Genomic DNA, 72089 nt, shown 5'->3' on the forward strand with positions numbered 1-72089 from the left:
CAATTATCAGAAAATGACACCAAAATGCACAAAAATTGTAAAAAAATAAAGGAAAATTATTTTGTTTGGGATTTTGGGAATAATCATATTTAGGGCAAAAATCACGTGCTCACAGCTGCCCCTCTTTGCTCGGAAACACGAAGGGTTTTCGGGCAAAGATAAGTGAACAAATACGAGCGATTTTTGCCCATTTGAAAATTTCGTGTGAAGCATTTTTGAAAAGTTTGACCGCATCCTACTTCGGAGGTTGCCTACATATCCTGGGCTAAACAGGAATCAGGTCAGTGTAGTTCGGGAATGTCTGGTAGCTGGGACTACCAGGAACTGTGATTGCACTACGCTTGCTGTTGTTACTGCTGCTGTTACTGCTTGCTGACCTCCCTTATTATACAATGTCAAAGATAAAAGAAGCTAAACTAACTATGCTCTATGATTTATAAAAATCCTATCTAAATTCTTCAAACTTGCTCTTGTACTTCCTTGTTGCCTAGTTGTCTTGTTCTTTCTCGATAAAATCCATGTTGCTATACCCTTAGGCGGACTCCCAACTTCTGAAACTTGAACTGTATGTATTCCTCTGTTATCCAGGTGGGCTCCTGACTTCACAACACAAACACAACAACGAAAACTTTCTGCCCCAGTTTGAAAACCGAGCACATGTTACTGGCCGAGATTTTAAAAACTAAAACTTGAATTATAATACCTCTATTCTCCAGGCGGATTCCTGACCTCCGAAACTTGAATTGCATGCCTCTATTCTTCAAGCGGGCTCCTTACTTCAAAATAGACAAAGAGATGGATTGAAAACTAAAATTGAATTATATCACCTCTATTCCCCAGGCGGGCTCCTGGTTTCGACTGCTTAAAATATTCAACACCTCCATTTTCTAGACGGGCTCCTGACTGTTGAACTTAGAATTGAAACTACTCCTGGTTCCGTGTCATTGTTACCACTATTATCACACAGTGTCATTGTTACCACTGTTTCAAGTATATCCCACAGTGTCATTGTTACCACTGTTTCAAGTATATCATACAGTGTCATTGTTACCACTGTTTCAAGTCACTTTATAATCAGTCCAGAAAATAATATAATAAGCCCCTTGGGCATTTACAAAACAGAAGTTTCCAGCCCGGAATACATTTAAAAATATCATTTAAGTTTTCAACACTTAGAATTATGGTTGAGTTTGCAAAACAGCATTTAAAACCTTGGACTGAAATTAAATGATATGCAAATCATGCTAAGCAGTAATATCAATCCTCGAAGGATTTTACAAATCGGCACAAGGCCCCAAACATGGCATCAAGCCCCGTAATATCAGTGAAGTATGTGTATCAATCACCAGTATAGTATAAACATCACACGGGATGGACCAAGTCACAATCCCCAATAGTATTTGACCCTGCACTCGCCATGGAATACGTGTCACGCCTCAATATAGCGTTACAGTGTGAAAGTCCGGGGTTTCAAACCCTCAGAACAACATTTACATCTATTACTCACCTCAAGACGGCCAAAAGTCTACTCCGCGATGCCCTTTTCTTTCGAATCGACCTCCTCGCGCGTCGAATCTTGCCAAAACCACAAGGAATATATTACAATAGGCTAAGGGAATATAACTCAATCGAAAAGACTCGAAAAATATCGAAAATCACGAAATTTGCAAAACCCGAGCCCCGGGCCCACTTCTCGAAAAATTACGAAAGTCACATCACCGGATTCCTCGTCTCGCCACGAGTCCGTACATATAAAATTTACCAAAATCGGAGTTCAAATGACCCCTCAAATCTTCATTTTAGAATTTCAATCTCAAGCCCTAATTTCTTATAATTTGGCTATGTTTTCATGGATTTCAAGGATGATTCTTCAATAAAATCATGTATTTAACTTATAAAACTTACCTCCAAACGATCTCAGTTGAAACTCCCTTCAATCCCCGTCCAAAAGCTCTCAAAATGACTGAAAATGGTGGAAATATTACCCAAAATCGGATATAAACTCACTGCCCAGATTTTTCGCAATTACTGTTCACCCGCGCGGTACTGTTCACGCGTGGGTTACTGTTCACTGCTGCTAAAAAATGCACCAGCAGCCAATTTAAATTGCAGCACAACCATTTTTAACTAAAATGGCTCTAACTCCATCATACTTACTCGGAATTAGACGATTCATATTCCTATGAGTCACAAATAATAATACGAACACAACCCTTCAATCAAAACTCAATTCGGAGCTCATTTACCCAGTGCGATATCCATTTCGCTCGTTAAACAATTACTCATGTTTCGCTCAAAAACTTAATCGCGACTTGATGAAATTAGACCAAAATTTCCAGATCAGTCCTATAATTCATTATCAAAATTCTGGAAGTCTCGGAATCAAATTTGGATCTCTAGAACTAAAAATGAACCTTTAGGTCATTACATTTATGCTCAAAACGGCAAAAATCTTCCAAAAACTCTTCCAAAATTTGTCCGAGCCTCATGGGATCCCAACAAAGTATACTAACAAGTCCCACAATATGACATAAACTTAGTTGTTCCTTCGAATCACCAAAAACAACGCAAAAATACTAAATTCACCACGGATTCAAGTCTATGAACTTTGAAACTTCAAATTTTCACATCCGATGTCGAAACACGTCAAAACTAGTCCGAATGATCTCAAATTTTGCAGACAAGTCCAAAATGACATAACGAAGCTACAGCAACTCTCGGAATTCCATTCCGAGTCTCGGATCAAAATCTTACCTATCAACCGGAATTCGCCAAAATACTAACTTTGCCGATTCAAGCTTAATTCTACACCGGTCATCACAAAAATATTCCGGACACACTCCTAAGTCCCAAATCACCTAACAAAGCTATCCGAACCATAAAATTCACATTTCGAGCGCTCTAACACATAAGTCAATATCCGGTTGACTTTTCCAACTTAAGCTTCCTTAAAAGAGACTAAGTGTCTCAAACCTTACCAAAATCATTCAGGAATGACTTCAAATTTTGCACACAAGTCACATTCGACATTACGGACTTGCCCCAACTTTCAAAATCGCATTCCGACACCGATATCAAAATTTTCACTTCCGGTCGAATTCTCTCAAAAACCTTCAAATTTCTATATTTAGCCAAACGGCTCCAAAATGAACTACGGACCTCCGAATTCACTTCCGATCGTGCTCCCAAATCCAGAATCACCATACGGAGCTACTCCCAGTCTCGGAATTCCAAACATACATCAATAACACTGAAATGCATTTTAAGCCAAACTGATGCAATTTCTTCTAAAATGCTATCTTCCACAATATGCGCCAAAACACTCCCGGGTTATCCAAAACCCGATCCGCGCATACGACCAAGTACGAAATCATTATACGAACCTGCTGGAACCTTCGGATCCCAATTCCGAGGTCTTTTACTCAAAATTCCAATCCTAGTTCATTTCTTCAATTTTAAGCTTTCAAAATGAGAATTTCCATTTAGATTTGACTCCAAACTTCCTGAATTTTAATTCTGACCATACACTCAAGTCAATATACCTGAGATGAAGCTGCTCATGGCCTCAAACTGCTGAATGACGCGCCGGAGCTCAAAACGACCGATCGGGTCGTTACAATCTCCCCCACTTAAACATACGTTCGTCCTCAAACATGCTGAGAACTACACTAAAGTAGTCTGAAATCACTTGTTTAACACCTCATGCACCTTCCCGTGCTACCACCACTCAGTTGAGCACATTAGCTCGACAACTCTGTAGGTATACTCCCTTATTCAAGCAAATAAGCCATTAGGTCCAATTCCAACATCCTAAATTTCCTGCCAAGCCTGTTTCCATCATACGACCACCATATCAATCTCCACACGCTGTACCCAACATGGCTGCATAACTTTGCTGAATTCACACTTTGCATCACTTTACTCATAGGACCACAATAACATTCTTTAAACATAATAGTCGAAATTCCACAAATCTGATGCTCTCATTGCATCTCATGACCTACATAGGTCTTGCTCTAGTTTTTACAACACCGATACGACTGAAGAGATGTGCCGAAATTCATAATCAACTGTTGAATCAACATTTCATTGGATCTATACTCCTGACAAGTTCCATTACCTTGTCTCAAACCAAAGAATGATCTTTGCTCTATAATATACTTTATATAATCAGTTTGCACTGACCCCAAATCTAGTAACCTCGTCTCACCCAGTACGAACTGCTCAGGCAATAAGTCACCTCGGACATAATCAAAAATCCCACAAAACGCCACAATGTGCCAGTAGGCTACCAATTCGAACGCGATACAAATGGAAGGCGAACTCTGGGAGGAACTACTCAACTTGCACACTAACATGGACTTCCTCAGAAAACAGGGAAACAGAACACATAAAAGCAAATATGGGCAATGAACTGAACATCACACTGTTGCGGCGCGCAACCCGATCCAAACAACATACCTATGGCGGCGTGCCACCCGATCCACATATAGGACTCACATAAAGAGATACATGTCGAGCTGAATAGCTCACCACATCTAAATACCGAATATCGGTCATAAACACACTAAGGTGCATAATACCATTCCCAAGGAAACATATAGCGTTATAGGCTACAACTCAAGCACAACTGAGGTGCGATACATGATATAAGTCTCAAGAGCCATCCTGCTCATATAACATCACCGCTGAGCGGAACCTCAACACATAAGGAATTTACCAAGCCATCTCACAACTCATACATCGCAATATATCTTTACATGAATTATCTGACCACGAAATAAGACCGCGACTATCCTTCCATACAGAGCGCATTGCTGAAATAAACACAACTGGCCTGACGTAAGGCTCACTTCCACATTTAAATCTATCCCCCGACCTCAAGTCGATCCTGATCGTGCCAAGCTAGGCCAATAATATTTCACCAGGTCTATAACCCAATAAGCAGAGTGCCCTCCAGGCATAAATTCTCAAATGGATGATATTACCAAAATCCTCATACTTGGTTTAAATTTCTAATTAATCAAGTGACTACATGTCACACTTATACAATCTTCCCGCGGGACAAGCTCCCACCATCTTCCGAAATAATTAACAGGCCTGCACATTCAAACCACCGGCTGCACTAACACTGAAAAGCGATCAGGAATCCCTAACCAGGATGCAAGGCCTTTCTCACAGAACACCGATCTCAGGTGATACTGACGCCAATACCCATCTTACTCAAAATACTGAAACTCCTTTCCTGCTCATCCGAGCTCTTGACATCACATTCATTGACCAAACTGCGACCTTGGTCCTTACTTCAAATTCCATACCACTCACTGCACCTCATGTGCCGATATACGATAGACACGATCTCCATCACAACTCTGGAACCGACGATAGGCTAATACTTCATCACATAAGACCTTCCATTTAACTCACTTCAGGAGAACTATAGCAACATACAGGCGAATTCTCATAACCGTCGAATATGACAATCTCTAAGTAGTGGTCCAAGCCGTCATAACCCTTTCCGAGATCCGCCTACTCATAACAGGCCCTAACAGAAGAATGATTCAGAATAACATCAATCACTACGGCCGACAAGCCTCACACGCACCGCCACAAATCACATGCATAACTCGATCACGCTGAACGAACCGATTACTGACACCAATATGCCAACTCAACTATGACTAATCAATCTACTTCCTTCCAGTTTATCCTTGATTGCCTTAGAAATAATAATATCTCCCTTCAACACCTAACTTATTCCAACCGCACTCACCCCGAGTGACCTTAAATCATGAGACCATGCTGTCTCAAAAACCATGACCATTTCATGTCTCTCAATGCTACACCGCAAGTCAAAACATCATAGAACATTCTGTGTCTTTCTTCATAAGCTGCTTCAAAAGCTTGACTCTTAACTGTACTTATAGACTCAGAATCATCAGGCACCACACTTTGCCTCTTGAATTCACTAGGACCGCTATTGAGAGCCACCCAGCTCTGACTTGGCCCCGAATGCAACCAACTCTACTGAATTTTATAACATATGAATACCATCTCGATAAAGCACCCAACGGAATCACTTCCCTCGAAGCCTGCACCTATACGAGGCATAAATCATGAATCTTCCCTCAAGTCTAAATATGAGCCAATAAGGCTAACCATAGCATGCATCCAACAATTCATTTACTCAAATTACCACTCATGGTCCTTTTCCGTAGCTGCAATAACCCACCAATACGCCAATAACCAGAATTCATGCAGGTAATAAACCGTGCAATCAGCTAATCAACAGCAAGCTCCCCAACTTGGCTCGAAGCCATAGATCACAACACATATACTCTATTGTTGTCGTAATATCATGGTGGGATTAAACTCACTCTATCATAAGCTCGTGGAAACACGAATCATCTGGAATTTTAACTCTTCTGCAATTGTGGCATTTACTCACACAACAGTTAAGCCCACTCTCTAGGCGACCAATTTTTTTTTTTACTAAGTCCTAAATATTTCAAAAATTTTGGCAGAGCCTCCTTTGTAATTGGTCCTATCCACCTGCCAGAGAATCACCAAAATCATCCTAACAACACATCCACAACTTGACAAAGCATCACAATGCATATCAATTACATAAATCTAAATTGATACATGGACATGCGTTGCACCTATTTGAATCATAACACATAGAAAATACCCTTCAACCCTCCATTATTGGGCTATTCAACCAAGTAGGAACATATTCTTTCTTTAATATTTTCGACCTTCAAGGTGGTCTCCTTGACTCAATGATTTCGTCATAATACATTTACGAAAGCGATCTCAGCTCCCAGACGTATCTAACTAGGAGACACGAAAAATATTCTTCACGCGCCCATAACTCGGGCTACTCAACAGATCACAATAAGAAACGAATCACTTAACAGTTCATCTACTATCCAGTAGGCTTCTTCGCCACTACCAAGTCATACAAATACACCTCGCAACACTAACATACTTGTCACACCTCCTTTTTTATACCTACACCCGCAAGGGCGTAACGGAGTTTTTCCAATTAAAGGACAATCGGAACGGGATTTAGTTATTAATATTCAGAGTCGCCACTTGAGAGATTAATAGTGTCCTAAGTCACCGATTGAATCCCGAACCGAGGAAAAATATGACTCTGTTAACAGTCCGCGAACCAGAAATCCGAGTAAGGAATTCTGTTAACCCGGGAGAAGGTGTTAGGCTTTCCCAGGTTCCGTGGTTCTAGCACGGTCGCTTAACTGTTGTATTTGATTTTATCTGATTTTAATACATGTTAACTTATGTGCTTTTTATTCATAAACCGCTTTTATTGTTATTTATTTTAGCAGAATTGCGACGTTGTGAAAATGCGTTTTGATCCACGTCATAATCAATGCGCCCGTGGTTGTCAACACGTTTTGACTTCGTCGAGATTTGGATTTGGGTCGCATCAATGTGCACCCGAGTTTTAAGAAGGTACTTTAATTAAAATCGCGCCTAAAGATTCTAACGTATTGTTATTTTGAGGAAGGTGGTAAAATTCACTAAACAACCTTTCCAAATCTAAACAGTGAGATAATTATGCTATTAAGTACTTAAGGATCGTAATTGATTAAGGCCAGTACTTTGTTGAATTTGAATTTGAACATCCAGGAAGAAATGCTGAGAAAAATGGGCTCTAAGCCCATAAAGTCCAAATCATGCCATTGCACATGCTGCAGGCGCAAACTCTTAGAGCTCTAAGCATCGGGCCTAAAGCAGGCCAAAATTTTAACTTATTGACAGGCATTCGTACAGCCCAGGGATCGAGCCCTTGGGCACCTTTTGATTTAACTAATTTCTTAAGCTTTAATGCACCTAGGCCCCAATTCAATTTATCACTTAACCCAAAAAAAAATCTGGGCTACCTATTAATATGCCAGGCCCAAAATCTGGCCCAGTACGAAGCTATTGAATGTACAATTCATATTAAACCAAAATTAAAAGCAGTCACGTGTATTGAACTCAAAATCAATTACAACTTTGCAAATTTAACTTCAGCAGACTGTGGAATTTAAGCAAAACTGAAAACTACAATTACATAAACATGAAATGCACAGTCTAAACAACCCACAGTTTTGACTACATACATGAATCTAAATACCCAAGTACCCACTTAATAATCAAAATGAACAAACTCATGCTTAACAGTTCATCAGTCCAATTTACACAATCCAGGATTAGTCTAGTACACAAATGACATGAAATATCGAGTAAGCTAACTGTTTTATACATTAAATCAAACAAAAACATGAGGAGTTCAAAGATCAACTTCAAACAACATATTTTCTTCATTTCCATAGACTTGAGAGCTACAGAACAAGTACCTGGAAATTGAAATGTAAATAGAAAAAAGGAAAGGAGTCAGCTACTTTGAACAGCAACAGCAGCAAACTCAGCAATATATATCACAGAACATGCCGGGAAATGCTTTGAAAACCAGAAATATAAGCAGACTCCACATATCAATTCAACACACACTTCAAATGCACTCCTAGCCCTCCCAGCTGAACCTAAACACCTCTGCAATGCTGCTAAACCCAAAACCCAACTGAAATCCAGAACTAATACTGAAACTGTAAGATTGTTTTTGATTTTCTCATTTTTGATGTTTGTATTTTTGAATACTGGAATGGAACTACTAACTGGATTTGAAAGCAGGGAGGAGAGCCCATTGTGGGGATTTTCGAGCTTAGAGCTGAAAGAAGAAAAAGAACCCACTTTTCCAAGGCATTTCATGCCCTTTTATAGGCAACCCCAAAGAGAATAGATCAGATTCTGATTTTCTAATTAGTCCCCTCCATATTTTCAGTTTAGTCCCCCTATTCTTGACTTGCTAAACACGTAAGCCCCCCTTTTGTGCTGAAATATGCACTAAAATCCCATTCTAGAAGGCCCTAGGGTATTCCTCTACCCATACAATACCTATACTGCCCTTCCATATACCTTGATATTACTATTCCTATCAGAATTACCCTTTTCCATACCCAGACTACCCCTGAAAGCTCCTCAAAGTTACTGAACCTACCCTCATCCTTAACAGCTATAACCAATACCCTAATCCAATCTAAAACTAACTGAAAATGATTAATTAGCACTCAGAAATCAATTAATCAAACTGACCAAACCCAATTGTTCAATTATATTAACTCAATCAAACTAAATGAAATCAAACTAAGCTTAAGCTAACATGAACAACATTAAATGAACTGAAACTAATTCTTAATCCATAAACTCATAATCATTCAAACAAATATCAACTCAAAACTGATCAACAATTGGCAGAATTATACTAATGCACAAAATAAATCGTAAATTTAACCGAACACTTAATGAAACCTAAACGGTAATTAAAACTTCAACCATGCGAGTAAAAAGAAACAGTAAAAACTCACAGAAGCACGAGGAACTCCGGCCAGTCAAAAACGTCTGAATCCTTTCAGATTTTTGACGCGTAACATTCCTAACCATGTGTTCTTACAAGAGAACACATGGTTAAGGATACTACGGTTCGAAATCACAAAGATTTGGTTTAGGGTTTTGGCCAGAAATTCTCAGATCTAAGATTCGAGCCGTTTCACAGTGATTTGAAGGAAAATAACCATGGATTGGTGTTGAGGGAGGGCCGGGGGTTGTGTGGTGTGATTTTGGGCTAATTTGGATGAACCTTCGATTTGACCGGAAACTTCAATCGAAGATTCGACGAGCTCCGGCCTTATTCGAAGGGAACCAGTGGGTGCCATGGAAAGAGGAGAGTGAGGAGGATTTGTGGTGTTAATCTGGGGGTGAACGGCGTAGGTTGCGTTCACCGCCGGCGAGGGATTTAGGGGCGGCGCGGATTAGGGTTTGAGAGAAGGGGTGGGGTGAGGAAGACGAGGGTCTGGGGTGGGCTTTCAAACCTTTTTAAATTAGGAACCTCGTTAGTTCCGGACCGTTGGATTGATGAGATCCAGCGGTCCTGATTCAGAGACCACGAAACGACCGTCGTTTCGATTAGAAGGGGGAACAGACCGGGTTGGGGACTTGGGCTGGGGCTGATTTGCAATGGTTTAAGGCGTTTGGGCCTGAAAAATTCTTTTGATTTGGCCCAAATTTGGGTCTTTTATTAAGACCCAATTTCTATTCTTATTTCCTTTTTGTTTTCTTTTCACACTTTTACAATTTTTATAATTTTTTCTAATTTTTATGGAAATGTAAAACTAACATGAAATCCTAGTTATTTCAAAACAAAGACTAATTAATTAATAAAATTGTTCAAAAGCTATTTCATGACAAATTCACAATAAAAATCATTAAAATGCAAAAGTGAACTAATTTTTGTGATTTTCATGTTTTGTTTTTAAAACAATTAACCATTAATTGATACTAAAACCTAAACGCAAAAATGCATATTTTTGTACTTTATAGAATTAACATGCGCAAATAGAATGCAACAATTATCAGAAAATGACACCAAAATGCACAAAAATTGTAAAAAAATAAAGGAAAATTATTTTGTTTGGGATTTTGGGAATAATCATATTTAGGGTAAAAATCACGTGCTCACAATACTCATCACGTGGATATCCAACCGCCATTCCGGCTAACAAGGACAATAATGAACATATGAGTTCAAAACACTTGCTCACAAAATCAGCACCTCGGTGCTCAAGCCATTGGCAAAGATTTGGCCTCAAGTCCTCCAGACTGGTCTAACTTCAAACTCATAGAGATTACACCTCGCCCCTCGATCGGGGAATCAAAGCCATCGAGACACATCTAATACTGAGCGCCCGTTGGTGCATACGATCACGCGGAAGGAATTTCAAAAGTTTCTTTTCAAGCTGAATCAATGACGGACGATAAGAATTCAAAAATGTGAAGTTTTCCTAAAGGTTCGGCAGCCTCTCGAGGATAAGTACAGACGTCTCCGTACCGATCCGCGAGACTCTACTAAACCGGCTCATGACTCACGAAACCAAGTAACCTAGGCTCTGATACGAACTTGTCATGACCCAAATCCCGGTCGTGATGGCGCCCAGCACACTACTAGGCAAGCCCGACCATTATTCAACACGTAACCCAATTTATCAAAAATAGCGGAAAGAAATATCAATTAAGCAAGATTAAAGTACTGAAGAATTTAACAAAATACACAATATAATCTCACTAGGACCCGGTGTCACGAATCTGAGCCTCTAGAATACAGAATATCATCCTAATACATGGTATATCCAAAGTCTGATAATGCGGAAATAAAGAGATAGGATAGGAGGGAGAAGATCAATGGCTGCGAACGCCGTGCAGCTACCTCGATACTCCCAGAAGCTGGATCTGCTGATCAACTGGATCTACTGAGCCTGAGACTGCCCTGGATCTGCACACAAGGTGCAGGGAGTAAAGTGAGTACTCCGACCCAGTGAGTAATAAAAGTAACTACAGTCCGAAGATAAGAAAATCCAGTAAATACACAAAGTAAGCTAAAATCCAAATATACAGCAACATATGGAACTGAGCAGCTAAACAACAGTATAAATAGAAATACATGAATGCAATGCAATGCATATGATGGTACATTCCAGTACCCACTGCGGCGTGCAGCCCGAGCCATCCATATTTATTTATCGTCGACGGCGCTCACTGGGGGTGTGTACAGACTCCGGAGGGGCTCCTACAGCCCAAGCGCAATATCTTGGTCAGTCATTGTTACCTGACCGGTCAGCCATTGTTACCTGACCAATTTATATCATACAGTGCCATTGTTACCACTGTTCAAGTATATCATCCAGTGTCATTGTTACCACTATTTCAAGTATATCACACAGTGTCATTGTTACCACTGTTTCAAGTATATCACACAGTGTCATTGTTACCACTGTTTCAAGTCACTTTATAATCAGTCCAGTGTTTCAAGTCACTTTATAATCAGTCCAGAAAATAATATAATAAGCCCCTTGGGCATTTACAAAACAGAAGTTTCCAGCCCGGAATACATTTAAAAATATCATTTAAGTTTTCAACACTTAGAATTATGGCTGAGTTTGCAAAACAGCATTTAAAACCTTGGACTGAAATTAAATGATATGCAAATCATGCTAAGCAATAATATCAATCCTCGAAGGATTTTACAAATCGGCACAAGGCCCCAAACATGGCATCAAGCCCCGTAATATCAATGAAGTATGTGTATCAATCACCAGTATAGTATAAACATCACACGGGATGGACCAAGTCACAATCCCCAATAGCATCCGACCCCACACTCGCCATGGAATACGTGTCACACCCCAATATAGCATTACGGTGTGAAAGTCCGGGGTTTCAAACCCTCAGAACAACATTTACATCTATTACTCACCTCAAGACGGCCAAAAGTCTACTCCGCGATGCCCTTTCCTTTCGAATCGACCTCCTCGCGCGTCGAATCTTGCCAAAACCACAAGGAATATATTACAATAGGCTAAGGGAATATAACTCAATCGAAAAGACTCGAAAAATATCGAAAATCACAAAATTTGCAAAACCCGAGCCCCGGGCCCACTTCTCAAAAAATTATGAAAGTCATATCACCGGATTCCTCGTCTCGCCACGAGTCCGTACATATAAAATTTACCAAAATCGTAGTTCAAATGACCCCTCAAATCTTCATTTTAGAATTTCAATCTCAAGCCCTAATTTCTTATAATTTGGCTATGTTTTCATGGATTTCAAGGATGATTCTTCAATAAAATCATGTATTTAACTCATAAAACTTACCTCCAATCGATCTCAGTTGAAACTCCCTTCAATCCCCGTCCAAAAGCTCTCAAAATGACTGAAAATGGTGGAAAAATTACCCAAAATCGGATATAAACTCACTGCCCAGATTTTTCGCAATTACTGTTCACCCGCGCGGTACTGTTCACGCGTGGGTTACTGTTCACTGCTGCTAAAAAATGCACTAGCAGCCAATTTAAATTGCAGCACAACCATTTTTAACTAAAATGGCTCTAACTCCATCATACGTACTCGGAATTAGACGATTCTTATTCCTATGAGTCACAAATAATAATACGAACACAACCCTTCAATCGAAACTCAATTCGCAGCTCATTTACCCAGTGCGATATTCATTTCGCTCGTTAAACAATTACTCATGTTTCGCGTCAAAAACCTAATTGCGACTTGATGAAATTAGACCAAAATTCCAGATCAGTCCTATAATTCATTATCAAAATTCTGGAAGTCTCGGAATCAAATTTGGATCTCTAGAACTAAAAATGAACCTTTAGATCATTACATTTATGCTCAAAACGGCAAAAATCTTCCAAAAACTCTTCCAAAATTTGTCCGAGCCTCATGGGATCCCAACAAAGTATACTAACAAGTCCCATAATATGACACAAACTTAGTTGTTCCTTCGAATCACCAAAAACAACGCAAAAATACTAAATTCACCACGGATTCAAGCCTATGAACTTTGAAACTTCAAATTTTCACATCCGATGTCGAAACACGTCAAAACTAGTCCGAATGATCTCAAATTTTGCAGACAAGTCCAAAATGACATAACGAAGCTACAGCAACTCTCGGAATTCCATTCCGAGTCTCGGATCAAAATCTTACCTATCAACCGGAATTCGCCAAAATACTAACTTTGCCGATTCAAGCTTAATTCTACACCGGTCATCACAAAAATATTCCGGACACACTTCTAAGTCCAAATCACCTAACAAAGCTATCCGAACCATAAAATTTTCATTTCGAGCGCTCTAACACATAAGTCAATATCTGGTTGACTTTTCCAACTTAAGCTTCCTTAAAAGAGACTAAGTGTCTCAAACCTTACCAAAATCATTCAGGAATGACTTCAAATTTTGCACACAAGTCACATTCGACATTACGGACTTGCCCCAACTTTCAGAATCGCATTCCGACCCCGATATCAAAATTTCCACTTCCGGTCGAATTCTCTCAAAAACCTTCAAATTTCTATATTTAGCCAAACGGCTCCAAAATGACCTACGGACCTCTGAATTCACTTCCGATCGCTCTCCCAAATCCAGAATCACCATACGGAGCTACTCCCAGTCTCAGAATTCCAAACGGACATCAATAACACTGAAATGTATTTTAAGCCAAACTGATGCAATTTCTTCTAAAATGCTATCTTCTACAATAGGCGCCAAAACGCTCCCGGGTTATCCAAAACCCGATCCGGGCATACGCCCAAGTACGAAATCATCATACGAACCTGCTAGAACCTTCAGATCCCAATTCCGAGGTCTTTTACTCAACATTCCAATCCTAGTTCATTTCTTCAATTTTAAGCTTTCAAAATGAGAATTTCCATTTAGATTTGACTCCAAACTTCCTGAATTTTAATTCTGACCATACACTCAAGTCAATATACCTGAGATGAAGCTGCTAATAGCCTCAAACTGCTGAATGACGCGCCGGAGCTCAAAACGACCGATCGGGTTGTTACAATCCACCTCTGTATATAGGATATTCCAAATTCAAAATCTGTGGCTAGAGATATCGATAAACTCAAAATAACATCATATTGAAATAAAATTTCACCGGCTAAAGAATTATTTAAATTGTTAGACAGACGACTAAAGTAAATTTTAAATTAAGGATAACATCTAACATCTTCACTTGCATCATTATAAAGATAATAATTATATATATGTAAAGTTTTAGAAATTGGAATGTCAAAATAGAAATATGTTTTGAAAGATAACAACATACCAAATAAGAGGTCAAGTCGTAGTAAAAGAGTCATGTCGTGACCAAAGAATCATTCATATTGTGCCAACACTTTGTGCTTTGACATAAATACAACTTATTATTTTATTTTTTTGGCTTTTTTTAGGTTCCAATGACACCAATGAGAATGTTAGGTGCAAAAATATGGCTATTTTTAGGTGCAAAAATAAAATTATCACTACGAGATTTGAGAAAATATTAGTTTTTTTTCATGTACTGTTTCGTAATTGATATCTAACGATTATCTAGAAAGTTTTAATTTTAAGGTTATTTACATATCATTCGAATAACTCCGATATTTAATATGATTAATGTCAAATATCAAAATGGAATTGTCATGACCCAATCCCCGAACCCGGTCGTGATGGCGCATCTCATGAAGACAAGGCCAGCCAGACCAAAATGGAACACTTCTTTAATATAGTTAATCATCATAAACAGTAATAACATATAATATAATACTCATAAATTGTAAAATTTAACGATAATAACCGCAAGAACCATCCCGACACAGCCCAAATCGGGGTGTCACAAGTCATGAGCTACTACAGAATCTGCTATAGGGCTACAAAGACGGAATCCGATACAACAGTCTGAAGAAAACATAAATGATAGAGGATAAGAGAGACAAGGGGCTGCGGGCATCAACAACTACCTCGTAACTCCAAATCACTGCCTAGCGTGGACGGAATCAGCGCTCAGGTGCGGACTCTGCTATACCTGAATCTGCACACACGGTGCAGGCAGTAATGTGAGTACTCCAACTCAGTGAGTAATAATTATAAATAATGGCTGAAAGTATGAAAACACGTAAAGGCACAAAGCAATTCCATATCAAGCAGTAAAAATCACTTAAAGTAGTAAATCAGTGAAGAAATCAAATGATATTCCTTTTAAAACAAGTAAAACCGGTAATTTAACAGGTAAATAACAAGTAGAAATCCGCCCCTCGGGCACAGTATCAATCGCTCAGCATAGTATCAACCCCTCGGGCTCACTCTCAATACAGTATCAGCCTCTCGGGCTCAGTATCAATCACTCAGAACAGTGTCAGCCCATCGGGCTCACTCTCATAATAGTATCAGCCCCTCGGGCTACCTCACAATCACTCATATCAGCCCCTCGGGCATAGCATCAATCACTCAGAAAAAATGGGTACCCGCGCTCACTGTGGGTGTACAGACTCCGGAGGGCCCCTTATGGCCCAAGCGCTATATCAAGCCACCTCGTGGCATCATCACTCGGCACTCTGCCTCACATCACTCAAGCTACCTCGTGGCATATAAAGTATCTCAGGCCCTCGGCCTCATATCACTCAACATATCCTCACATATGGCCCTCGGCCTCACTCAGTCCAAAAATCATCACAAGCCCCTTGGGCATTAGTAAAGCAGTAGTTCTCAGCCCAAAACATGATGTAGAAATATTATTTAAGTTTCAAATCTGAGTAAAAGTGGTTGAGTTTGTAAAACAGTAGATATCAACAGGACTGAGTTCAAATAATAAGTCAAGCAGTGAGGAAACAGTGATAAAAATCCTCGAAGGGTTCAAATAGTTGGCACGAAGCCCAAATATGGCAATTAGCCCAAATCATGATGATAACAAATGAATTTCAGTCAAATATTCGGTAAAATCATCAATCGGGATGGACCAAGTCACAATCCCTAGTAGTGAAAGACCCCACGCTCATCATCCAGCGCGTATCTTGCCTCAATATAGCACTACGATGTGCAAATCCGGGGTTTCAAACCCTCAGGACATCATTTACAACCATTACTCACCTCAAGCAAGCCGAAATCCTAGTTCTCTACTCCCTTGCCTCGCAAATCAACCTCCTCGAGCGTCGAATCTGATCAAAACCACAAGTAATACGTTACAATAGGCTAAGGTAATACAACCCAATCGAAAAGACTCGAAAAATATCGAAAATCACAAAGTTGGCAAAACCCGAGCCCCGGGCCCACTTCTCAAAAAATCAGAAAATTGACATTACCGGATTCCTTATCACGCCACGAGTCTATACATATCAAATTTACCGAAATTCGAGCTCAAATGCTCCCTCAAACCCCCAAATTTCTATTTCAAAAGTCAAGCCCTAATCATTCCCTTTTTAATCAAATTTCCATGAATTTAGATGTTGAATCTATAATTAAATGACGTTTCTAGGCCATAGGACTAACCTCCAATCGATTCCCAGTCAAAACCCTCTTTAATACTCGTCAAAAGCTCCCAAGGTTACTCAACAATGGAGGAAATGGGACTTGGTTCGCGAGTGAAATATTTATTAAAACACTTCTGTTAGCCCAGATTTTACTCTATGCGATCATATCCAATCCTCTGCGATCGCATAGCTCAACTTTCCCAGGCCTCCAAAATGTCCTATGCGAACGCGACCCCTTAACTGCGATCGCACTGCTTCACCAATCAAACCTACGCGATAGCATACACTACTCCGCGATCGCATTGAGCAAAGTACCCCTCAGAACCTCAGGTCCATTTAACGTTACGCGATCGCATTACTCCTCATGCGATCGCAATAAACAACCTCCTCAACCTATGCGATCGCATACCCTATTCCGCGATCGCATTGAGCAATCAGAACGGCCTTCCCCAAACCTTCTATGCGATCGCAATTGCATTCCTGCGACCGCAAAGAACAAAAATGTTCTGCAACACTCAGCTGAAATCTGCAACTTCAAAAACCAAGATTGGTCCGATTGACCATCCGAAATCACCCTGAGGCCCCCGGAACCTCAACCAAAAGTGTCAACCCATCCTAAAACATCATTCAAACTTGTTCCAATCATCAAAACACCACAAACAACACCAAAACCATCAAATTACATCAGATTCAAGCCTAAATTTCTTAAAAACTTCCGAAATACGCATTTGATCAAAAACCCGACCAAAACACCTCAAATGATCTGAAATTTTGCACACACATCCAAAATCACCTAACGAAGCTACTTCAACTCTCGGAATCCATTCCTACCCCCGTATCAAAATCTCACCTACCAACCGGAATTTGCCAAAATACTAACTTCGCCAATTCAAGCCTAATTCTTCTCTACAACTCCAAAACCCATTCTGATCGCACTCCTAAGTCACAAATCACCTCCCGAAGATAACCTAACCATCGGAACTCACTTCCGAGCCTTCTAACACATAAGTCAACACCGGTTGACTTTTCCAACTTAAGCCTTCTTAAAAGAGACTAAGTGTCTCATTTCTTACCAAATCCTCTCCGAACTCGAACTAATCAACTCGATCACATAAAATACGGATAACGAAGCGTAAAGAAGTTGAAATGGGGGAAACGGAGCGGTAACTCATGAGACGACTGGCCGGGTCGTCACAGGAATCATATTGGAAAAACATTTACTGGCTAAATAATTTTTAAAATTTTTAGATAGCCGACTAAAATGAGTTTTGAATTAAGGATAATATTTTCACTTACATTATTATAAAATAAATTATTATTTGAAAAAAATATTTTAGAAACTGAAATTTTAAAATAGAAATAATTTTTGAAAGATATCAACGCACAAAATAAGAGTTCAAGTAGTAGTAAAAGAGTCAAGTCGTATCCAAAAAGTCTTTCATAGTCTCAACCTTTGATTGTTTTGTCATAAATATGAATTATTACTTTGCTTCCCGACTACTTTTAGGATCCAATGACACCGCCGAGAATGGTATCAAAAAAGAAAAATAGAATTATATCTAGGAAATTTGAGAAATGGTTAATCTTTTTCATGTAGTGTTTCTTAATTAATACCCAATGATTATCTATATTTAATAGAGAAAGTTTAAGTTTTAAGATTATTTACATATAATTCAAATAACTCAAATATATTATATGATTGATGTCCGCGCATTCGCGCGGGTGATAATACTAGTAATAAAAAAAATCTTTACAATAATAAAAGGCAAAATGACTTCCTGGCCACTTAAATTTGTAATTTGTAGGGTTTTTGAAAGCCGATACATGAACTTTGTATTTTTCCATTTGAACACCTCTACTTGAGAAAATGTCTATTAATAAACACCTTTGATCGTTGACTATGCTTATACGGCAATATTATAGCTGATGTGGTCAATTGCGTGTTAATCATAGGTATTAAGCGCGCGAATATGATAAATAATTTTAAAAAATAAATAATTTAAAAAAAATAGAAAAAATCATCGGGTCAAATTTAGAGAAAAGCCATCCCTCCATTTATCTTCGCCCCACCCCCTCCATTTATCTTCTTCATTTCCCGTCTTTTATTTTTTATTCTTAATTAAAGCCATAATCAAAATTTTGATAAATCAAACTCAAAAGCTCCATATTCAACCCACATATCTGACTATTCTTTAATTTTAACCATCAATCACACTCAAAAACTCTATATTATAGAAAAGTCAACATCCATTATCATAAAATAAATTCATAGAATCAAGGAAGATGGAAGAGATCGGGACAAATTTTTGGAGTAAGAATGGGTAATAAGAAATTGAAAAGCAACAGTGTTCGTTGCTTTTCAACATCTTTTTGATTTGTTGAATTTTTTGCTGATTTGAAAAGCAACAGCATAATACATCTTTTTGATTTGTTGAAAAGTAACTGCAATATTTCACAAAGGCAAGTACATGTATAATGGTGGAAGCTCGGGAGGTGGTTTTATGGCTTTCGCTTGCGCGATGAGTTACACATACGTACTATCTCTTTAGAAGATCTGCAACAAGGAAGGAGGAAGCAGTTTTTGGGGTATAAGGGTTATATGGAGAAACAATTAATTTGACAAAAAAAATAAAAAAAAATAAAAAGAAGTGGGACCTTGAACATACAGGTGGCCACAAATGTGAATGAATGGAAGATGTGGCTATATAAAATATTAAATTAAATCCATGTCAGCAGCAATTGAACAACACACACCATGGCAAATGTTTATTAGTAGACATTTTCTCAAGTAGAAGTGTTCAAATGGAAAAATTCAAAGTTCATATATCGACTTTCAAAAGCCTTACAAATTTAAGTGGCCAGAAAGTCATTATGCCATAATAAAAGATAGTAACAAAGACGAGTCGGCTATTTAGGTGGCTAACTATTTTTCGGGGCTGCTTTGTCGAGTCTTTGGGCCGCTTGGTTTCGAAAGAAGGAAAGGGCCTTTTAGATGCAATTTTTCTTGGGATTTTTACCTATCTATACCATATATCAAACCTTATTACCTTCATTGTTTAAGGATTGTGTTAATTACATTTAAGCATACCAAATTACCTTTTATATACCATAATTCAAATTAAGGGTATAATTATTCCTTCATTTATTGTAGGCGTGATTTTAGGACCGTATTTTCACGTTATTTGGTTTACCCGCCTCTCTCTCCTCCCACCCCCCACCCCCACAACCCCCTACGATTTACCTTCAGTTAATTCCCCCCCACCCCCACGATTTACCTTCAGTTTTTCCTCCATTCTCGTACAATCTCTTCTCACCCACAATTACCATCACTTTCTTCTCCACTTAATTACCTTCAGTTGTATCCCCCACGATTTGAATTCACTTCCATCTTTGTCTTCAACTCCTAAATCATGAAAAAAACCAACACTCCCCAAAAAAATCATCAAAAGCTATATTAGCTGATATTCCAACCTTTGATTTGGGTGTTTTAACACCAAAATCACCACCCAAAAACCCACAATCGACGCGTGCAAGTGAACAAACTACTGGTATTTCATCTCCTAGAAAAATTCGTGCAGAAATGAGAAGCAAGCATTTGCACGATGTTGATGTTGGTGGAGTTTATAAACTAGTCGAGAATCAACTCAAACGCAAGGGGAAAGAGTTGAGTGTAGATGATGATTTTGTAGATGATTCCCCCAAAGTTCCATCTGTGAAAAAACACAAGGTCTCTCCTTCTTCATCAAAACCAAAAAAGAAGAAACCCTCAAAAAAAGTACCAAAATTGGTTAAGGAAAAAATTTCAATAAAGGTAAACACTATTTATGTTTCCTCACTGTTTTGTAGTTTGATTTTGGTTGTAAAAATCTGTTGTTCAAGTGTTAATTTAGTGTTCAAGTGTTTTTTGGCCAAATGTGGTATTGTCCTAATTTTGTAGATTATTTTTCGCAATTTTGTAGGTTTAATGGAACTGTGATTATTAGACAGTGTATAACTGTAGTTAGTTTGTAGTTGATTTGTAGTCTGATCGTTAAATTGTAGAGATGGTATTTTTCATTGCAACCTGTATTGCTGCTACATTTAACTTCATTCTAAATACAATTAATCTACATTTTGTGAGTTACTTGAAGTAACTGTTACATTCTGTAGATAATGTTTACACGTGCATTGTTCTTCTTTGATTGTTCAAGTGTATTTTGGTAAAATGTGGTGTTGTCCTAATTTTGTAGATTCTTTGTCTCAATTTTGTAGTTTAATTGGAACTGTGACTCTTAGACAGTGTATAAATGTAGTTAGTTTGTAGTTGATGTGTAGTCTGATGGTTAAATTGTAGATATGATATTTTTTATTGTAGCCTGTATAGCTCATATATTTAACTTCATTCTAACTACAGTTAATCTACATTTATGTGAGATACTTGAAGTAACTGTTTTGTAGATTCTTTGTCTCAATTTTGTAGTTTAATTGGAACTGTGACTCTTAGACAGTGTATAAATGTAGTTAGTTTGTAGTTGATGTGTAGTCTGATGGTTAAATTGTAGATATGATATTTTTTATTGTAGCCTGTATAGCTCATATATTTAACTTCATTCTAACTACAGTTAATCTACATTTATGTGAGATACTTGAAGTAACTGTTTTGTAGATTCTTTGTCTCAATTTTGTAGTTTAATTGGAACTGTGACTCTTAGACAGTGTATAAATGTAGTTAGTTTGTAGTTGATGTGTAGTCTGATGGTTAAATTGTAGATATGTTATTTTTTATTGTAGCCTGTATAGCTCATATATTTAACTTCATTCTAACTACAGTTAATCTACATTTATGTGAGATACTTGAAGTAACTGTTACATCTTGTAGATAATGTTTACACGTGCATTGTTCTTCTGATATTGTTTTGTAGTTATAGGTGTGGGTAGGCTATTCTTCTTCTAGTTATATTTTGTATTTGTCATGTAGTTATATGTAGATTACTGCTTCCTTTTTATGCAAACTACTAATGTTCATTAATTTTATATTTTCTACAGAATGGACCTTACTTTGCACAACAAAATGTTGATTATGGTGTGCTTAGATTCCACAGTTTGTGTGATCCTAGCATACCTAGCCAGATACAAGCTTTACTCTCTCCGAATGCTTTAAGGGTTTTCAGAAAAACTTGTTTTGGTTACTTATTAGGTCTCCCCACAATCTGTATGCAAAACCAATCACTTCATCTTCTGATGAAGTATGAATTGACAAAGTCTACTGACTCATATTTTTCAGTACTATTTAAGGGTGAAAAATTGAATTTTTCCTTGAGAGAATTTGGGTTGATAACTGGTCTTAATTGTGTGAATAAGTTTTCAGACTATGGTTACACTTCCACCTATGTTAGCCCTTTAATGAATACATATTTTCCGAACAAAGAAAGGGTTGAGAAATGGCATTTGAAAAATGTAGTGACTAATAAAGCATGGGCAAACGATGTGGATGCGGTGAAGTTGTGCATTCTTTATATGTTGGAATTTTTTGTTTGTCCTTCTGATAAAGACCATGTGACTTTCATAGACAAGTTTATGTTCTTTCTAATAGAGTCTGGTAATTTTGAGTCATACCCATGGGGTATCAAATCCTTCAAGCAGGTTATTGAATCTGTCCGACATCGTCTTAATCCCCATGTACATTCTTATCTGATACGGGGATGCTCATTAGCCTTGCAAGTGTGGCTATATGAGTGTTGCTCGTCCGTCAGCACCGAGCTTGCTACGAGATGTTCTGAATCTATACCTCGCATTTTAAGATGGTCAGCTACAAAGGGGCAGATTTGGTTAACTGCAATTGAAGAGAAGATGATCAAGCCTGAGTGGATCAAGGTATTTTTTTCCACTTTTGTATGATGCTACAATTACATTCATAATAACTACATTGAATCTACATTTTTTTTGTCACTTGAATTAACTGTTATTTTCATCATTCAGTTCACAAACATGATTGAATCTGGAGAAGAGCTTGGAGTGCTTAATCTGCCAGACAAGATTCAATATGAAGATGAACATGGTGCTCAACCATCACATGTTCCAACTGCTGCTTCTCCATCATTTGAACCCAAATATACAGATTGTCAAGAGGACATTGAATCTGTCAGTAGCAAGCTCATGAAGTTGGAAAAGGGGATTGTGCAGGTATTATGAATAACTACAATATATTGACATAATTTGCTACATTTTGACTTCATTACATAACAATTATAGTATGTTATACATTGTAGTTAATTTGTGGTATAAATCTATAACAATTATAGTTTGTTGAATTGTAGTGTAACTGTAGCAGTTAGAATAAGATTACCAACTAATTATATATTTAATTTTTAGGTTGATGGAAAGTTAGATGCCTATAGGAAGGCTGTTTTTGAGGAACTCTCAAGCCTTCGAGAGTTCATAGATCAATCTTTGAAGGGTGTTATGAATGTGATAAACAAGAGGTTTGATTTGGACGAGTCAAAGGTAAGAATTTACATATAATTTTGTACTAAGACTAATTAAGACATATGAATAAAGTAGTCTCAAATATTCCCCAAAATTGTAGTTTGCTGGTAGTTCAACAAAAAATAATTACCAACATCAAGGAGAGAACAACCAGCAATTCCAGTTCAATGCTGGTGATCAACTGCATGGAAGCACAAGCAATACAGGTATCTACAAAATTCCTACATACATATCTACAAATTTCAAGACAGCATTATTTAATTATACTAAACATTTTTTTACTATGTGTTGCAGCTACAATTTCTCCAGAACATTTTCAACCACATGTTGACTTATATCCTGACTTCCAAGAAGTAGCTGAGGCATATAAAGCAGGTACAGAACCATTCCTTCATTACAATAATATTTTTATGCAAAATTTTAATAATTTACACCTTAACTACATATTCCTACATATATCTACAATTCTCATTTCCAATTATTCATTCAAGCTGAAGTTTCAACAGAACATCTACAAGGAAATATTGAGGAAGAACCAGTAATTGATGAAGTAGCTGAGGCACAACAAGCAGGTAATATATTCTCTATATTCTCTATAACTCCATAATACTATTCATATCTACATAGATCTACACTTATCTACAGAAGGTGAAGTTCCACAGTCGCCAATTCACGGTGTGACTGTGACTGAAGTTGTTCCTGAAGGCATTGATAAAAAAGTTGTTCCTGAAGGCATTGAAAACAAAGGTTTGACATTGGATGACTTTGAGCTGCCAGAAAACTTATCACAGTTGGTCATGTATGGCGAGCCCATACCAGATGAATCAACCCCTGTTCATCCCGGTAGAACCAGGCAACCGGGAAAACATGCACGATCACCTTTCACATCTTTGTATAGTTCTGGAGGCAGCACATCTGTTGGACCTAAATTTTTTTACCTCAAGCACCCCTTCACAAGTGTCATAGGTGAAAATGTAGATCCTGAATTGACAGAAAGGTTCACCAACTGGTTATACATTCGTAGTGATAAAGTATCTAGGAGGTATGAATGCTTCATTTTACACTGTTTGTTCACCATTTTTATACTTTAAAATTGTAATTCATTTTGTCAATTTTTTGTATTTGATATTTTTTTGTTATTACAGGAGGAAATATTACTTTTCCAAGAAGGATAACCAAATCAAGCCTTGGTTGGATTTTGGTTGTGAAAAGATTGATAAGAAGGACTGGTTTTATGACCTTGCTCACCCCGGACAAGTCATCAATAACACAGTAAGTATAAAGAACATAATCATTCACAATATCTGTTTTGTCTTCAGCTGTGTAGTGTAATTGTAGTTTATTTTTCAGCTATGATGTGTAATTGTAGTAATATTGTAGACAACATATATATGTTACTATATTTATGTCTCAGCTGTGAAATTTTGCTTTTTATGGACCTTATGTATCATATGTGATGATGATTGTATGTACAAACTGGAATTTTGGTACTTTTGACTGACTTGGAATCTCTGTGTACCACAACTGTAGTTACCTTGTAGTAATATTGTAGAGCTTGTGATTGTGCCTATTAATATTAACTGTAGGTTGAACTTGCTGATTATTGGGACCTTAAGTTAGGTGGTATGTTTCATTTGTTCCTCTGTATAGTGAATAAATGTAGACAGTGCATAAATATAGTTAATGTGTAGTTGTTTTGTAGTCTGATGGGTCAATTGTACATATAGTACTTGTTCACTATGGTTCATACAAACTACAATTAAATTACATTTTGTGAGGTACTTGGACTAACTGTTATATTTCTGTAGTTATAGTGTAGCTAATTTGCAGCAATCTGTTAGAGTTTTTAATAAATTCAAATTGTAGTTAATCTGTAGCTGTCTTGTAGACAAGTGTGGTTACACCGTACCTTATTGTATATGTTTATTCTATTTTGGCAGCACATTGATGTTATTATGTATTATCTGCGAAAAAGAGGCAAATATGGCCCCAACAATAATACTAGGTTCACAACCACGGATTGCTTGTTCAAGACAAAGATTGAAAGAATCTATGACAAGTTCATAAGTTCTCCACCGGAACAAAGGTATTCGGTTGTTAAACCCGAGGATGATGTTGGAGAATATATTCTTGGGTACAGAATTCTTGCTAATGTTGCCTGGGATCTTGTTGACTATGTGCTCATACCTGTGAACCTTGTAGAGAACTTCCATTGGTTGTTGCTAGTTTTTGACATAAAGGACAGACAACTTTATGTTTATGATTCCATGGTGAGAGCAAACCGTCATAAAACAGTTGAGACATTGGTTGACAAGTTTTCAATCATTATCCCTCTGTATTTGTCATGCACTGGTTTCTATGGTAAACGTAAAGACATTAACTTCAAGAGCACAAAGGCATACATAAAAAAGCAAGAAAGAAGCAACACCGTAGACGCTATGGAGCTCTACTGTGGGACTATGCAACAAAGAAGCAAGAAGATGGGTCAATCAGTGAGAGTGAGGTTACTGGCAGGCTAGCAAGGAGGAAGGGTGCTCCGGCAAAAAACGAGAGGACTAGAGTGCAACGAAAGAAGAAATAGACTATTGTGTTCCTAGTTTGGTCTGTGAAATTTGGTAGTTGAATTGGAAAACAATGTAGGAAATATGTCGTTTTGGTTTTCTACAACACTTTTTGTTGATTACATTATACTCGAGTACTCTGATTACATTTTTACAGCAACAGCTTTGTCTTACAATTTGACTTTAATCTTCAAGTTATTTTTATAAATACCTTCAAGTGCCAAGTAATATCTGTATATAACTGTCATTTGTTACACAGCATAAAGATAAAATAAATACAGGAATCATATAAATAATTTAGCCATCTTTTATCAACAAGGTTTATCAAAAAAATTCAATTTATCTACATTTAAACTACGTCAAACTACATTTTAACTACAACTCCTCTACATATGAATAACAGGACTACAGTTCTAACACAGTTAAACTACATATTCACTACAATCTGGATACAATTTACGTTGAATGCATTCTTTATTAATATCAGTTTTTTTGTATACAGTAAATATTAAAGTTTAACTATTCTATAAAAAAAAGACAACTCAACTTTAGATGCTTGACAGAATACATAAAAACATAAATAGTGCAGATACACAAATTGATGTTTATACTTCTTATTCATCTTCAAAAACTTAAACAATTACACAAGAAAATCCGATAATTTGAGCTCACTAACATTTATTTTGAATAACTATTCTAACTACATGATATTCATTTCTTTTTCGGCGCATTCTTGCAAGTTCTTTTGTTATGCCCTTCACCTCCACAATTGCCACATGACACCTTGTATTTCTTTGACTTTATTTCATCAAATGTTTTATATCTTTCCTTGTGAGGTCTCCCTGGCTGCCTTTTATCTCCCGCCGGTGGCTTTACTACCTCATCCAAAATATGTTGTGGCACATCCCATTTGCCTTCATCAGGAAGAGGATTTACTGGCATTTCATAGGTAAGCAGAAGGCTCTTCCTTGTGTAATACGGAGAGCAATAGTTTTCGTATGTTTCATTCCTATGCCTTAATGCTGCCAAAGCATGCGCACATGGAAGTTCATCAAGTTGGAATTGTCCACAGCTACATTTCTTGTTTTCTAGACACACAATGTACCGCTTCACACCATCTAACACAGTATGTATATGATCTGTTGAAGCCCTCACCTACAATTGAAGACCAAACAGAAATAATAATACATCAATCATTAAAATGGATTATCAACAATTTACCTACAAATCAGCAACAAATATATTACAGCTCATCTACAAACTATTATTACCGACAATTTGACTACAGTTTAACTACAATCTGGAAACACTGCAGCTAGTACTTTTTTGATTCTACTGCATCAAAAAAAATATCTTACCCTTAGTTTCTGAGATAATGTACTGTTGTCTTCCAATTCTTTGTTGTATTTGTGACCAAGGTATGTGAAAGTACCCTTTGCCTTCGATAACTTTTCTTTTGTCCAACGTTCAAGAAGAGTCCTCATATACTCAAATAGATCAAATATTGGAAGCTCTCTTGCATCTTTTGTTACAGCATTCAACGACTCGGCAATGTTTGACGTCATAGTAAAAGTTCTATTCACCGTTGCATGTACTCTTGACCATCTATGATAGCCAATATCATATAGGTAAGACTTTACACGCAGGTCTACCTCTTCAATCTTCAACATCCTTTCATTAAATTCATCCAGAGTGTATGACCGTGCTGTAGCAAAGTACAATTCATGTAATTGTAGATGTCCCTTCTTGAATTTTGACCTTATATTTGTCCATATATGCCACATGCAAGAGTAGTGTGCCAATCCTGGATAGACAACTGATGTTGCCTTCAGTATACTCTCATGCCTATCTGAAACAACACACATTGAAGGTCTTTCACCATATGCCTCCTTGAATTGCTCAAAGAACCACTTCCAAGACGCGTCGTTTTCAGAATCAACCACAGCATATGCCAAGGGAAAAATAGTACCTACATTTTTAAGACATAAAATATGATTAAATAACAACTACAATATATATTGAGAAATATAGACATGTTAACTACATTCTTTTATATAACTACAAAATAACTACAACATAACTACAATTTAACTGCATTTTAAAGACTGTCTACAAAATAAGTACAAAATTATTCCATTATTTACCTGCTGCATCCATGGTGCTTGCTGTCAGCATAATCCCCATGTAGGCTGACTTTAAGAATGTCCCATCAACCACTACTACCGGCCTACAATGTTGCCAACCATTTATTGATGTACAAAGAGCAACAAATGCGTATAAGAAGCAATCATCTGCTGCCTTCTTCAATTTAACAACAGAACAAGGATAATTCTTCTCAAGAATATAAAAATATTTGGGTAATTTGTTGTAGGAGTCACACGGATTCCCTCTCAAAAACTGTAAAGCTTTTTCCTTTGCTCTCCATGCTTGCATGTAGCTTAGGTTCAGTCCATGTTCGGATAACATGTCAGTTTGTATGTCCTTTGGTGTGTAAACAGTCTTAGGATCACAATACTTTGGAACGACCATGCTACCAAGTACTGCTGCAGTACGTTTGCGCTGTATGAATGTTTCGTCCATTAGGCAGCATGTGTGTTGACGGCTGAAACTTCTTATCTTGAACATTGCCGAATCATTAATTGACGTTGCCTTGAAATGCCATTTACAGCTTTCAGCAACACATATAAGCCAGTAGCTACAAAAGAAATACAATATTTACACAAATTTATGAAAAAACTACAATTAACTACAAACTGACTACAATTTAACTACAATTTATAAAACCCACCTATCTTCAATCATACACTGATTTTGCTGATATATTATCCACAAATAACTACATACCTTCTATGACTAGATCTTTTTACTCTGAACTGGAACTTGTGCATCACTGAATAATTCTTCATTGCAGCAGCTACTGTTTGCTTGTCCTGATAAACTTGTCCTTCTTCAATATATGTTTGCGTAGATTCAGTTATTATTTCACTTTGATATTCCTCTATAGCTGGTGAGGATGGAAATTCAAGTAAGTTTAGGGATCCAGACGAACCTGCAAACAATAAATTCATAAATGTAGTTTCTATGTAGATAATTTTGAAAGCAACATTGCTTTATCCTTTTCAGTACTATGTGAGCTTTGTAGTTTAATTGTAGGTAATTGTAGTAATATTGTAGATAACATAGTAACACCATAACTCTCTGCAATGTCGAATCAAACATACCTGCACTGGTGCTTTCATTGTTGATTGCCAATTCCATATTGAAATCTCTTACGCTTATACATAAAGGATACGAACCTAAGTTTTTATTCTCCTTTTTGGTTTCCATGTACACACGAACCCCCATATCATTCCTAATCTCCATTGGAGGACAATTCTCGTTCACAATGTATTTGATTTCTATAATTTTATCCGATGTATCAATCGATAATTGTTCTGCAATTGTAGAACTGAGAATTCCGTAGCTTGCATTATCATCTACCACAATGGCATCAACTTCAAAATCTCTAAATCTGCCATAGTTATCCCAATTACCATTCGATTTTAGCATTATTGGGATTTTTGACATGATTTCGTATAGTTGATAGGAAAAAAGACGAAGAACAGATATAGTTTCTACAATTTGAGTACTGATATCGACGAAGAGCAATTTTGTACAATTTGAGACGAAGAACAGATATAGTCTCTCATCAGTAATTGTACAATTTGATTGCGTTTTTTGTTGTAGCTGATATCAACAGAGATCTCTTTCTGTTGAGGAAGGAGAGAATTACGCAACTGGCGCCTTCATCAGATCTGGTGCCTTCATCAGGAAGAGAGATCTCCTTCAGTTTCAAAATTCGAATAAAATCCTTGATAGAATCACATCAGATCTGGTGCCTTCATTTTAGGGCTTTTTTAATGGCAAAATCAACCTATTTTTGGATTGGTATATAATTTGTAGTAAAAGTGTGGACTACATGGGTAAATAACAAATTATGAACATTTTTGTTAATAAGGTTTGATATATGGTATAGATAGGTAAAAATCCCTTAAATAAAAGGTTTCAGGGATCCGGTCAGTTCTTTTCGCGGGTTTTATGGCTTTTGTGGGCTGTTTTTTGGGCTATTGGGCTGCTTGGTTTTGAAAGAAAAAAAAAGGCCCTTCAGATGCAAGTGGCATATAGCCTAAGCCCAGCAACAACAATAACCCAGTAAAATTCCACTAGTGGGATCGGGGGAGGGTAATGTGTACGCAGACCTTACCCCTATCCCGAAAGAGTAGAAAGGCTGTTTCCGGAAGACCCTCGGCTCAAGAAGACAAAAAGACAAAAGGAGACAATATTAGTATCACCACAGATATAGCCTAAGCCCATTAACGTAAATAGCCGGGAGAAATTTGGAAAAAGCTTGATTTGCAATTGCTAACTGAAAGTTAGCTACAGTTTCACAATTAATCAAAATTTAGCTACTTTTTCATACGAAAATAAAATTTGAACCAATACCCTTCGTTACAAATCCTGGAAAATTCCGGCATAATATGATGGAATCCGAATTTTTACATATAAAATTCAAGCATAATGTATGAAATTCATAATGTGGTGGAATTCTAACATAATATGCTGAATTTGTATATGCATGAGTTCTAGAATCCAACATGTTATACTGATTTTTTTCCATATTTCAGTTAAGAGTATTTTTGTCTAGATTTTATCTCCGCATTAAATAGTGGTTGTTTTTCAATACCAATGTAAAAAACGGTCAGCCCATGCTATTTTGACTGAATAACCGCCACCAAACCACTTAAGCTAAAATAGTCGAATGATGTACAATAATGTATAATGTGTGTATAACCGTGTATAATTTATGTATAACGTAGGAAATATAGACAGTGAATTTAACCGGCTATTTATGTATATATTCCTATTTATTTCCCTTTTTTCTCTTTCCCTTTTATTATGTATTTTGGAATATTTTTCACAAACCTCTATGAGATTTCGATTGGTAACATATACCTCTATTGTGGCTCCAAATATTACAAAAATTTACTTCGATCATATTTAGCATAATAAACTAGCTGGAAAATGGGCAAATTTGACCCTTTTGTTTTTCTCTTCTACTTAGTGTAAGAAAACTAACTAATTTTACTTTAAGATTTTTTAATCTTGAATTTTATCCTTCTATGTAACTTAACTACTTTATATTATAGTCAAACATAAATAAAGATGACGAAAACAAATTTAAAAAAAATGAATTATAGAAAAGCATATCTCTACTCTTTCTTAAGCTTGTTTTTCTTTTCTAGTTTACAATCTTTTTGTTGTTATTTGTACTTTTTATTTTGTCTATCCTTTTTAGACCAATTCTATTTGAAGAATTAACCCAAATAGTTGGTCACCCAACTATTAAAACTAAAAATAGCCGGTGGAGATATAATATATGCATAATTTATGTATTATATGTGTATAATTGTGTATAATCAATGTATAATTTATGTATATGGCTAAAAAAAAAAAGAATATAAATGGCTATTTGTGTAAAAATCCCATTCTATTTGAAGAGACTGAATGAAGGATGATAGGGTTAGATGCGTATAGTCTTTAACAACTCCAAAGACCTGTGGCAGAACATTGCAAAATCAAATATTTTGTGCCTTGGATTATCATATTTAAATGTATTTATTGTAAGATATCTGGAACTGAATCTTTTTGTATTTGCTGTCATCATAGAAAAATTTTTGGTACTATATGTACAATACTTTGGCTAATCCAAATTTCTTTTTCCACAGCATATTAGCATGAGCATGGCAGATACTTTGGTCACATATCTGATATCTGGCGCGTGAACAACACCTCCCTCTAAAATTTGTTCTATATTTGTATAAACGCAAAAAATTATAGATCATGAGACCAATAGAAAACCCCACATAGTATATTGCAAACTTAGCCGATTTTATGAGGATTTTTATGTATCAAGTGTTGACCAATCTGTATGAACACATCCAATAATTGTTTGCTAAGTTATATGAATGCAGTTTGGTGCAGTCACTGACTGCGAGTAAATATTTTTCATAGCAAAACATGGCGTCAGCAGAACTTTAGAGGAGATGAATAGTTCCACTCATCAAAGTCATGAGATGACTTTTACACAGTTAATATTTACTATGTTTTAAATTTCATGTCAAAGAGTGTTATTAATTTTGCTATAGTAGTAGAATGATCATTTTCAGTACGAATAGGCCTAAGCAATTACAGTTAATTGGATCATAATTGGAAAAAGAAAAGAAAATATGAAGGAAGAAATATCATGCATTGGGTTGAGTTAATAAGTTGTCAAATATAGTTATTTTGTATTATCTGTCAACATAGAAAACAAATTCATATACAATACATTGGTTGATCAAAATTTCTTTTTCCAGAACATATTGACATGAACATGGCAAATACAGGAGTGTATATTCTTTTCTTACAGGGGCTCTATTTCTTCTTTGAAGCTGCTTTCCTTTTGCCGGTTCTCTTCTTTGTTGACTTTTTAAACCCAGCTCCAGTCTCCTGCGAAAGGAGAAAATACAGGATATGATTTCATCAGATGATTGTGTATATAGGATCCACAAAATGTTGACCATAACTATCTATTTTCAACTAATATCAAGTCTAAATCATTGGGTAGGCAAGTCAATCCCCAGAAAGAGTACTTCGTGTGATTAAAGATGACCAGGCTAATTTGGTTTCAGGTAATCACATGATAAGCACACACAGAAATACAGAAAGATATTCAAACTATCAAACTTTATCAATCACAACATATCAAGCCAAAAAGACGTTGACATAAAAAGAGAACAAAGATTTCAGTGTTCACATCCATTACTAACTATAGCAATGAAGAAAATAGAGAAACATTTACCTTTCTGTAACATCTATATGCACTTTGACCAGAAAACTCCTGCCCATTTTTGGCGACATAAACCTGATAAAGAGCAGTAGATCAACTCTTTGCTTAATGTACAGAAGATAGAATGTCATGAATCAACTCTAAAATAACACCAAAAAGATTTCATGAATGTCATGAATCAATCCTAAAAGAACAAGGAGATTCCATGAAACTACACAAACACACAAATGTCTAACAAGTATTCCAAGTTGCAGGAGAATGAGATAAAATTTAGTGATTTACCCACTGACATCCATATCCCAACCATGGCTAGACATCAAGCATACTAATCTAGTACAAACTCTACCCAAATTTCAGCAGCAACCAACATCTACAGTACATCTTCTTGAATTTGTTAAGATCGTCAATGACTATTTAACCCAAAAAAATTTCAACAAGTGTATCTATGACCTGCTTTTAACAATTGAATCAAATATCAACTTACTTTCTTTCCATCTCCAGTTGTGTACCAATGACCCGCTGATTTGCCAACTGCCTGGACCCTTCTTCTGCCGGCATCTTTTGGAATCCCAGCAGAGCTTTTAGGGTTCACCCATCTCTCGGATCCTTGAGATTCCTCCACAGAATTTGGTTGCTTCACATTCTTTCTGCTCTTTCTAGAGTTTGTCGCAACAGCGCCATTCTTAGAAGTCGTTTTAGAGCCTCCTTCGTGACAAAATTGGCCCCTGAAGACAACATGCACAAAGATCTTTGGAATAAATCATATAATTCATGACAAAAAAACTAACACAGAAGCAAGAAGCAAATGTGTTACATGTAATCTATAACTGATGCATCATCTTGCTTTTGTCCAGGAATGTTCTCAGCACCCAAAGGAAAAAAGTTAGGCAAACGATTACGAACTAGCTTCTGGATTCTTGGATCTTTATGGAAAAAATAACAGTGAGCAGGGAGAAGGGGCCCCTGAGGTCGCACGCTACTTTCAGTTAAACCACTGTTAATAGTCTGCGTGTTTTTTCCATGTTTTACTGATTTGAAATATTCTTCACAAACCTCATCAAGAGCAGGTGTAGAAATATTAAAGGTCTTATCTGAACAGAAGTCTTCCCACAGATCTCTAGTCTTTAACTTTCCAGCAGAAAGTCCTGCATTTCTCTGGCAACTTGAATCTGCACCAGTATTGTGTGGATTACCGCTCAAAGGAGAATTTACATGTTCTGATTCTTTTTCCATGGCTTCACTTTTAGAAAGCTCATCAGAATCAGAGTCGATCAACTGGAACCTTCTCAGTGGACTAATAGTTAGCTCTGGGAAGACAAAATTGCTAGTGCTAGTTTCCATACTTGGGGAAATGGAAGAAACATTTGAAACCTCATTCTTCCTTCCTGTGCATCTGCTTGCAGATTGCGAGGATAATACCCTTCGCCCCTGTAACGGGATTTTGGAACTGCTACACATAGAACTGTACTGCTTTGGATGATCTGATGCGAACAATATTAAAAATGCATGAGGGTTATTAATAAATTTTCATACAGATTTATAACAAATTACAGAAACAACAGTTTTGTCAGACTAGACCTGGAGATCTTGCTACTACATAGTTTTACTGAAATACACAGAGTATTATCATAAACAACCAATACTCCTAGTAAGAAGATAACGAGGATGGCGCATCTTTCAGATTATATTATTTAAGATCATATGAACAGAATGTCCACCAATACACACAAATTTTTGATTCTAGTACATAGTAAGGCCAATGACCACACATTTTCCTTGTGCAAAAAACTCAACTGCAAACTAGTTAAGCTCAACTATATGAATCTTTGATATCCATTTCATTGTACTAGGACTGATTTCATTCCAATACTAAATAATTTGTCTTTTAAAACAAATTATAAGTTCTCCCTGCCCCCAAGGGAATGAAAACCATAGGACCAGAGTTTAAATCCCAACATAGACAAAAATAAATTAGGTAGACAATATAATAAGGTAGCTTTTCCATGTCTATATCATCCTTGTGGGATTAAGTATCCTATTCTCTCTATTGGTGTGAGGTTGCAAGTACTCTCACTGAATAGTTTAGATGCATAAAGTTGGCCCAAAAACCACCATAAAAGAACAAAAATTGCACACTTATCCATCCATGATATGCAGTCTCTAACTCACCAAAGAGACTCCTAACACCAAACGTATTATATATGTAACAAAAGTTACTTTTTTATAACAATGGTGTCTGGACCAGCATGCACACACCTCGACTAATTGCACCTGCTACCTTCCACCAATACAAGTACCAAGTAATTATGTCCACCAAGGCTTAAAGCCTTACACAACAATTAATACATAATCCCAACTAATTTGTTAGTATATAGGGTTACTTTCATTATGTATTGTTCTAATCCCGCATTTATTATGTTTGAAATAACTTCCATCCAAGTGATTTTGGTTTATCTCACTTTTTTTAGCACATTCAATTATAATAGTGTTGCACATACAGAACAATACATTTGGATTGTAAAAGGATCTTAATAAAACTTCTAGTGCAAGTTTTGATTTCTAAAGCAAGCTTAAACTCAGAATCTTGTTTTCACAATAGCATATTATTGAAATACAAGGGTCTTAGATTCATCCATTTCACTCAACTGCCCAATAAGAGCGAATCTAATGTAGAAGTTGGGGTTCTGACATAACCCAATAGCTTTGGCATAGATATTTCTTTTAGGAATCCACTAAATATGTATAAATAATCTATCCGGAACCTTAATTCAGAACTCTTAAACTTAAAATCTTGGATCCACCTTTGCCTCCTAAGCTACTTCATAACTTTTCAAGTACAAAATTAAGCATCATCGTTCAACTTTGTTCTGGTGATACAGAAACTAGAAATACGATATCCAAGCTCAACATATTTACAAGTCCCAGTTAATAAATGAAAAAAGAGCCTTTTCGCTACTAATAGACTACCCCAAAATCAACCTCTATATTTTGTGTAGCTCAAATTGACGGAGTTGTAACAGAAACACAAGTAAATTAAGGAAATAAAACACCAAAAGGTAAAAACCTAGCTAAAGACAAAACCCTAAAAAAGGTGGAGTCTTTTACCCTTGGGCTCATCATCCTGAGAAGAGAAATCTTCAATATCATCGTCCACACTACACCAAGCATCTCCTAGCTTTCTTTTTAGGGTCGCCGGTTCGGATTTGGAAATGAGCCCACGCCGAAGGCGTTTGAGAGATCTAGGTGGATCTGAATCTTCCGTGTCCTCAGCAATTGTGGGGGTTTCAATATCATCAGCTTCTTGGATTGTCGGTACAGTGGACTGGGGCTCTGAATCAATATCGAAATCAAGCCCTAGAGAGAAAGATGGAGGTTCGAAATCTGCCATTGAATGGTGAATTGGGAAAAAAATTTGGGGGGTTGTATATTTGAAATATGAACTGGAGGGATTTGCAAATGAAATTATAGTGAAATTTTGGGGGAATTTCTTTGATTTTTGCGCCAAATTTTGAGACCTGAACTATACTTTTCGCGCTTTTGGGCCTCGGGTTGCTGGAGGATTATGCCCACGGCCCACCTATGTTGTTTTCTCCAGTTTTATCATTGAGAATTTTTTATAAAGAACCATCTTTTAGGTCTAATTAGTCATTTATATATATCATTTGCTATATTACGTGTTATAGATATCTTTTATATTTTTATACAATATATTTCATGTATTTAAGATGTTGTATTCATTAATACAACAAAAAAATAGGCGTAAAAACGGGAATTCCAGCTAAGTCTGATATGTATTTAGCTGTATTTAAGCGGCATTAACGTGAAATACAGTAACGTATCTGCGCAAAATCTGGAAGGTTAAACTGGTTAAAAACGGAAGGAAATCAAATCACATGATATTCTCCTAAATTAACTCAACGAACTAAAACTAGTACACATTAATCTGTATTCTGCTCAAAGACGGCATCTCAGAAACGTGAATACAGCGAAAAAACAGAGCAACATCAGATCGAACTTCTTCCATTCTCTTCTCCTTTTTTTCGATTGATACAAATTATATACAAAATAAGGTATTCATCCTCTATACATATGCCAAGTTTAACAGTTTTGTTGCGTCATTCTGGCAAGTGGAACGATGACGGCAATTACATCGATTTTCAATTGAGGGAATACTGATAAAGGAGTATGCCTCCTTTAATGATCTGGTTGCTTCAATTTCTAATCAACTGGGTATAGATTTGAGCTCAAAGACCATTAAAATACAATACAAAGTAGAAGGAAATTGCAAACCAATGGAAATACACAATGATATGGGTTACAGAGTGTATGTAGAATTGAAAAAAGAGAACAGAGAATTTGGGATGTATCCTTTGTGCATAACAACTATCGAAAAAGATCTTATATCCGGAGGTAGTTTAAATCAAGGAGACATTGTGCAAATAGACGAAGGAGTTCAAAGGTACGATTCCGATACAGATGATACACTGCTCTAGATTTTGTCAATTCAGGAGAAGCGATTGGAGTGTTCGAACTCCACAAAGATTTGATAATTTCAAAAACTAATCAAAAAGGAGGTTATGGCTGGACAAGTTTATAAGGATAAGGCTATATTGAAAGAGGTGATGGAGAATTATGCTATAGCTCAAAGGTTTCAATTCCGGGTTGATAGGTCTAATGCTGTCAGGTTTGCATGTATTTAAAAAAAAATTCCGTTGTATTTTTTATTATTAGTTCTAGCTGTAAGTTTAACGTCGTTGTATTTATGCGTATTTGTGTATTTCCTCTAGATGATCACAGATGAAGTAAACATATGTTTGTTTAGGGCACTTAAATACATGTATTCATATGTATTTTACCGGTATAAATACACAACAGTGGCTCTAATTATTTTCTTATTATGTCTACTGTGGTATTAAGTGTATGCATATACAAACAAGTGTATTCAGTTGTATTCATTGTATTCAAACACATATAACTATAATGGAATTCAGTAGTATAAAAATTTATATATATAAATATCAGGATGTATCTATGTCAGATTGTATTTGTCTGTATATGAGCTGCATTTTTTGTAAACACTTATGCTAATCAAATGTAAAATAATTAATTCTTTGCATCTATGCATTATTTTGTATTTCAGAAGATTGTGAATGGAGGTTTAAGGCTTCAAGCATTAACAAATCAGAACTATTCAAAGTGAGAGAATTCAATGATAACCATACATGTCCGCTGAAGGACAAGGTGTATGAGCAGCGGCAGGCTAGTAGCAGCCTTATAGGTGGTATGATAAGGCCTAAGCTTACAAACCATAAGAGGAAATACACTCCAAGGGATATTATTGATGATGTGAAATCAGATTTAGGTGTAGATGTTAGCTACATGTTGGCGTGGAGGGCTAAAGAAAAGGCAATGAATTTTCTGAGAGGTGAACCGGCTGATTCATACAAAAAATTACCAGGATACTTATATACAATGGATATGACATATCCAGGTTCCTACATAAGAATAGTAAAATCGCCAAAAAATGAATTCATGTACGTGTATATATCCTTGTATGCCTTTATAAGAGGGTTTGATCATTGTAGACCCATTGTTGTTGTGGATGGAAGTTACCTAAAATCTTACTACATCGGGAAATTCGTTTCGGCAAGCACGTTGGATGGTGCAAGTGAGTATCTAAATTATAATACAATTTGTTAATATTTTTAAATATTGAAATACATGTTTTAAAAATAATTATATTCAATTGTATTTACAGGTCATATATTGCCACTAGCATATGTTATTATTGATTTAGAGAACGATGTTGTTTGGACGTGGTTCTTTGAGCAATTCAAGATAGCATACGGTGAAAGGGAAAACATGTGCATCGTTTCAGATAGAAATGAGAGTATCATTAAATCTTTATCAAGAGTGTGTCTAGATGTAACGCATTTTGCTTGTATATGGCATCTATGGAACAACGTATTTAAGAAATTCAAAAATAGCCATGCCAAGTTGAGCGAGATATACTTCTCGATGGCAAAAGCATACACACAAGCTAAATTTGACAGTCTGATGGAGAAGGTGGAGAAGGTAGATATTAGGGTGAAAGAATACTTAGAGTTAGCTGGTTACGAAAAGTGGACTAGGTTGTATGCACCTGTTAACAGGGGATGGACAATGACGTCAAATATTGCTGAGTCAATCAGTGCTGCACTAGTTTCAGCAAGGGAATTGCCAATATACGACTTCCTTGAAGAAGTTAGGAAGATGTTTGGACGTTGGAATTGTAGTAACCGCAAAGAAGCTACACATACATACACGAAGCTTGGAAAAAAATACCAGGAGATGCTGACTTTGAATGAGGCAATGTCTACACGCATGACTGTAAGTTATATGTTAATGTCATTGTTGTATATAGCTTAATTGTTACTGAATTAATGGCATGAATACAACTGAATACAATAATTTTTAAGTAGAACTACCATTAATACATATGAATACAACTATATTCAAACTCATAAAAGATATATTTTTTCGTAGAGCTGATATGAATACAACTGAATATAACTAAAAACATACTGCAAAAACTATTGAAATACATCAGAATATAACTAACAAAGATGTATTATATGTAATTTTAATATGTATTGTCAATACATACGATTCTAATGCTTTTGTTAGAATCCTGTTGCCTAAAGTACAGCAGAATTCTGATAAGTTCTGCACTAATTACAGTTGATATTCTGCTGGTCTAAATATTTGATGTATTCATCTATATGCAAAAATTTCAGTTGTATGTAACTTATTAATTCAACATTATACATTTGGTAATTCAGATATATGTGCTCAAAACTTATATTTTTATTTGTAAATGTAGGTGGTACCATCAACTAAATACTTACATACGGTTAACGATGGTGGGAGGAATTACACAGTCTGCCTGTTAGAGAGAAAATGTGTTTGTGGGAGGTTCCAAGTTGATGAATTGCCATGCCCACATGCTTGGGCTGTATTGAAGAGCAAGTTTCTAATGTCAGAAGAATATTGCTCTAACTATTACAAACCAAATACAATTGTAATGACATATGATTTGCCAGTGTACCCGCTACCAGACATAAATGACTGGAATATACCAGAACATGTTGCAGAGGAGGATGTACTACCACCCAAATGGAAAAGACCTCCTGGAAGGCCAAAGAAGAAGCGCGATAAAACTTTAAGTGAATTGCTGCAGCCGAAAAATTAACATTCATGTAGCATATGTGGGTAGGGAGGACATACAAGCGAACGTGTAGAAATGCTCCACGTAATAAATAGTTAACACTCTGACATGTATTGGTGCTATACTTATGATAACATTGTCAAGTAATAAATTCTCATTGTCAAGTAATATATTTTGAAATGACTTTCGTGAATAGTTTCTGAATACATATAGTTGAAGTATTTTTATATAGATAAATACATATGCACTACACAGTTGAGTATAACTGAGTATAGATGAATACTAAAAAATACAACTGGATACAGCTGAAGTATTTTTATGAATAATACAGTTGAGTAGCACTGAATGTAAATGAATACACCAAAATACAACTGAATACAGCTGAATAATACACTTAAATACAACTAACTACTGCTAAATAAAACAAGCTGAATACAACTGAGTACATCTGAATACAACTGATTACGTACAACCTGTTTAATACATCTGAAATTGTGTTCTTTAATATGTGTTATATGAACTTAAAAGATACATCTGAATGGATGCTGCTGAATACAACTGAATTTGACAGTTAAATACAACTGAATTCAAAAAAAATGCATCTGAATTCTTTTATATAACCTACCATCAGCATACATAAAGTTTCTGACTTTGACATTAACATGTTCATTAACTAAAATATGTTCAAGCAAAGTTGCTTGGTATTAACACATACTTGAATCCTGTAAGATAAATATGTATCCAAACTGAAGAATAAGTATGAATACTTATGAACAAACTAGTGAAACAGTGATTGAAAAGTTGCAATTGTTATACACGAACACTGTTAATAAAGTGATAAGTTTTTCAAACTAAATACCATCTACACCAAAAACTACTCAAAATAGTATTCATCTTGAAACTATACTCCAAAACTACAATAACTTAAAGCTACTCTAACACTATCTGCATCTTTGAATCTGACTCCGTGATTTGCCTAGCAATCTTTGAAGGTGCTTCATTCTCGCTTATGGCATCATCATTTATCTTTCACATAGCATAGTCCCAGAGGAGAGCACCGTATCTTTGACGGAGTAGAGTGGAATCAAATGTTATTTGTGGAATCTTTCCAAGAGTGCTCAGAAACTCTGCGTATGCTGCAACATGCACCCCACAATCCCTAAAAATAATTGATTGAAACAATTAAAAATAATTCATACAATTAGATTTGTATATAACATACAATAATGATGCTTGAATACTTACATGATACCAGCTTTCTGTTGAGGCAGATCTGAAATGAAAAAAAACTTCAAAGGGATCATTATGTGACTTGTTAGTGTATGTTGAGTAAGTAGACCAATCTATGCCTTGACTATCTCTATAAAAGCCACTGATTGATAGATACAGAGGTACACGCTTAGTTAGCTTATCAATCTCAGAAACTACATAAGCATCATGACCTGCAGATCTGTACGAGTCATACACTTTGATACATCTCTCCTTGAATGAGACAACAACCAATACCCAGTGTAGTTTGTCCTTCAAGTTGACTGGTATCATGACATTATCCACAATATGCCAAGGTACATTAGCATGCAATCTGTAGCCCCTTATGTACTCACATACCACATCCTCTTCTTTGGCTACATTAGCATTACTATCTGTATCAGCATACATGTCGAATATTTCAGCGATTCTTGTCTTGAATATACAATCAACAGTTGTATACTTGAAGTTGCTTGTTTGATTATACTTTCCCTTCTTTCTCAAATAGTGGAATATGACGTCAATATGCTATACATAAAGTTAAGTACATGATGTGAGTCCAATTAATCAAACTATTAAAGAATATAGCTGAATACAGAGAAATACATATGAAAAATACAGTTGAATACAACAGATTGTATGTGAATAAAATTGTTGACTACAACTGACTACAGCTTACTACATCTGATTAAAACAATTGAAAACAACTGAATATAGCTGAATAATATTGAATAATACAATTGACTACTTATAATTTAAAGACATGAATATGACTGTCTACAGTTGAATACAACTTAATACAAAGAAATGCAGTTGAATACAACTGACTACAGCTGATTAAAACATTTGAATTCAACTGAATATAGTTAAATACATCTGAATACAGGAGTTGAATAAAGCTGAATACAAATGCAGTTGAATACATCTGACTACAGCTGATTAAAACAGTTGAATTTAATTGAAATTAGCTGAATACAGTGTTGAATAAAGCTGAATATAACAATTGAATACAACTAACTATAGCTGATTAATACAGTTCAATTCAACTGACTATAACTGAATACATCTGAATACACCAAAATATAGTTGAATACAGCTGAATGCAGATGTTGAATAAAGCTGAATATAGCAATTGAATTCAGTTGACTATAGCTGATTAATACAATTCAATTCAACTGACTATAGCTTGAATACAGTTGAATACAGCTGAATGCAGATGAATAATACAACTGAATAAAACAACATGTTGTTATTCAAAGAAAATTAGTCAGTTAGGGGAAAAAACTTACGTTGTCATCCCATAGCTTCCCGTCAAACGATAGAAGGTAAAACCAATTTTTTGAATTAACTTGATCAACTCCAAAATCCAATGGTATATGAAGTGTTGACTTGTTCTTCTTGTAATGGTCTTCCAAATTACTTCTACAAGTATGGTATAAAAATATTATATACATTTTTAAAAATATAAAAACTTAATACACATACCGGGGGAAAACTCACCTCTGATCATGTCTAGCGAGAAGACCATCACGAATCCATTTGTTATATTCCTGAATGATTAACATAGGATACGACCGCGTTATTGAATCATCCTCAAAGGGGTGTCTTTTTTCAAAAATGGGGGTCAACTTTACTGAGGTACATGTTGTTCATTGAATTCGTGATTAGAGACTTTTAAATTTAAAAACCATGAGGAAAGCTGAATCTTTAGTCTATAAAAATACTAACCTGCAGAGTCAAAGTTAGACTCATAAGGCGAAGAGTACCATCTACTTAGTCGTTGATTCCTATGGGATGGTATTGGGGTTGATTCAGCTTTTTTTGCACTATTGTGAATCACAATTCTAGTTTCTGGAATTTGACTGGGAAGAAACTTGTCGTCCAGCTCAAATTGAGATACATAGAATTCTGTAGATACACCCTCTTGACCAGTAGATGGTATGTTGGACGACACCTCTGATGTAGTTTTCCCCTCTCCTCTTGACTCCAAACATTGATCATTAAGCACTTGTTTCTGTTAGTTGTATGTATCATTGTTAGTGTATTAACTTAATATTACAATATAGTTAAATACATATAAGTGTAGTAAGAAAATAGATTTTGGTAATGGAAATGGGAGTTTGAAATACATCAAAATACAGCTGAATATGTTTAAATACAGTAGTTAATTCCATTTACATATTAAGGTTAACACAGATATGAATACAGCTAAATACATGTGTTGGTCGATGCATTTATAGTCTAGTGAGGCAGTTAAATGCTAGTCGAATACATACAACTTTTATAATACAATTATTTAATTATAACAACAAGCAGGAGATATAAACAAATGCTCAATATGTTAAGAATGTTAAACCTCAACATTATCTCCGACATCTGTGTCAATGCCATCATCACGTATCCCTATGGGTTCCTTTATCTGGTGTAAACTTTCAGTTTGTTGATTTTGTTGAAGATGGTCAGAAAGCTTCTTGAAGTTATCATTGATCAATGTTCTTAGAGACTTGAACTCTCCCACAACCTTAACAATACAAAAATAATTAGAAGATTGCGCCAAAAATATATGAATGTTATTCATTAAACTGTAATATTTAATTTGTGATTAAATATGCACGTATTCTTTGAATGAATTTAGGTCTTTCCTCAAAAAAGATACTTCGTCATTTTGGGAATGGCAGTTGATTGTCATGTAAAACTTTATGTCCAAATTTGGATACACAAATAGGAGGAATCTTGGGTTGATATTCTGTTTCATTAGGATGCATTTCATGTTCCTTGCACTTTTTATGGGGCGGTGATAAAGATGGACCAACACCTGCAACATGTTTCTTCTTATATTGAAGCTCGGGTGTAGGAGAAAAGTCATCTGAATCCTCTCCCGATTTGTCTGAACGAGCAGGAAAAGGTCTCTTCTCAACATCGACACCTACATGAGGAATCTGAACAACGACAAGCTCTATATCGCTTGGACTGATGTCCTTGTAAACAATCTAAAAAATGAAATACAATCAAAGTTTTACTAGAAACATACAGATGTAGATCTGGAATACAAACTAAAATTTGAATTGAATATAAGGCAGCACTAATGAGTTGGAAATAATATGCAATTGTATGAAGAATTAATAATGAAGGCTACAACAGTTGTATATTACTGTATGAATATGAATGCATTTATATGCATTAGATGTATTCAAATGTATACAGTTTCTGTATGCATTTGTATACAAGTGTATGCAGCTGTTTATAAGTCCCTATGCATTTGTATACATGTATCTTGAATTTGTATGCAAGTATTTATATCTATAAGCATATGTATACAAATGTATATTGTTGTATGCATCCCCTGAAAATGTATGCAACTGATTATAGAAGTAGTATGCAGTTGTATTTTGTATCTGTATGCAGCTGATTATACAAATATTTTTATCTGTATGTATTTGTATACAAATGTATTATGTTGTATGCATCCCCTGAAAATGAATGCAGTCTCTTTTATGCAAATGTACGAGTAATCTGGATGCATTTGTATGCAATTGTATGCAACATATTTGTGAGAATATGACAGCTGAAACTACAGCAGGTATTACATCACCAAAAATGTATCTGAATGCAACTGCATACTTCTATATGCAAATGTATGTCTATTAATTATTAATAAAATGTAAACTAGCAATGATACAATTTGTATATTACCATATTTCCGGTGTCATTGAATATGCCGTTCATCAGATAAGCAAAGGTTGGATGATATCCGGTGGTTCTCCAATTGAGTATTCTGGGGACCACGTCATCAACTCGGAGTGCAATTTTAGAATCAACATCTGAACAACACTCATAAAACCACATTTGCATAGCCAGTAGCATCCCAACTATCTTGTAATACTTCTTCTTAGCATCCATCTGCATGCTAATCGATTTTGTCAGCATTTCAAATGCTTTTAAACCCCAATGATATTCAGTATAGCGCTCACTCTCTACCAAGTTAAAATGTAGCCTTGATATAGTTGTACTATTCTTCTCGGATGAAAAAATAAAGGTGTGTATGAAATACAACAAAGCATCACCATCATTGTCGGGACCCTAGTTCTTGTCAGCAAAGCATTTCAGCAATTGTTCCTTCTTGACAAGATTATCACCTCCAAAGTAAGTCTCAATAAGTCGGTTAGAAAACTTTTCACAAAACTCAAAATCTTCATCATTACCAACACATTTGAGGCCAGTCACAAGCGCAAACTCCCTTAATGTGAAATGTAATGAAGTACTATTGACTTGTACTGGAAATACATTGTTAGGAGTGCCTTCTAACTGGAGAGCCATGAAGCATCTGAAGAGTTGATGTTGAGCTTCACAGCGCTTCATTTGAAGAAATGAGCCAAAGCAAGTATTGCCAAGTTGTTGGTACTGATCAGGAGTAAGGTTCTCTTTTAGCTGGAAGACTATATCAGTGTTAGTATAAACACTGATATGGGATGCAAATTTTGGCTGGTGTTTCACAAAAAAATTAATTCCCTGCATTTAACAAGAATAAATACATGTAAATACAATTGAATACAATGCATATTTCATAGTAAATCTGACATGAATACATATGAATACAACTACAAACACTTAGAAGTATAGATATAACTGAATACACAGAATATATTACAGTACATCTGACATGAATACATACGAATACAACTAAATACATTGAAAAGGCTAAATACATATTAAAAAACTAGCTACAACATACATGACATAAAAAATAAGTAAGCTGAATACATATGAATACAATTAAAAACTTACTAGAAAATTGAGCAGTTGCAAACAAAAAATAACTAAGATGAATACATATGAATACAATTAAAAACATACTGGAAAATTGAACAGTTGCAAACTATCAAAATACATAAGAATACATATACATACTTATAAATACAATTGAATACAGTAATACCAAATAGTACAAAAATGTGAAATTGAATAAAACTAAATATATTTAAATACAACCAGATACATACGAATACAACATCGTACATGTAAAATAACTTGAATAATTATGAATACATATAAGTTTCTTTGAATGCATATTGATACAATAGCAATTACCTTTTCGTGTCGTGTATCTGATATTTTTTTTGCAGCGACTTCCTTTACATTGACACATGAAGAATCATTCATAGGTTTTTTCATCTTTGAAACAACTGGATTTTTGTTTCTTTTGAAGATTTCTCAACTTGGACTTCTTTCGACTTGTCATTGTGTAATTTAGTTCTTCTCTGTGAAACTGTAGTTGCTGACTTACCTGCAAAATCCGACTCCCCTTGAGCTATTTGCAACGAAAAAGAGGGCCCATCAAAATTGAGAATTTTGGTGGGTATACCCCTGGTTATCATCTTGTGTGGCGTTGAATCCGTCATTGAAGAGAAAAACCAAAGCTTCCTGGTGAGTAAACAATACCAATGGTTATTGTTTCAGAAATTTATGAAAAATCGGTATAAAAATTAGAGAACCAATATAATGATATCAAAGTTCGAAGAAGTAAACTTACCAGGAGAAAACAAATTGGCAATAAAACAGTGATTTAAGATATATTTTGAATGTGGGATTGATAATGGCGGAGAAATAGAGAATTTGTGTGGGAGAAGAGTTATGAAACGTGAGTTTGTGGGAGAAGAGAGTAAAGTGTATGCAAAAAGAGAGAGAGAACGTGTTTAGAGCAGATATACGGTGATTATATTAGAGAAAATACTAAAAAGGAGAGAAAAAAAATATTATTTAGCATATATGGTGCCTTAAATATAGGATGTAACTATAATTAGATATTTTGCTATAAAGGATAAAAGGTATTTAATGAGCAAGCATTTGCACTATTTTTTATTTTTAATAATTCTAATTTAAGAAAATACTATTTTAGAGTAAAGTTTTTACTATGTAAGTTTTATTTATTTTAAGAAGTTTGAGTGCAGGAGTGAAAATAAAAAATTAAATAATTTTTCATAAAGTTTAGATCGGGAATGAAATAAGTAAATATATTAGTAGTATACAACTCTCCTTATGCTACTCGATGCTAACTTTATATGGATGAGAAATGAGTTCATTATCTATCGTGCTTCTCCAAGTGGCGTTTGTTTCAGAAAAATTAAGAAGCATTATCTTGAAAAAAAAACTTGACCTGTTTCTCAACTAATTATTAAAAAATAAAAGTTTTATTTTTTATTTTTTAGTAATTAATTAATTAATTTTTCAGTTTATTTGTATAGTATGTAAGAAAATGCGGATTCTCTCTATATATATATGAACCACGAGAGCAACTATAAAAGAATTAAAATCTTAAAGATGATGTGCTCCAACAATATGTTCAATTGGTTAAAAATAATCTCAATCTTGATTTTTTTAATAGATAATGTGGATTATTACAAGATAAATCAGAGTGAATAGCTTACTTAACAACGTATTTTACTCTCCAATTTCAGTTTTTCTTTTTCCATTTTATATGTATGAGCTTTCAATTTCATTCTGTTCCAATCTAATTATGGACGTCTCATATTTGCAAGAATCGAACTATAGGTGTTAAACGGGCCGGGTTGACCCGGTTCCGGACCGGCTCAGATCGGTTAAACCCGAAACCGACCCGGTTAAAGGGGGCTGGGCTGGGTAGGAGGGGTAGAGGGGGTTGGTCCGTTTAGAATTTTAAAACGGGTAACCGGATAGGTTGAACCCAATCCAATGAACAGTTATCCTTACCGGGTTAACCGGCCCGGTACAACGACTAGATTTTTTTTTAAAATTTTCGAAATAGGTGGGCCCCACTGACCGTTGGCAACGGCCAGACCTTGAATTGGTCCGTTGGCCAATGGAAAAATTGCACAAATAGCCTTTTTTTTCTCTAATTTTTAACCCTTTTTCAATTTACAAAACTAACATTCTCTAAAACTATAAATACCTCCCCCCCCTCTTCTTCATTTCTTCACTCAATACTCATTTCTCAATCTCAATTTCTCTCATTCTCCAATTTGCAAGACTTCAAGTCTTCAATTCATCTTCTAATTTTATTTGGCTCTCTTTTCTTGAATTTAATTTATCGTGTTTTATCATTCGGATTTTGAAGTTTGAACAATTGAAGTTCAAAATTGAAATACTTGCTTGACATTTTTTCGTGGTAACATCGGAATTGCGTAATCAAGTGCTCAATTTATTGTCGAATTCAGTGCACTCCCTCCAACTCTATCTCTTATTTACTATTTTAATTGCATATTTAATTTTAGCTTATACTTTAATTTTTACAATATGTTTAATGCTGCTAAAAGAGCGTGTAAAAGAGTTACTGGTAGGAAAAATAAAAAAAGAGGTAGTCTTTCAGCATCTGGTAGTAATAGTAATAACCCATTATCATTTTCACATGTTTCCAAAACATCGCCTAATGATAATATAGATATAGATTATGAACAATTACAAGATGATTTTGGAATAGAAGATAATGAAATAGGAATGGAAGATGAAATACCAGCTACACCTACTAGTGCTGGAGCTGGTAGTGTTGGAGTTGCTACAAGGGGTGGTGGTCATGGCACTAGTAGTAGACCACCTGTAGCTCCGACTATTAATCGTAGAAAAAGAAGTAAGGTTTGGAATTTTTTTGAAATAATAGAAGGTACTGATAGAGTTAAATGCAAAATTTGTAAATGTGATTTTAAACATTTGACTGGAGGAAATATAGGGGGGACTGGGATGCTTAGTAGACATATGAGAACTGAGCATCCCATAGAATGGGGCGCTGATGGTGATGAAAATCAAACAACTATTAACCCTACTACTAGAGGTCTAGTGAAATATGATAAAATGAAGGATCGTGAGGAGTTAGCAAAAATGATTGCTTTGGGTTGTCTACCTTTTTCTTTTGCTTCTTCATCATATCTTATTATGTATATTCAAAGGATTTACAATCCTTTATTTAAAGGTATCCCTAGAAGTACTTATAGAATTGATATCTTTAGACTTCATGGACAATATCAAACATACATACGTTATTTGTTTAGCCACCTTCCTTGTAGAGTTTCTCTAACTTCTGATATTGGCCATGCTGTTAATAAAAATGATTATTTGACAATTATATGTCATTGGATAGATGATACTACTTGTATGCAAAAACGTATTATCGCTTTTAGATATGATGAAGATCAGAGTCATACTGCTGCGTTTATAAGTAGTACTATTTGTGAAGTTGTTGAATTTTATAATCTAAAGCAAAGAGTATTATGTATGTCTTTTGATAACTTCTAACAATAATGCCGCAATTTCAATATTAAAACTGCATTTGCAACCATCTCTTGATGAAATTTTTCATGTTAGGTGTGCATGTCATGTTTATAATTTAATTGTTAAAAGTGACTTTGATTTATTTTCAACTGAGATTACTCATGTTAGAAGAGCAGTTAGTGTTATTCAAGGAAATAATAGACAATCTAGAATAAAGGAATTTAAGAATAAGTGTATCCAGTATAACTTTAAACCCATATTCATGCCAGACGAAATTGTTACTAGATGGAATTATACATATATATTTTTAAAATATTGCTACAAATATAGATTCCCAATAACTGAAGTTGCTAATGCGCATTGTACTGATCCAAACCGTATGTTAACAACTAGTACTTGGGAGATCATTAGTGATGTTGTTAAATTTTTACATAAATTTTATACAGCTACTGTTGAGTTTTCTGGAGCATATTACCCTACTGTTACTATGGCTTTAGTACATATAGCTGAAATTTCTTTTCTACTCTCTGAATTTAAGAAGAAAGAAAAATATAAGGATGTTGTTGAAAAAATGCAAGCAAAATTCAAAATATATTTCTTTCCAATTCCTCCGATTTACTTAATTGGTGCAGTTTTAAATCCTTCTATTAAGATGTCTGATTGTCACCAATTAATGAATGCTTTATATACTTATATGGAGATTGGACCAACTGAAATCCAGATTTATATGTCTCTATGAACAAGCTAAATGATTATTTACAACAATTATATAATTATTACGCAAATGTAATTGATGATGCTACTCGTGCTGTAGGCAATGTTAATCCCATTATGCACTGTACGACTTCTGCTACTGTGGATGATGAAGAAGGCCTTGATAGTTTTAATATTTTTTCTACATTTTCTAACACTCAAACCAGTAGCAGGAATATTGATGAACTTCAATTCTACTTGCAGAAGCAAAAAGAGCCTCGCACAAAGGAATTTTCACCGTTGGGATGGTGGCATGAAAATGGAAAGCAATTTCCTATTCTTTTCGCTATGGCTCGGGATGTGCTGAATGTGCCAATTACTACTGTTGCATCAGAGAGTGCATTTAGCCAAGCAAGACAACAACTTGAAGACACCCGTCACTCATTGGGAAGTAATGCTTTGGAAGTTTTAGTATGTTTCAGAGATTGGATTAGATCGGAACGAAGAAATCAAGGACGCGAAGATGTTGATAGCCCAGAAGACGAGGAACTTGGAGATATATTAACACATGGTAACCCATCCGAATTTAACACTCCAGAAGAAGATCAATTAGTTCATATTGATTATGAAGAACTTACTAAGGCAATGCAAAACCTTTGAATTTACTTGTTGTTAAAAATGTAAATCTTTCAATTTGTAAGTTTGAATTATGAAATAAATGTAGCACTTGTAACAAGTGCATTTTTTCCCATCTTCCTTGTATTCTATATGTTAATACTTTGAACTAATATAACCTACAATAGTTATACAAAATTCCAAAAAAAAAATTAAAAATACACAAAACCCGGCCCGGTCCGGCCTCCTCAACCCGTAACCCTTACGGTTCAATTTTTACCCGGATGAACCCAAACCCGTTAAACCCGTTAAGAACCATCCCGGAACCGGCCCGGGCCGTAACCCGTTCGAGTCCAAAAAATAGGGGCCCGGCCCGGCCCACACGTTTAACACCTTTAAATCGAACTATTCTTAAAGTTTTCTGCTAAAACATTATTCTTAATATTTGGGATTGAATTAAATATTGTACGGGAATAGTTGGACCGTGTGCTATCCATATCTATCCTCATTAACAATAAATCATGGGAAATGATAGAGCTTAACCCACCATGTAAGGCCTCTGAGTTACCAAAATTGCCTAAATTATTTTCTGGCTTGCGAATGAAGTGATTCAAATCCAAGGATGGTATGTTATACTGTAACATTTAATCGGGTCACATACGGAACTCAATATGCTCCATTAACCGAATTTTGAGTGGATTTATTTAGTGACTTTTTGTGGTCTACTGGTTTTGTTTAAAATTGGTTAAAAATTGCACATACATGTGAACAATTGTTCAAATGCCTCTATTGAGAGTTTTAGCGTGAACATACATAGAGTTGTAGCCACGTGTTTGATGATATGCCTAAAACAACATAACAATTATTTATCTTGCTCGTTTACCTCTTACATGTAGTTGATATATTTGCTTATTGGAAGGATTTATCTTTAAATTGGTACCTTAAATTGTAAAATTACATGATTTCATCATCTGATATAATCTTTCTTGAATTTTCCTCTATTTTCTCATCCATGCATGTTTTTCAATTTAAATTAATGATATTCCCTTTGAATCTTATTTTTTTGGTAGTTGGATATGTGCTATTATTTGTTTAAAAAAATGTACTTTGTAGTTTGTAATGATTATGGATTCACCTTTGAGTTTAATATAAAGCATCACTCAACTAGTAAACATGCCCAGAATCCCGATATCTCAACGAAGAAGATATCGTCTAGTTCAAATCCTAAGGCACCAACGAGCCAACACAATGTCCAATTCTCAACTCCCTCAGACATCACAAACGAACAACCAAACCTTCTTTGTTCAACCATCACTCCCTCAAGATCATCAACCCCCATCTTGGATAGAACAAGCGTTAATGGGGCATGCAATATCATTCAACATGATATTGGACGGGCAGGAAACTGTGATAGTTCTACAAAATTTATACTTTCTAGCCCAGCTGGTATCGGAAGGGATGCATATGGCAATGAGCAACTACTTTAACCATGTCTGGTTGAACAACATATTACACTCTCTAGATCCATCTATGAATTCCAACCTAGCCCAAACCATGAGAAACCAATGGAGTCTACCACCTCACTACAATCCAATCCAAACATAGAATATGCAAATGGATCTCCTATTCTTCCTACCAGGAGAGATCTCGAACATGAATCCAATATTCATGCCTTGGTCAATGCCAAACAACCATGCAACGAATTAGATGACCAACCAAATGCAAAATCCTCCACAAGCAAACAATCTTCAACAAAATGGCCCACTAGATCAAAACAATGCTCCACAACAGCAACCACTTCCCAATCAACCAGAACCAGAAGATCATCCAATAGAGGATGTAGAGGAATTGAACCTGCTGGGGTCAGAACAAATCCTAGAGTTTTCAAGTCTAAACGATGTAAAAGTTTATCTATTTAGGGAAATGCGCGAGAAGAGGTACGTTCTCAGTTGTCCCCCAACACTCTACAAATTCTCGATGGATGTTAGACCTCCACAGAATCTCACTGTTGGGAGCCATGCAATGATTCTGGTTCCCTCGATCAGGAGGAATCCAACATCCCTTCCACAGACAATGAGGGATAATGGTAGCATGCACAACCCTAATCTCCCTGATATGATGCCTCATCCAATAAACTTTATCATTTGGAACATAAGGGGTGGTAATAATGATGCGTTTAAAAGAAACTTTAGGGAAATGATTGATACTCACAAACCTAGTGTTGTCACCTTACTGGAGACTCGTATGGATAACCACATCTCTCTTCTTAACGACTTTTCCTTCACTCAAATGATCGAAGTCCCGGCAGAGGGACAGTCCGAGGAATGGTGATATTATGGAAATCAGATGTGGTCACAGTAAAAGATTTTGTGAGAAGGAACTAAGAGATACATGCTAATATTGAGGTACCTCTAGAATTAACCCTAGAGGTCCTTATTTTTCTTACCTGTTTTTTTGCGGATGATTTGACCCTAATTGGTAAAGCCAACCAAAAGACGGATAATTGTATTAATCACTGCCTTAATTTGTTTATGGAAGAAACAGGCTTGTCTATCAATTATTAAAAATCCAAGAATGTGTTCTCCAAAAAATGTCCTCGAGACATTACTACCCATTTTGCAAACTTATTCAATATGAGGTCTAGTGTTGAGTTTGGGAAATACCTTGGTTTCTCCATTCTGAACCTCAAACCCAAGCCCAAGGACTTTCAATTTGTCATTGATAAAATGCGATCAAAACTATCTCTTTGGAAAACTAATCTTCTGAATATCGTGGGAAGAACCACCTTAGCATCCACCACTCTTAACGCTATACCCTCTCATATAATGCAATATACTATGCTCCCTACAAAAGTCTTAATCCAAATAGATAAAAATACAAAGAGATTTCATATGGGGTACCACTAACACTAAGAAAAAACTACACTTAGTGAATTGGAAGACTGTCACCAAGGAAAAATTAGAAGGTGGCCTAGGAATTCGCTCAGCGTTCCAAAAAATACTGTGCTCCTTACTAGCCTCAGTTGGAGACTTATCAATCATCCTAAAAATCCTTGGGACAACTAATTGTCAGTAAATATACCCAAAAAAATCATCCACAATTTATTCCTTTATCTGGGCAGCTCTAGTAAAAGGCTATAAAATTTTAATGAAAGAAACCTTGTGGCATCCAAGTAAAAATTCTAACATTAATATTTGGATCTCTAGATAGATCCACAATACACCTAGCCTTAGAAGTAGCATAGAAGGACCTCTCCAAAAATCAGATCACTCCATCTCTTTTCAACAATTTATAAATGGTGATCACTAGGATGTTTCAAAAAATATCCTTTGATCTTCCCGACAACCTAATCCAAAAGATCAACGCTACTCCTATGCCTTTATGCTCAGTTGGTAAGGATCACATGATCTGCGACATGAATAGTAACGGTGTGTTTACCTCCAAGTCTTGCTACAAGCTTCTAGAGGATAAATACATGTCCAATCCGGATAAAGAGCCTAATTATAATTGGATTTGAAATCTCCAATGTCCCAATAAAACTAAATTCTTTATTTGGTAATGCATGCACAATAAAATTTCATGTAGAGCCTACCTCCATTATATTGGTATTAATATTGATCTGAGCTGCCTTATGTGCAAAGAAGGGCCAGAAGATGCCTCTCACATCTTCATTAAGTGCCCTATAGCTCCCGTTTTCGGTCAAGCATTGGTCTAATTGTGAGTTAAAGCGATGTTCCAACCCGCTGGTTAACTATCCTAAAGAAATCTAATCTGCAAGGCAGTGATCACCGCTATAAATGGGAAAATATTCTCCCATTTGCGATTTGAAATTTTTGAAAAAATAGAAATAGCAATAATGTGAATAATCTGGACCTAGATATTAATCCTAACCAGGTTCTCCATCAATTATGGGAATATTTTTTCTTCACTGAAAAAAATCTCCTACAACAATCAAAAATTAAAATTGGAATCCATTGGCCAAAGCCCCCTCCAAAAACTATCAAACTTAACATTGATGGGGCTTTCTTAAAAGAAAAGCTTCATGCAAGTATAGGAGGAGTCTTCTGAAATAGCACTGGTAATTGGATCATGGGATATTTCAAATCATGCTATGCAACATGCTCTTTGCAGGTAGAACTTCTAGCACTGGAGCAAGGCCTCAAGTTAGTTGTGGAGATGTCATTAGCTGCTCTAGAAATTGAATCAAATTCAATAGATATAATAAAAATGATTACGAATGAGAATGCCACTACTAACAGTTGTTTACTCAATTGCAGACTATTGATGCACCAACTGAAATCCCCAGTGATCAGGCACAATTTTAGGGAGGGAAATGCAGTAGCAGATTGTTTAGCTAAGGAAGCAGTCAAGAACTTCAAGCCTGAAAAATGCTATCACCTTGCACGCTCACCTCTTTTTGTTGATTCTGTTTTGGAAAAAGACATGCAAGGTCTCTGTTTTGGAGTTAAGCAACTAAGTACCAGTGTTTGCAATAGTCTAGTGATTTTAAACAACAGTAATGTCCTACGGGACTATGTAGTTTCTATATAAGTTTTTTGCTAATATTAATATATATGCTTCCTTATCGTTTCAAAGAAAAAAATAGTCTTCCCATCATTTTTGTTATTTTTTCTTGTATTGAAATTTTAATTGATAAGAGATTTTCTTATATAATAATTCTTGGATTTTGCAGCTTGAAGATGCGGAAATTATTTTTATTGGGAAATTCTATTGATATTACAGCGGTGAGCAGTATCCCTTTCCTAAGGTTCCTTCATTGTGGAGTTTGTACAGCTTCCTGGTGGATGCTCCACATCTTACTACGATACATTTAAAAATGTCCATCTTTATCATAATAAAAACTATTTTATCTGAACGATTTTCTATCATTTGCTTTCACTCATTGGAGAAATTTACTAAGGGTCAATCCATTATGGAGTTATATGCATTTACTTTGTAGTATATTCCATTTGGTTGTTAGTTATAATATATGTGATGGTCTGTATACACAAATATTAAGTGATTTATTCTCATATATTTAAGTCTTGGTTGGTAGAATTATTTGGTACTGCTGCTGGTGGTTGGAGAAAGGAGGTACCTGATGAAATAGTTGAGGAGCGGTCAAGCTGGCTCGGATACCACTCCGATATCACCCAGGTCCACTCCAAATTAAACTTAGCCAATTCTAAAATCTTTAAAATGCCATCTTCTGACAATAAGTGCCGAATCGCTCTTGGACCACCTGAGACTCGACCAGAACATATACCAAAGTTCCAAACTATCGTACAAACTTATTGGAACCTCCAAATCCCGATTCCAAGGTTGTTTACTCAAATTGTTGACTTTAGTCAAACTTGACCACCTTAGGCTACTACCAAGGAACTAAGTGTTCCGAATTTAACCCGAACCTTTCCTGAACCAAACCAACTGCCCGTACAAGTCATAAAATAGGAAAGCACATACATGAAGTCTCAAATAAGGGAACGAAATTGTAGAAAGTAAACTAACCGGTCGAGTTATTACATATTACAAATAGAAGATATTACTCTTGTTTGGTACAAGAGATAAAGAAAATAATCCCAGAATAAAATTTGAGATTGTATTTATCCCATATTTATTTATAGGTATTAGCTAATTTACGGATAAATTTTACACTAAAATGGTGGAATTTATATCCCGCTCTATGAAATATCCTCAGATATCCCTCCTTGTACGAAGCGACCCCTTAAATCAAGATATACTCATTAAATTTAAAAAGACTTAATTTTTTTCCAAATGCATAGGCATAATTAATGAACAATGTTAATAGTAAAGAAATTAAATGGATTAGAAGAAGTCAATTATGCCAATAAGTTACTAAAAACTATGCATATCAAAATTTTGAGAAATATTCTTCAAATAAAAATATTAATTTTTAAGGCCTTTCATCATTGAATTTAAGCCACCTACGTTGTTAAGCCGCCCCTGATATTATTTAAGATAACACATTGAGTTAATGTATATTTCAGTTCAAGAAAAGTAGCAATTAGTTTAATTGTAACGACCCGGCTGGTCGTTTCATGAGTTACCGCTCCGTTTCTCCCATTTCTATTTTTTTATGCTTTGTTTATCCGTGTTATATGGTATCGGGTTAGTCGGTTCGAATCCAGAATGATTTTGGAAAGTAATGAGACACTTAGTCTCTTTTGAGTAAGCTTAGGTTGGAAAAGTCAACCGGATGTTGACTTATGTGAAAAGGGGATCAGATGTGAATTTTGATGGTTCGAATAGCTTTGGGAGATGATTTAGGACTTAGGTGTGTGATCGTAACGTGTTTTGGAGGTCCGTACTAGATTTAGGCTTGAATTGGCGAAATTGGAATTTTGGCGTTTTCCGATTGATAGGTGAGATTTTGATATAGGGGTCAGAATGGAATTCTGGGAGTTGCAGTAGGTCCATTGTGTCATTTGGTATATGTGTGCAAAATTTCAGGTCATTTGGACGTGGTTTGATAGACTTTTTGATCAAAAGCGGAATTCGAAAGATTTTTGGAACCTTAGGCTTGAATCCGATGTTATTTGGTTGATTCGATATTGTTTGAATTATTTTAAAGATTGGTATAAGTTTGTATAGTGGTATATGACTTGTTCGTGTTTTTGGTTGAGATTCCGGGGGCTTCGGGGTGATTTCGGGTGGTTTACAGGAAATTTTGAGTTGGGTTTGGCAACTGAAATTTTCTATTGTTGTCATAACCACACCTGTGGCTAGGGAACCGCAAGTGCGGACTCGCAAAAGCGGATATGGAGCTGCAGATGCGGCCATAGGCGAAGAGAGCAGAAGATGCAGATGCGGGAGGTGACGCGCACCTGCGGGCCCGCAGATGCAGAGTCTGGGTCGCAGGTGCGGAAAGGAGACTTAAGTGAAAAACCGCAGAAGCGGAAATAGACCGCAGGTGCGAAAATCCTGGGTTAGAAAGTATAAAAGATTTCCTTCGCGATTTTTTGTCATTTTTCTCAATATTTGATTCGGGGTGAAGTTTTTGGGAGCAATTTCAAGGGAGATTTTCAGAGGGATTCATTGAGGTAAGGTCCTTGGTTCCTAAGCTCGTTATTATGATGATTTTTATCGTTGTTAGCATAAAAATTTAAGGAATAATTAGTGGTTAATTGGGGGTTAGGGCTTGGTTAATTGGAGAGCTTTGAGTGATGATTTAAGGGATCATTTGAGGTCCAATTTTGGTAATTTTGGTATGAATAAACTCGTGGTGGAATAAGGATTCTCGTGATGTAAAATTTATCAAATTCTCAGACGTGGGACCGGGGGTCGGGTTTAGTCAATTTCGTATTTTGTGTTGTAATTTGGTTAATTTCGTATGGGTTTCACTTCTTTGCGTATATTGATGGTTATGAATTGATTTTGGTTAGATTCGAGACATTCGGAGGCCGATTCGAGAGGAAAAGGCGTCGCAGGCTAGAGTTTTGGATTGGCTTGAGGTAAGTAACGCTTCCAACCTTGGTTCAGCGAGTTCGAAACCCCGAACGATGTGTTCTATGATTATTATGAAGGTGACGCTATGCCAAGTGATGGACGTGTGGGCGTGCACCGTGAGAAATGCGGCCTGGATCATTCCATGGCACTGCTTAGCTACTCTTTTTATGTTGATATATATGTTGTAATCATGTGATTAAGTTGATAAGCTGCAAATCATGTTAATTATCATGTTAAGGCTTCACGTCACCACTGTTGAGACCCGAAAGGTCGTTTATTGCTATCATGTCATTAGATTCATGTATATTCTATACTCAGTCATGTTCATGCATATTATATCATGCCTCAGTCTCGATTACTACTATTTGACATATCATATCATTGTTCGGGCTTGTATTATGACATCTTAGCCCATGTGTGAGAGACTGGAGAGTATTGACTGAGTGAGGCCGAGAGCCGAATATTGATTGACAATATGGGATTGGGCTGCACACCACAACAATGATATTGATCACGCCTTACTGTCCCCGTCTTATGGGAGGTCATCCCAGCAGAAGAGTCAGCCTTCAGCTTTAGCACCAGTTACTTCCCCACCCGCTCAGTCAGCTCGGGGTGGAGGTCAGTCAACTAGGGGTTGCCCTAGAGTGGGAGGTCGATCAGGGGGTGGTCAGTCCCGTTTCTATGCCCTCCCATCCAGACCAAATGCTATTACCTCATATGCGGTGATTAGAGGTATTATCTCTGTCTGCCACAGAGATGCCTCTGTATTATTTGATCTCGGTTCCACCTTTTCTTATGTGTTGTCATATTTTGCTCATTATTTGGATACGCCCCGCGAGTCTCTTGTTTCCTCTATTCATGTATCTACTCCAGTGGGCGATACTATCATTGTGGACCATGTATATCGGTCGTGTGTAGTGACTATTGGGGGTGTGGATACCAGAGTGGATCTACTATTGCTCATTATGGTGGATTTTGATATGATATTGGACATGGATTGGTTATCTCCGTGTCGTGATATTTTGGACTGTCACGCTAAGACAGTGACGTTGGCTATGCCGGAGTTGCCACGGATTGAGTGGCGGTGTTCGACTGATGATATTCCTAGTAGGGTAATTTCATTCTTGTAGGCCTAGCGTATGGTTGAGAAGGTTTTTCTTTCATACTTAGCATTTGTGAGAGATGTCAGTGTAGAGACTCCCAGCATTGATTCTGTTCTAGTAGTAAGGGATTTTCCTGATGTGTCTCCTGCAGACCTGCCGGGCATGCCACCAGATAAGGATATTTGATTCTGATACTAGGCACTCAGCTCATTTCTATTCCACCGTATTGCATGGCACTAGCAGAGCTGAAAGAGTTGAAGGAGCTGCTTCAGGAACTCCTTGATAAGGGGTTTATTCGGCCTAGTGTTTCGCCGTGGGGGTGCTCCTATCCTATTTGTGAAGAATAAGGATAGCACCATGAGGATGTGCATCGATTATAGGAAGCTAAACAAAATTATAATTAAGAACAAGTATCCCCTGGCCTGCATTGATGATTTGTTTGACCAGCTTCAGGGAGCGAGAGTGTTCGCCAAGATTGATCTGCATTCAGGGTATCACCAACTGAAGATCAGGGACTCAGATATTCTTAAGACAACTTTCAGGACCACATATGGCCATTATGAGTTCCTTGTGATGTCTTTTGGGCTGACCAATGCCCCAACAACGTTCATGCATTTGATGAACAACGTGTTTCAGCCTTATCTCGACTCGTTTGTTATAGTTTTCATTGATGATATTCTTTTGTACTCGCGTAGTTAGGAGGAGCACGCAGAGCATTTGAGAGTGGTATTGCAGAGATTGAGGGAGAAGAAGTTTTATGCAAAGTTCTCCAAGTGTGAGTTTTGGCTCAGTTCAGTGGCTTTCTTGGGGCACGTGGTGTCCAACGAGGGGATTTAGGCTGATTCGAAGAAGATAGAGGAGGTTCAGAGTTGGCCCAGACCATCCTCGGCCATAGAGATTCATATCTTTCTTGGTTTGGTGGGGTATTACCGCTGGTTCATTCAGGGATTTTCATCTATAACATCACCCTTGACCAAGTTGACTCAGAAGGGTGCTCCTTTTATGTGATCGGATGAATGTGAGGAGAGCTTTCAGAAGCTCAAGACTGCCTTGACCACAACTCCAGTGTTAGTGTTTCCATCAGCTTCAGGTTCTTATACCATGTATTGTGATGCTTTGAGAGTTGGTATTGGGTGAGTGTTGATGCAAGAGGGTAGAGTTATTGCTTATGATTCTTGTCAGTTGAAGCCCCATGAGAAGAACTACCCTGTTCATGATTTGGAGTTGGATGCCATTGTTCATACATTGAAGATTTGGAGGCATTATTTTGTATGGTGTGTCTTGTGAGGTGTTTACTGATCATCATAGCCTCCAGCACTTGTTCAAGCAGAAGGATCTCAATTTGAGGCAGTAGAGATGGTTAGAGCTTCTAATGGACTATGATATTAATATTTTGTACCATTCGGGAAAGACCAATGTGGTGGTTGATGCCCTGAGTATGGGGAGTTTGGCGTTTATTCTTGTTAGAGAGAGACATCTTGCAGTTGATGTTCAGGCCTTGGCTAATTGGTTTGTAACGTTGGATATTTCGGAGTCCAGTCGGGTATTGGCTTGTGTGATTTCTCGGTCTTCCTTATTTGATCACATTAGAGAGCGCCAGTATGATGATCCCCATTTGCTTGTCCTTAAAGACAGAGTTTAGCACGACGATGCTAGAGATATGCCTATTGGTGATGATGGGGTATTGAGGATGCATGGCCGGATATGCGTGTCCAATGTAGATGGGCTTTAGGAGTTTATTCTGGAGGAGGCCCATAGCTCGCGGTGTTCCATTCATCCAGGTGTCGCGAAGATGTATCAGGATCTGAGACAACATTATTGGTGGAGGAGAATAAAGAAGGACATTGTGGAATTCGTAGCTCGGTGTCTCAATTGTCAGCAAGTGAAATATGAGCATTAGAGACCGGGTGGCTTGCTTCACCAGATAGATATTCCGGAGTGGAAGTGGGAGCGAATCACCATGTACTTTGTAGTTAGACTCCCACGGACTTTGAAGAAGTTCGATGCTATTTGGGTGATTGTAGATCGGCTGACCAAGTCCGCGCACTTCATTCCTGTATGTACTACCTATTCTTCAGAGCGGTTGGTAGAGATCTAAATCCGAGAGGTTGTTCGGTTGCATGGTGTCCCAGTTTCCATCATTTCAGATAGAGGTACTCAGTTTACTTCGCAGTTTTGGAGAGCCATGCAGAGGGAGTTGGGTACTCAGGTAGAGTTGAGCACAACTTTTCACCTCAGAAGGACGGGCAGTCTGAGTGCACTATTCAGATATTGGAGGGCATGTTGCGCGCGTGTGTCATTGATTTTGGAGGGTCATGGGATCACTTTCTACCGCTCATGGAGTTTGCTTATAACAACAGTTACTAGTCGAGTATTCAAATGGCTCCATATAAGGCTTTGTATGGGAGACGGTGTAGATCTCCAGTTGGTTGGTTTGAGCCGGGTGAGGCTAGACTTTTGGGTACAGACTTAGTGCAGTATGCTTTAGACAAGGTGAATCACTGTGATTCAGGAGAGGTTTCATACCGCGCAGTTAAGACAAAAGAGTTATGCTGACAGAAAGGTTCGTGATGTGGCCTACATGGTTGGTGAGAAGGTTCTGTTGAAGGTTTCACCCATGAAGGGTGTTATAAGATTTAGGAGGAAGGGTAAATTGAGTCCTCGGTTCATTGGGCCTTTTGAGGTGCTTCAGAGGATTAGGGAGGTGGCTTATGAGCTTGCCTTGCCACCCAGCTTATCAAGTGTGCATCCAGTATTTCATGTTTCTATGCTCCGGAAGTATATTGGCGATCCGTCGCATGTTTTGGATTTCAACACGGTTAAGTTGGATGGTGATTTGACTTATTATGTGGAGCCAGTAGTTATTTTGGAACGTCAGGTTTGAAAGTTGAGGTCAAAGGATATAGCTTTAGTGAAAATGCAGTGAAGAGGTCAGCCCGTGGAGGAGGCTACCTAGGAAACCGAGCGGGAGATGCAGAGCAGATAACCTCACTTATTTAGGACTTCATGTATGTTTCTTGACCCGTTCGAGGATAAACGTTTATTTAAGAGGGGGAGGATGTAACGACCCGGCCGATCATTTCATGAGTTACCGCTCGGTTTCCCCATTTCTGCTTCTTTATGCTTTGTTTATTCGTGTTATGTGGTATCGGGTTAGTCGGTTCGAATCCGAAATGGTTTTGGAAAGCAATGAGACACTTAGTCTCTTTTGAGTAAGCTTAGCTTGAAAAAGTCAATCGAATGTTGACTTATGTGAAAATGGGCTCGGATGTGAATTCCAATGGTTCGGATAGCTTCGGGAGATGATTTAGGACTTAGGAGTGTGATTAGAACGTGTTTTAGAGGTCCGTAGTAGATTTAGGCTTGACGAAATTGAAATTTTGACATTTTTTGGTTGATAGGAGAGATTTTGATATAGGGGTCAGAATGGAATTCCGGGTGTTGCAGTAGGTCCGTTGTATTATTTAGGATGTGTGTGCAAAATTTCAGGTCATTCGGACGTGGTTTGATAGACTTTTTGATCAAAAGCAGAATTTAGAAGATTTTTGGAACCTTAGGCTTGAATCCGATGTTATTTGGTTGGTTCGATGTTGTTTGAGGTGTTTTTAAGATTGGTATAAGTTTGTATAGTGGTATATGACTTGTTCGTGCTTTTGGTTGAGGTCCCGGTGGCCTTAGGGTGATTTCTGGTTTACGGGAAATTTTGAGTTGGGTTTGACAGCTGAAGTTTTCTATTGCTGTCATAACCGCACCTGCGACTAGGGTACCGCAGGTGCGGACTCACAGAAGCAGATATGGAGCCGCAGATACGGTCACAGGTGAATAGAGTAGAAGATGCAGATGCGAGAGGTGAGCCGCACCTGCAGGCTTGCAGATGCGGAGTCTAGGTCGCAGGTGCAGAAAGAAGACTTAAGTGAAAAACCGCAAAAGCGAAAATAGATCGCAGGTGCGAAAAGCCTGGGTTAGAAAGTATAAAAGATTTCCTTTGCAATTTTTGGTCATTTTTCTCAATATTTCATTTGGGGTGAAGCTTTTGGGAGCAATTTCAAGGGAGATTTTCAGAGGGATTCATTAAGGTAAGGTCCTTGGTTCCTAAGCTTGTTATTATGATGATTTTTATCGTTGTTAGCATTTAAGGGAAAATTAGTGGTAATTGGGGGTTAAGGCTTGGTTAATTGGAGAGCTTTGAGTGGTGATTTGAGGGACCATTTGAGGTCCAATTTTGGTACTTTTGGTATGAATAGACTCGTGGCGGAATAAGAATCTATTGACGTAAAATTTGTCAAATTCCGAGACGTGGGCCCGAGGATTGGGTTTTGTCAATTTCGGATTTTGTGTTGTAATTTGGTTAATTTCGTATGGGGTTGATGGTTATGAACTGATTTTTTTTAGATTCGAGGCATTCGAAGGTCGATTAGAGAGGAAAAGGCGTCGCGGGCTAGAGTTTTAGCTTGACTTTAGGTAAGTAACGCTTCCAATCTTGGTTCTGCGGATTCGAAACACCGAACGATGTGTTCTATGATTATTATGAAGGTGACACTATTCCAAGTGACGGGCGTGTGGGCGTGCACCATGAGAAATGTGGCCTGGATCATTCCATGGCACTGCTTAGCTACTCCTTTATGTTGATATATGTGTTGTAATCATGTGATTAAGTTGATAAGCTGCAAATCATATTAATTATCATGTTAAGGCTTCACGCCAACACTGTTGAGACCCGAGAAGTCTTTTTTTGCTATCATGTCATTAGATTCATGTATATTCTATACTCAGTCCTGTTCATGCATATTATATCATGCCTCAGTCTCGATTATTGCTATTTGACATATCATATCATTGTTCAGGCTTGTATTATGACATCTTAGCCCATGTGTGTAAGACTGGAGAGTATTGACTGAGTGAGACCGAGAGACGAATATTGATTGACAGTATGGGATCGGGCTGCACGCCACAACAATTATATTGGTCATGCCTTCGCTGGCATTGATATAAAGCTTGGGCTCAGAGAATCCCCTCCGGAATCTTTACACACCCAGTGAGCGCAATAGATGATTATATTGAGGGATGGATCTTCCCTGGACATGGATCTTGTCCGAAGTACTATACCAGGAGATAGATCTTCTCTGTGAGGCTGGATTGGCATGTGTCCTTAGTACTGAATGACTGCGGTCAGTGATATATATTCTGGGATGGATCTTCCCTAGGCCGGATGACCATATACAGTACCGAGTGGTTGAGCACTTGTGAGTGGAGGTTGTGGAACATTGATCATGCTAGTTGTGCATTGGTACATATATGAAATCTCTGAGTTTTGAACTCTTTATTGATCAGTTCCATCTATTACTGTTGAGTTTTACTTGAACTGTAAGCATGTCTACATTTCTGTTCTGTTAATTGCTAATTGCCTGTTGAGGTTTGGTCCGTCACTACCTATCAGTCCACAGGTTGGACGTATTACTTACTGAATTGGTGTACTCACATTACCCCCTGCATCTTGTGTGCAGATCCAGGTGTTCACGGTAGCGGTTGTTGATCTTCGTTGTGCGGACTTCCACCGGAGATTGCAAGGTAGCTGCTTGGTGACCGCAATTCCGCCTTCTCCTTCCCTATCTTCTTTTAGCTTTACTTATTGGATGTTTCAAACTATTCTAGATTTGTATTTCAGACAGTTGTATTAGTTTGCTTATGACTAGTGATACCCCAGGTCGGTGTTGTATTTCTTTTCGCTGTTTTGATACCTCTATCTTTTATTAATGGAATTCTATTTAAAAATTGATGTTTTCTAAAGTTAATAATTTGGGAAAAATGAAAAAAAAGGAATAAGTAGCTGACCTAGTTCCACAATAGGCGCAATTACGATCGGGTCGGATTTTGAATCGTGACATTAATATTGTAGTAATTCATGAAAGTTCAGTAGTTTATATGGTTTATATGTGTGGTTAAGTGGTATGCCTATTTTAGTGGAATTTGGAAGATTAATTTATTAAAGTTATTCTCTTTCCTTTTTTGTTTTTGCTTATTTTTAAGAATTATTAAATAACGTTCATATTTCAATGGAATTGAGTGATGGAATATATTTATTAGGTTTCTGAACATTTTCTTAAATATTGCTTATTTATATTTTTTCCTTATAAAAAGGAGCAATTTATGTAAAATACCTATTGAGCTTAGACTATTTGAAAGCTAATTACAATATATACCTACCCAATTAAAACTAACTACCCAACCTACCTGCCCACAGTGGCGGATCCAGAATTTTCATTCAGGAATTTCAAAATACAAAAAATTAGATACATCAAAAAGCCGAGGGGAGTCAACGTATAGTAAATATACATAAAACAAAAAAAAAATTATCTTTTCGGCGAAGTAATGTCGCTTGATACCCCTTGCTTCAATGTAGCTCCGCCACCGCCTACACACCCTACTTTTCCTACTCATTTGGCTTAACATAGCTTGATTTAGCTTGGATTGGTTTGATTTGGATTGAATTGGCATGGCTTGTGTTAGTATGAATTGGCTTGGTTTTAGTAGCTTAGTATTTTATTTTGGCTGGAAGGACTGGGCATTAAATAAAATTGGTAGGGAAAAAACTTTATGGGTAGGGCGGGTAAATAGCTGGTGGGTGGATATTTGCAAAGGGTCCCCTATAAAAAGATGTGGGGAGGCCCGCATGGGGATTTTGCATCTATACCCGATTTCGGGATAACAATTCAAAGCTATATCCACTTTGCAAATAAATTTGCAAGCCTACCCACTTTACGATCAACTTTAGACTAATTGAGGCTTAAGTTTAAAAAAATGTCTAAGTGCAATGCACTTAAGGCAAAATAGATCTGAATGCAATAAATATTTTCATGCACTTAAGGTTAGAGAGGTCTGAAGTGAAAAAATTGCACTTCCGATGTACATAAGGCCAAATATTTCTGAAGTGCAACCAATGGTTTCATGCACTTAAGGCCAAATAAGTCTTAAGTGAAAAAACTGCACTTCAAATGTATTTAAGGCCAAATATGTCTAAAGTGCAACCAATGGTTTCATGGACTTAAGGCCAATAAGTCTGAAGTGAAAAAATTACACTTCAGGCGCACTTAAAGCCAAATAGGTCTGAAGTACAACTTACGCTTTCATGCACTTAAGGCTAAATCAGGCTGAAGTGCAAATTGCCTAGAAATCTAAATTTGTTCTTCGAATTTTAACAAATCCAATATACGATTTTACACCTAAATATACTCCAAATGGGCTCAAATTTAAAATATAACCTCCAAAAATCATCAAGAACAAAACTCAATTATCAATTTGTAGAAAACAACAATAAATCTAATGAATCCTTTTTGCAATTAAGAAAAAGAAAAAGAAGAAACCCTAAGCAATAGTAAAAAATAAAGCACCACAACAGTTCACCACTGTAAAACATCATAAACTGCCTTAAAATATGTTCACAAACACTATATAAAATGACTGTCACCCGAAGAAGAAGAAGAAGAAAAATGACTGAAGTTGTTTATACTTTAGGTACTAGTTAAAATATTTTAAAAAATGTATAAAGGTTAAATGGGGACGATCAATAGGGAGCTCTGTACCAATTTTACGGCCACATGCACACTTGTATCTGAAGGGCCTAAGAACCAAGCGGCCCAAAGACTCGACAAACGAGCTCAAAGAATAAAACAGTTAACCACTCTAAATGTTTACACAAATAGCCGTCTATATTTAATGTTTATCCCTTTTAGCGATATATACAATAATACTTATATAATATATAAATTATGTATATATTATATTTTTCACGGCTATTTTTAGTTTAACCAGTTGGGTGAAGGGCTATTTGGGGACCCATCTTTGTTACTACCTTTTATTATTGTAAAGATATTTCCTTTATTATTTAAGCACTGTTTGGATTAGAGAATGGAATAAAGAACCTACAGATTTTTTCTTCTCTAACCTCAGACCGCGAGGAGGATCGCTTGATCAAATAAAGGATTCAAAATAGGGGAAGCCAGCTTTATTCTCTGGTAAGATTTTCTTATCTTTTTACTGGCTCATTTGTTCGATTGGATCCGTTGTTAACATTAAATTTGTGTCACGATCCCGGTTCGCCCTCCGTGAACCATCGTAACGGTACCTAGTCTCTACGACTAGGTAAGCCTAACAATGTGGAAAATAAACCAATTTGCGGAAGAAATAATAAAAATGAAATAGTGAAATAAAACAGTGTTTAAAAGTGCCGCTCGGCATACACAATAACAACTCTCGAAATCTGAATACACTTCCCAAAACCCGGAATCTCATGATCACAAGCCTTTAAATGTCTACAAGTATCTAACTCCAGAACATCTAACAAAGAAAAGGAAAATACAGAAGGGCTAATGCTAAAAAGGGAGAGTAGAAAGGGACTCTTCGGTCTGCGGACGCGACAGATATATATCGGAGTCTCTACAAGTGCCCCGTCTCAAGCATGATGAGTCTAAGTGGAGGTACATAAATCTGCACATGAAAAACATGCACAGAAAGGGCATGAGTACACTACATCGGTACTCAGTAAGTGCCAAGCCTAACTTCGATCAGGTAGTGACGAGGAAGGTCAGAGCCCTACTGAGATTAAATGAAATATAAGTTGCGACAGTATAAGATAAAGCAATACAATTGAAAGATAACAATAAGAATCAATATAGGATAATAAGGATACATATAACTGAAACAAAACAGAAACAATCGCTAGGGATACCACTCTTCTCAAAGATAATAACCGGGGATCTCTCAGTATCCCGAGGATCTCTTAGTACCCTCAATACATGTCAGAGATCTCTTGGTATCCCGAGGATCTCTTGGTATCCTCAATATATGCTAGGGATCTCTTGGTATCCCGAAGATCTCTTGGTATCCTCAATATACGTGCTAGGGATCTTTCGGTATCCCGCACCTCAACTCAAATCATAAATACGTACAGGGGATCTCCCAGGATGTCATCCCGTAGTCCCAAAGTAAAACACACAACAACAACACAAGGAACACTCAATTAAGCTAAATTTCGTACCAAGCAAAACAGGTAATTCTAACCTAACATGCTTCACATAATACAATTACGACAATTTAAGCAATAAAGCAATTAAGTAAACATGCTTTTCTAAGCTAACAACATATTTAAATTTCAAGTAGAGTAAGCAGGAAAGGAAAACACAATTAAAGATACTTAAGTGAAAACATGATTTTCAATAATTATCACAAGTACGCACTCATCACCTCACGTACAAGGCATTTCAATTACCACAATACCAAATCCTAAGGGGAATGTCCCCCACACAAGGTTAGGCAAGCCACTTACCTCGAACCAACTCAAAAGTTAACTCCAAATGATCCAAATCTATTCAATTCAATTGCATAATGTATATAACACTTCAAGTAACTGATTCTACAAATAAATTCTAAGCTAATACGCGAAATTAAGTAAAATGACCAAAATGCCCCTCAGGCTCACATCTTAGAATCAGGTGAAATTTACATTTTCAGAATCTTCATACTCTCACGAGTCTATACATAACAAGAACATGGAAATCGGAGTTCAATTGACCCCTCAAATACCCATGTTAAGGTCTCTTAATCTCAAGCCCTAATTACCAATTTTTCCCAAATTTTTCACAACTAATTAGGTCTTTAATCACCTATAAGCGAGTTATGAAGTCAAAAATGTTACCTCTAAGTGATTCCCCTCTGGTTTCCTCAAAAATCACCCTCAAAAGTTTCAATCTCGTTAAAAAATTGTGGAAAAATGAAGAAGGGTCGCAGATGGGCTATTTAAATACTACATGTGAGCACGTGATTTTTGCCCTATGAGATTTACTCCCCAAAAATTCAAAATAAAATAATTTTTCCGTTGTTTGCAATTTTTTGGATTTTTGTGGTATTTTATGTTATTGTTTGCATTTGTCTGTGCATGTTTATTTGTTAAATTAATAAAAATACAAAAATATGTTGCAAGCATTTAGGATTTAATTTTACAATTAGGATTAGTTAAGTAAGTTGTTGTTTTACAAAAATGAAAAAAAGAAATCAGAAAAATAACGTACTTCGCATTTTAGTGTTTAATGTCAAATTTGTGTGATTTTCTTTTAATTTGGTATTTAGTTATTTGTGATAATAACTACTTAGAGTTAATTAATATTCTTAGGATAATTTGGTCAAGGTTAAATTTAGGTTTGTATTTTATTTTGATTAGAAAGAAAATTGAAAAGAAAAAGAAAATAAGAAGAGAAAAATCTGGTTTGGGCCAATTTAGTGAGAATCCCAGGCCCAAAACAAACACCCACCCCATACCCAATCCAATCCGGCCCAAAACCCGCCCACGACCCGACCCAAAACCCATCCCCGACCCGGATCCTTCTTAAAAATAACCTAGACCTACACCCTTCAGTAACCAGCCGCAACACCCAAAATCCCCCCCTGAAAACTTCATCCCCGTCGCACCCCACCACCCCTGAAACCAAACAGAGCTCTCTTCTCTCTCGTCAACCAACAACAACTGCAAGAGAACAATGAAAAACAGTAGAGGGGAATCGAATAAGGACGGAAATTTTAGGGACAGATCGAGCACACACACGGTCACATGCAGGCGGGTCCACTGCGGCTCACCTCATCTCCATCGTCTTCTCTTTTCTTTTAAAAATCCAGCAGTTGTTTTTGTTGCCATTGTTGAACTGAGTTTATTGAAGATCCAAGGTTGATTGATTGGGGGTGCTGTTCGAAGACATTTTTTTCAAATTCCGTTCGTCTCCAATTTCGGCATTTATAGTTGACTTATGTTGCTTGAGTTGTTGGAAATTTTTGTTAATTGACCTTTAATTTTAGGTCTGTTTATCGTTTTCCTTATTACTTGCTTTGATATTTAATGTGACTGAGTGCCTTGTTTGTTTGGTGAAAGATGTTCTGAATTACTGGTTTATTTGCTTGGCCAGTTGATTGTTGGTTTTGTTCGTCTAAGCTTCTCGTGGTTGAGTTTGAATTAATCGTAGCTGGAAATTACCTCAATTGGCATGTCTTCTTTGTATATTTTGTATATCCTAGGTAATTCAAAGATGCTGATTATAGGATACTTGTATGAGGTTTTTCCCCAATCAGTCCAAATTTTGTGTCTGTGGTAATTTTCTGATGGAAATCAATGGAAAGTTTTTGGGGTGGTAATAGTCTGTTAGTAGATAGATAAATAATGCTAATATTTTATCATATGTTTATTTATTTTGAACCATGTCGAAGTGATATATATAAAGAGAGCGATTGAGCATTGCAGAGCTGTATAAAATGAGATTCTTTAGTGTGATTATGTGTAGATTCAAATGCTATGTGGGTAACTGTTTGGTCTTGCATATTTTTGATAAGTTAATGCTTTGATTGGAATTTGTTAATTGATTACTGTAGTGAATTGGGCCATTCAAGATTGGGAACGAAATGGTTGAGTCGGCTCATTCTCTTTCGCTACTAATATTCTTGTATTTAAATTCATGAATAAGTCACATAAGTCATATGCTTCTCCAACATTATGTTCTATAAAGACCATCACAGGGAACTTCAAAGTAGCATAGGTTTAACCATGTACACTTTGTAGATGTTAGCTCGAATAATATGACATCTCTGGCCCTCCAATTATATTGGCTTGAACACATTTAGTTGTATTTAGCTTGAGAGTTGTTTGATAAAAAAAAGGTATTCACCTACTTAGGAAGCTTTTGGTAGTGGTGAGGTTGGAATTGCAATAGTTGTTTAAATTAAAAAAGCATTAAGTTAGGGGGGGGGGGGGTTAATTGAGAATTGAAAAGGGGTTGGTAGCGGAAATGACACTCTATTTAGTGTATTTTTTTGATAAAGTTGGAAATAAGATAACATGGGGGCAATGATGAAAGGAAAAGGAATACAAGTGTAAAAGAATACACAGGTTAGAAAGAAGGATTAACTAATAGAAAAAGGGAGAGAAGCTTGAATTTTAAAAGGAGAACACACATTGAGATACGAGGAATAGAGAGAATACATACCTTAACGGATAGAGACTAAGAGAAAACAAATCTGAAAAAAAAAATCTGCAAACAGTTGAAAACTTTAGCACTGTTCCATTGAGTTTGAATTTGCTAAGCTGAAATTTTTCTCTCCTTGAATCAATTTCTTAACTGTTTGGACCTAGAAATAGTTTGAGTTTCAGTCATTTAGCTTGGATGTTGAGTTTGTTGGTTTAACTGTGAATCCGAAATTGGATCCTTGGTATTCTGGGTTGCATTTCACGGTTTTGAACTAATTTGGTGCACTATTTCCTTGGATCTAAATCCAACTCTGCTGCTGTTACTGCTGAAATCCTCACCCTTCTGTTTCATCTTTACTTCCAGCTACACTCTCGAAATTGTATTGAAGTCGAAATTGTGAATCAGCCTCGGATTAAATCACCAGTTGTTGTGTTTAGAACTATTGCCTTGGTAGCTAAACTTCAATACTGAGTATGCTCCTCATAGAATGTCTTGTCTATTGTATGGATTTTGTAATTCCATAAAGTAAATAAGAAATAACTTGAAGATGGTAAAATATACCAACGTGCTTTTGGTTGGTCAAGGCCTAAAATGACCAGTATATTGTTGTGTTTGTGCTGCTAATTACGGTGTTGAATGCTAGGCGCAAAATCATGTGAAAAGGTGCTGGTTTTCATTTTCTTGAGTAT

At 36.5% G+C, this 72089-nt stretch overlaps 5 protein-coding genes across 5 annotated transcripts; 2 read left to right on the plus strand and 3 right to left on the minus strand.

Annotated features, from left to right (window-relative positions):
* The first annotated feature begins 23326 nt into the window (after window positions 1–23326).
* On the plus strand, window positions 23327–25917 carry LOC138873349 (uncharacterized). The gene is made up of 7 exons (XM_070151810.1): window positions 23327–23416; window positions 23499–23604; window positions 23693–23773; window positions 23890–23970; window positions 24044–24440; window positions 24544–24670; window positions 25339–25917. Exons 1-7 carry the CDS (start codon window positions 23375–23377, stop codon window positions 25915–25917), a joined length of 1413 nt encoding a protein of 470 aa, XP_070007911.1. The 5' UTR covers window positions 23327–23374.
* A 753-nt stretch (window positions 25918–26670) lies between these two features.
* LOC138868189 (uncharacterized) lies at window positions 26671–29526 on the minus strand. The gene is made up of 5 exons (XM_070151811.1): window positions 29181–29526; window positions 28804–29008; window positions 28104–28654; window positions 27318–27928; window positions 26671–27114 (listed from the first exon to the last, which is right to left on the minus strand). Exons 1-5 carry the CDS (start codon window positions 29524–29526, stop codon window positions 26671–26673), a joined length of 2157 nt encoding a protein of 718 aa, XP_070007912.1.
* A 2700-nt stretch (window positions 29527–32226) lies between these two features.
* Window positions 32227–36309, minus strand: LOC104211316 (uncharacterized). The gene is made up of 5 exons (XM_009760362.2): window positions 35933–36309; window positions 33642–34308; window positions 33312–33552; window positions 32840–32902; window positions 32227–32487 (listed from the first exon to the last, which is right to left on the minus strand). Exons 1-5 carry the CDS (start codon window positions 36213–36215, stop codon window positions 32413–32415), a joined length of 1329 nt encoding a protein of 442 aa, XP_009758664.1. The 5' UTR covers window positions 36216–36309; the 3' UTR covers window positions 32227–32412.
* An 810-nt stretch (window positions 36310–37119) lies between these two features.
* LOC104212711 (uncharacterized) lies at window positions 37120–40058 on the plus strand. The gene is made up of 4 exons (XM_070151812.1): window positions 37120–37237; window positions 37968–38495; window positions 38586–39196; window positions 39690–40058. The coding sequence occupies exons 1-4, from the start codon at window positions 37120–37122 to the stop codon at window positions 40056–40058; spliced, it is 1626 nt and encodes a 541-aa protein (XP_070007913.1).
* A 1005-nt stretch (window positions 40059–41063) lies between these two features.
* LOC138873350 (uncharacterized) lies at window positions 41064–45209 on the minus strand. Its single transcript, XM_070151813.1, has 9 exons — window positions 44976–45209; window positions 44789–44905; window positions 44000–44272; window positions 43639–43803; window positions 43011–43296; window positions 42783–42915; window positions 42572–42704; window positions 41287–41810; window positions 41064–41193 (listed from the first exon to the last, which is right to left on the minus strand). Exons 1-9 carry the CDS (start codon window positions 45207–45209, stop codon window positions 41064–41066), a joined length of 1995 nt encoding a protein of 664 aa, XP_070007914.1.
* Window positions 45210–72089: the final 26880 nt, after the last annotated feature.

Source organism: Nicotiana sylvestris, chromosome 7, assembly GCF_000393655.2.
Source record: "Nicotiana sylvestris chromosome 7, ASM39365v2, whole genome shotgun sequence".
In the NCBI taxonomy this organism is placed as follows: Eukaryota; Viridiplantae; Streptophyta; class Magnoliopsida; order Solanales; family Solanaceae; genus Nicotiana; species Nicotiana sylvestris.

Coding starts and splice junctions, on each gene's coding strand:
- LOC138873349 (XM_070151810.1), top strand. CDS start 23,375: ATGAATGTGATAAACAAGAGGTTTGATTTGGACGAGTCAAAG. Junction 23,417..23,498: donor TTGATTTGGACGAGTCAAAG/GTAAGAATTTAC, acceptor CCAAAATTGTAG/TTTGCTGGTAGTTCAACAAA. Junction 23,774..23,889: donor AGCTGAGGCATATAAAGCAG/GTACAGAACCAT, acceptor TATTCATTCAAG/CTGAAGTTTCAACAGAACAT.
- LOC138868189 (XM_070151811.1), bottom strand. CDS start 29,526: ATGTCAAAAATCCCAATAATGCTAAAATCGAATGGTAATTGGGATAAC. Junction 28,655..28,803: donor AAAAGATCTAGTCATAGAAG/GTATGTAGTTAT, acceptor TTTCTTTTGTAG/CTACTGGCTTATATGTGTTG. Junction 27,115..27,317: donor CATTATCTCAGAAACTAAGG/GTAAGATATTTT, acceptor CTTCAATTGTAG/GTGAGGGCTTCAACAGATCA.
- LOC104211316 (XM_009760362.2), bottom strand. CDS start 36,215: ATGGCAGATTTCGAACCTCCATCTTTCTCTCTAGGGCTTGATTTCGAT. Junction 33,553..33,641: donor GCATCAGTTATAGATTACAT/GTAACACATTTG, acceptor TGTTGTCTTCAG/GGGCCAATTTTGTCACGAAG. Junction 32,903..33,311: donor CAACTGGAGATGGAAAGAAA/GTAAGTTGATAT, acceptor GCTCTTTATCAG/GTTTATGTCGCCAAAAATGG.
- LOC104212711 (XM_070151812.1), top strand. CDS start 37,120: ATGGAAATACACAATGATATGGGTTACAGAGTGTATGTAGAATTGAAA. Junction 37,238..37,967: donor AAAAGATCTTATATCCGGAG/GTAGTTTAAATC, acceptor TTTGTATTTCAG/AAGATTGTGAATGGAGGTTT. Junction 38,496..38,585: donor AAGCACGTTGGATGGTGCAA/GTGAGTATCTAA, acceptor TTGTATTTACAG/GTCATATATTGCCACTAGCA.
- LOC138873350 (XM_070151813.1), bottom strand. CDS start 45,209: ATGCTGACAAAATCGATTAGCATGCAGATGGATGCTAAGAAGAAGTAT. Junction 42,916..43,010: donor GTCTAACTTTGACTCTGCAG/GTTAGTATTTTT, acceptor CATGTACCTCAG/TAAAGTTGACCCCCATTTTT. Junction 41,194..41,286: donor TCTGCCTCAACAGAAAGCTG/GTATCATGTAAG, acceptor AATTATTTTTAG/GGATTGTGGGGTGCATGTTG.